Genomic DNA, 72,089 nt, shown 5'->3' on the forward strand with positions numbered 1-72,089 from the left:
TCAAGTTCGTATGTTCCTTTGTGGAAGACGGTTTCTACACCCAGTTCCAGGCTCATCTCTTCTTGCTCAGCGGTCGTCAACGCTGGCCATTCGAGATATTTAGGGCCGCGGAGGAGCTGTTAGAATCGGCCAACGCGGGCCTGGTAAAAATTTCTCGCAAGCTCCCTAGCAAGGTGTACGTGGATGAACCGCCCAGAGGCACGAGGCGGAAAGAAACGCTGGCGGCAACAGCGGCGGTGGCGGCGGTTTCAAGTGGGGGCTTCTACCCTACCCTCGGTTCTGCGGACGCTGCGGGCCAATTCTTTCCTTCATACCTGTATGATAGAGGGGTCCACCGAAAGGAAGCTGCGGTTTCAAGTGCCCAAGCTTTTCGGTTTCCAACCGTCGGCGACAGCAAGAGGTCACTCGTCTTCACATGCTGCGAGACGAGTTTAAATTCCGTTCTCACAGGGCCTCCAAAATCAATACTTGCGCGAAATGGCGCAACTATGGCACAGCACATGATCGATGACGTGGGCATTCACACTCTCCATCAATCGAGTGGTACGGGTGCGTCAGCCCCGCCTCATATCGTTGGTGGTACATCAAGTGTCATCCACTGCCCACCTGATTGGACAACTTGTGTGAAGCTAAATACCCTCGCCAGGGATCTGGGGAAGACGAACCCTATTTAAGCGTATGTATTGGTGTCATTATTATTCTCCTGTCTCGACTGTCATCATGTAGAATAAACCTCCTGTACAATTTCCTCCTAAGCAGTCTTCTCGAGTGTCTAGTTCGAAACCATGCCGAGCTGGGACCTGCGGGCCTGAACGAGTCAGACAACCCAAGGGCCCCTCATCTCTAACAGGGCCCTATCTGCACAAGGTACACCTTTGGTGGCATCCTTTCGTAGTTTTACAGGGGGCTTAGGAATCCTGCTGTGACACGTGGGATTCAGCGCAATGTGCCCCATTCTTTATAGGCCATGCAGTATATCTGAGGCCGAATTCCTCACTCTAGCTGTGTGGTTTGGCGCAAGCGTTGCACCTCAGCTTGCGCAGGACACGAGGGGTCCATATGACCAGAATTATGGCAATTGTATCAAAGTTGTTTTTGCTGTAAGGCGCAGATTTGATATTGGCCATGTAGTATTTAACAGCCTTGGGAAGAGTAGTTGTGTCAAATGTGACCACTGCACGGTTAGTGCGTCTCAAGGGATGGCATGTCAGTGTTTTAGCTGCTCACATCTGAGCCAGCGAAATGTCTGCTCGTTTAATTGATTGGGTTCAATTGTGATGACTCCTCTCGTTGTGCTTGGCTTGCACGGAGAAAGCATGATTTCTAGTGGCAAGTATAGCTAGTCACCTTGATGGACAATGAAACCTGCTCGAACCTGACCGAGCCGAGAGGCGTGCGCTTCTTCGTAGACGGCAATGTATATGCAGTTGCCAGTCGTGTCGTACTTCTGTGAGGCTAGTTCAGCTAAATACGATTGTGGGGAACTTACACCAATTAGGTGTGCAAACGTGTGCTTAGGGATTTCATTGACAATCTATTAATGTGTGGCCTGAGCACGAGTTGGTATCGAGGGCGACGGACTCTGTCAGAATGGGTCACTTGATCTTGCTGTCGCATTCCAGGGCGGTTCTATTGGAAGTTCGTTGAGGCAAGTGGAGGGTTCGTTTGGGGTGCCTGTATCTCCGGGTGAGAGGTCGAGGGGGGCGTGAAGGTGCCTTCTTCCATGGTGGACCCTGCTTCGTCTTTTGACAATTGAAGCTCCGATGCAATAGGCGACGTCTTGCGCCGAAGCGTAGACGACTGACTTGAAGCAGCAGTGGTGCCACACGCGGTTGGCATTGCTATCGGGCGTGCTGTTCCAATTAGAATTAAACCACATGGGTCCACATCAGCTACGCAGTATTTGCTTCGATAAGTGAGTTAATTACTGTGTAACTTCTTGATTTTGATGTTCACGGACTCGTAGGGTTCGGCTCTCGTGTCGTCAACGTACAGTCATAGGGCCCAATCTACCTCGAGGAAGCGGGCATTAATAGCCCAGCCGGGTAATGCCTAAGCAGTGGAACGGCGAAGCCGACTCCACCTCTGTTTTGGCCGCCGCTGCTGCATATGCAACTGCAGCAATCGCCGCCGCCCGAAGAATGCACTAATACCAATGGTAAGTTACATTAGATTGGATTTATATACAACCTAATGTAACTTTCCACTGGTTATAAAGTTCCTGCCCCCGCATTACTTTTAGTGTATCTGGCACAAAAATGAAGCGAGATAAACTTTCAATAGCGTTTCAAAATTTGTTCATCTCTAAGGACCCAGATGTGGCGTATACCAGCCGAGGGTAACCCCGATAATTGTCGGCTGCATGGCGCGAAGGCGGAGGCCAGACAGGGCTGGCGACCCCATGACCAACACATAAGAACTCCCGTGGGCGACGTGCTCAGAATATGCTATAGGTGACGGCCCGTACTGCATCGCGGCAGCCTCACAATATGGACAGTTGCGCGGTAAGTTTACGGGCGTAAGCATCTGACTTCGACTTGCAGGTGCGTTTGGTTGTAGTGATAACTATGAATTGAAACCATGAATTGTTAACGTGCATAATGAAAGAAAGTGCGAAAAGCAGTCAAAAGAGAAAGCAACTGATCAGAGCGGACGGTGTGCTACTAGCAACTGAGGATTTAATTGAAAAATAAACACGAATATATACCTAGAAAAAGATGCGATACGACATGACTCAAAGGCCCACATGAGCCTAGGCTTCATTTACTAGACCTGCAGATATCAACTTAAGGGTTTGAAATATGTCGATGGGGAGCTGATGAACAATCACGGAGCCATAACACGCTGATGTGTGTTCTGGGCTCGGCGTGAAAATAAATTAAAAATTCTTTATACTGGCACGCACGGGACAGATAATAGGTTGATAGTGTTAGAACTTATCGGCACAAAAATTCCAATCATGCTCACGCAGGCGTATTTCAGACATCACCCTGTTCACTGGTGTACACTCGTCTGCGTGTTATCGGCACCTTGTCAACCATAGCAGGGCCACACAGCACTACCCTAACCTGTTTTATGAGACAACCTTCATATCTTGGCAATTTACAGGTTTTCTTTCTACAGCTGAGAACACAGAAATTCTAACCTCTGCACTAAAATTACTGTCACCATGAAAGTGCTTGGCCACTTTTCTCAAACGGTGCAAGTTTGATACATGTAAGGCACAACAGCAGCCTTCCCATTTCGCATTTTACCCTTGGGCTTATGAGCTTTAGCCAGCCCCCTATTTTCATCTTTTAAGATCCGTCTCACACACCGCGACCGGTTATCCGGAAAATCAGCACCTTTCCAGCTTTCCATTTTTTGTCAGAAGCTGGCACATACAATCCGGTGACCCAGTTTCGAAAGGGCAGAATTGAGGCGCGATATATCGACGCCATTCTTTATGACGATACAGTGAGCTGATTCAGCAGTGGCTTAGCTGACCTGGGCAAAAACCTTCGAGAATTATGCCAGACTAGAGAACGCAGCCAAAGGTTGGGGAATACCAGCTGTTACGAGTCGGCCAACGCCGCCGTATTTTCCCGCATCAGCCACCACGTGGGAATCGACCACGTGCGCCCGCGTGTCGGTGAATCGTACTTTCGTGTCTCGCCATGCCGGGTCAGTCACCTCGCTTCGCAACACGCCTCCGGCGGCTGCCAGCGGCACGCCCTGGCATGCTTCACGACGTTCGCCACACCCTTCAGGCACCTGCGCGTCGGTGAGTCCCGCGTTGACATCCCCGGCTCAGACGTTTCGCTATCGGCGCGATCAACATTCGCTAGCGCGACCCCGGCACCTTTCAAGGACGCTCTCTCCCCCCCTCTCGGACGCCACGTGGGGCGAACCCATGAATGACTCACGAACTATGGAAAGAGTGTGGGTGTCTGTGATGTTCGTGGCGTGTTACTCTTGGGGGCGTTTTTTGGGTATAAATAGAAGCAGCACAAACGCTGAAATTCATTCCTGTCTGAGCAGCGAATCCATGCGGTCGCTCTGCTCGTGTCCTGTATTCTAACCTCGCCCGTCAGGGCATTGTATGTTTTTTTGGCTTCGGCTCACCTCTCGCTATGAAGTAAACAGTTACGTTATCCTGCTGCTCTGGACTTCTCTTCGGCTGCAACAGCGGCTGGCCGCTCGAATCATACACGCTACCCATCGTATGTTGGAGGCCACGGAGAGCGGATCGGGTGCCCCCGCCCGGTCGCAACAACTGGTTGGCAGTGGTCGGATGACAACTTCGTGACACCTGGAGCCAGCGGTGCGAGACCCAACACCACGGACGTCAAGGCGGCTTCGGACTTCGCAGAATTCACGGCGGTCAAGGGTGAGTGCGGGACTTTTCTTGACTGAGTTTTACCAGGCTTCTGAGGATAGCTGGTAGGGCGTGTGTTTTTGTCGCGTGGGTTTTTCGCGCAAAACATTTTTTGGAACAGTGGGAAAGCCGTACTCTAGACCGGCCATGAATTTGAAAGCGTTGAAAAAACCGCAGTTGTTGGAGCTTGCAAAAGAGTTGCGCTTGGATGTTACGGACGCGCTGAGAAAGCCAGAGCTGACACAGGCTATACTCGCTGTTGGGGCGGACGATGACGAGCTGTCCGAGTGCATTGAGACGATCAATGGCAGGGAGACCGCTAAACGTCAGGCTGCAGAGGCAGAGGCTGTGCGCCAGCGTGAGAAACGCGAGGAAAGAAAGCGCGAAGAGGAACGCGAGGAAAGAAAGCGCGAAGAGGAACGCGAGGAAAGAAAGCGAGAACAGGAACGCGAAGAAAGAAAACGAGAACAGGAGCAAGAGAGGCAGAAACAGGAACGCGAAGATAGAAGGCGAAAACAGGAGCGACAGCATAAGCTGGAAATGAAGCGTCTAGACGTCGAGGCGTCTCGACCTAGACGTCAGAGTGGCAGCAGCGTGCAGTCTGCGGCGACTGACCGACCTACGTTGCGAATGTGTGACCTAATGCGACCCTACAAGGTAGGAGAAGACATCGGTCTTTTTTTGGTCAACTTCGAGCGCACGTGTGAGAGGGCCCAGTTTAGCCGAGACTCATGGCCGCAAAAGCTGCTTACGCTTTTGCCAGGTGAGGCATCCGACGTGATGGCCCGCTTGCCAAAGGAGGAGGTGGAGGACTACCAGAAAGTCAAGTCTAGCCTCCTGCGTAAGTACAGGCTGTCAGCAGAGGCGTTTCGCCAGGAGTTCCGTGAAGCCGAGAAAGCTAGAGGCGAGTCGTACTCGGAGTTCGCCTACAAGCTGAGGGCAAATATGGAAGAGTGGCTCAAAGAGGCAGAGGCTTTCAAAGAGCACGACAAAGAAGTTGAGTGCTTCTGTCTTGAGCAGTTTTACCGTCGTCTACCAGAAAACCTGAGACTCTGGGTGCAAGATAGGCCAGGGGTAAGTACTGTGGATCAGGCAGCTCAGCTAGCCGACGAGTTTGTCGCACGTCGAGGTGCGCAGGGGCCGAAAGACGGTCAAAAAGAGTTCAGGCCGAGGCCTGATAAGTCAGGGCCGAAAGGCAGAGCTCCCCAGGTAGACGGTGGAGCAAGGAAAGTCGTTGTCGGGGATAGAGAAACTGGCCACGATAACGAAAAGAGAGCAGCAGACGCCGAGGAGCAGCGCAGAAAGAGAGCTTTTGAAGCGCGCAGACAGGCTGCGTGTTACAACTGCGGCGAGACTGGACATTTCGCCGCTAGTTGCAAAAAGGGAAATCTAGTCTTTCACGTACTAGATCCGGATCAGGATAGCAGGCAACTTTTAGAGCCCTACGTACGCGAGCTGGCAGTTAACGGCAAACCATGCTGAGTTCTTCGCGATTCCGCAGCAACGATGGACGTGGCCCACCCATCCTACGTCGAACCGCATCAATTCACGGGTGATTGCGCGTGGATAAAGCAGGCCGTAGAAGCACAAGGCGTGTGTCTTCTGATCGCCAGGATAACCATCGATGGTCCCTTCGGAAAGCTCGAAACCGAGGCCGCTGTTTCTGCCAGCCTTCCGGCGCAGTATCCGTATCTTTTCTCGAACAGGTCCGATCAGCTACTACGCGAAAGGGGACTCGTTTTCGGGGAAGGGATAGTGTTCGCGCTGACGCGATCGAAGGCTCGCGAACTCGGAGCAAAGGTGGCGGTTGAAAGCAGGAAGGATTCGGGAAGAGAGGAGGTTGGGAAGCTTGCTGAGACTAGCGCCGACGTTGCTTCCGAACGCGGCCAGTCTGCCTCCTTGCAGGTTCAGATCGCGGGTGTCGAGCAGCAGCAGCATCCAGCCGAAACAGATGATTCTCCGGCAGAGATTTTTGTAGCACCTACGTCGGAAAGTTTACAGCGGTTGCTGCACGTCGATAGTAAAGCACTGAGTGCGGAGCAAACAAAAGATCACACGCTGGAAAAGTTACTGAACAATGTAACTGAAGGGGTTGCGAAAAAGAACGTAAGGTTCCAGGCGAGGGAGGAGATACTTTATCGCAAGTATCAAGACCGGAGAGGGGTGGAGTTTGACCAATTAGTTGTCCCGCAGGTCTATCGCAGGATTTCTTGCGTCTCGCACACGGCAACTCGTGGTCAGGGCACCTAGGCATACGAAAAACGAAAGACCGCCTATTGCAGGAGTATTACTGGCCAGGATGCTTTCGCGACGTCGAAAACTTTGTGCGCACTTGTGATGTGTGCCAGAGAGTGGGTAAGCCGGGAGACAAAACCAAAGCGCCCATGAAACTTGTGCCGGTTATCACGGAGCCCTTTCGCCGTCTTGTGATCGACACGGTTGGCCCACTGCCCGCGACGACCTCTGGCTACCGTCACATCTTGACAGTGCTCTGTCCTGCTACTAAGTTCCCCGAGGCCGTACCCTTGAAGGAGTTGAGCTCAGTGGAAATTGTGAACGCCCTACTGTCAGCGTTCGCGAGGGTCGGCTTCCCGGCGGAGATACAGTCAGACCAGGGCACAGTTTTTAGGAGCGCACTAACGACGACGTTTCTCGAGAAGTGCGGAGTAAAACTCATTCATAGTTCCGTGTACCACCCTCAGTCGAACTCTGTCGAGAAGTTGCACTCAGTAATGAAGCGTGTTCTCAGAGCCATGTGCTACGAGCGAAAGGCTGACTGGGAGCTGTGTTTACCGGCCGTAATGTTTGCTTTAAGAACGGCTCCTCACGAGACGACCGGGTTCACGCCAGCGGAACTTGTTTACGGACGGTCGTTACGTTCCCCCCTCCGCATCCTCCGGGAATCGTGGGAAGGTAGGGGCGAAGACCCAATGGTTGTTGAATACGTGCTCTCGCTGATGGACCGCTTGCACAGGGCACAGCAATGAGCACAGCCCAGAAAAAGTCAAAACCCTACTACGACAAAGGAGCCAGGGCACATCAGTTTGAGGTGGGAGACGAGGAAATGATTTTGCGGCCATCTCAACGCCACAAACTAGAGGTTCAGTGTGAAGGCCCGGCAAAAATCCTTCAAAAATTGTCTGAAACGAACTACGTTGTGAGCGTACCTGGAAAGCGCAAGCTCCAGCAAGTATACCACAGCAACCTTCTGAAGCCCTACAGGCAGCGGGAAGCGGTGGTGCAGATGCTAGTTAACGTACCCGAGGAGATCCCCCCCGATATTCCGGAATTGGGGCCGCTTACCCATGACAGCACGAGTAGCCTCGTTAACGACCTAGTAACGAAGGCGGAGCTAGAGCCTGACCAAAAACGCGAGTTGGAGGCACTGTTAGAAGAGTTCTCGGACCGGTTTTCGGATAAGCCCGGCACAACTTCCCTCTTAACGCATGACATCGAGCTTACGTCTTCCCAGCCCGTGCGTTCAAAAGCGTATAGAGTGTCGCCGCGACAGCGCGAGATTCTGGAAACTGAAATCCGGAAGATGTTGGCTCTGGATGTAATAGAGGCTTGCGAAAGCGACTATACTTCACCCCTGATACTGGTTGAAGTTCCTGGAAAGGATCCGCGACCATGTGTAGACTATAGGAAGTTAAACCTTATCACTAGAGACCAAACCTATCCGATACCGAACATAGAGGAACGTATCGAGAAAGTAAGCAGCGCTTGCTTCATTTCCACTTTTGACTTAGTGCGGGGATATTGGCAGGTATCGCTGACGACGGAAGCTAGCCGGTACGCGGCGTTTATTTCACCCCTGGGCACCTTCCGACCAAAGGTTTTGAGTTTTGGGCTGAAAAACGCGCTATACTGTTTTTCAAGTCTCATGGACCTACGGGGGTTCGACGACTTTGCGTTGCCCTATTTAGACGACGTGGCTATCTATTCCCCCTCGTGGCCAGAGCATCTGGAACACCTGCGATCTGTGCTTTCACGTTTGCGTGAAGCTGGCTTAACGATCAAGGCACCTAAATGTCAAATGGCACGCGCGGAAGTCTCTTACCTTGGTCACGTTGTAGGTAGGGGTCATCGCCGACCTTCGGAAGTTAAGGTAGCTGCAATCCGAGACTTTCCGCAGCCCCGAACCAAGACAGACATTAGGTCGTTCTTGGAAATCACAGGTTACTATCAGAGGTACATTCCGAGGTACTCTGAGCTGGCTCGCCCTCTAACCGACGCGCTTCGGAAAAACGAACCGCTAACAGTCGCGTGGGACGAAACAAAAGAGCAGGCGTTCGCCGACCTGAAAAATGCTCTAACTAGCCACCCTGTGCTGAACTCGCCAGACTACTCAGAGCCCTCCGTGGTCCAGTGTGATGCTAGTGACCGTGGGATGGGGGTTGTGTTGTGTCAGAAAGCTGACGACAATGAGGAACACCCAGTCTTGTACGCAAGTCGTAAGCTGACGATTCGTGAAGAAGCGTACAGCGCCTCCGAAAAGGAGTGTGCGTGTCTCGTCTGGGCGGTGCAAAAACTGGCCTGTTACCTCGCCGGCTCGAAGTTTATAGTAGAGACCGACCACTGCCCTCTCACGTGGCTGCACACGATGTCCTCAAAGAACGGTCGCCTCCTACGCTGGAGTCTGGCTCTGCAGCAGTATACGTTTGAAGTGCGGTACAAAAAGGGGAAACTGAATGGCAATGCTGATGGCTTAAGTCGGAGCCCTTAACGCGAGCAGTGGCCTGTAGACGCCTGACATTCTCAAATTCATTGTTTTCCTGAAACAGGTTTCGCCTTTACGATTAGGTCTTTTTGTGTGTGTGGGACATTTGCAATGACGCGAAATGTCACCTTTCAAGTTTGTGCACTTGTCTAAAGTACTGCTGGGCTAAAAATATAACTAGTGTAGTCAGTTAGCGTATTTTTTTCGCAACTAAAAGCCTGGTAGATCTTCAGTGTGGATTTGTCTTCGCACTTGCCGGCGATGCGGTTGTGTCTTGCTGCGTTGTTCTGTTGCTTGCCTGGCCAATCCAGAGACGTTCTTGGGGAGCCACTACAAGTCCAGTGATCGGCCCTGTGAAGCTCCAGCACGGTGTTGTACAGCACCGGCCTGGAGTCGAGCGTATGCTGAGCACTTCACTGCAAAGCATCCCTCCGGACAACGGTTGCAGACCCTTATCTATCGGGATCCCGGACCCCCGGCGGAGAAGCTGTTACGAATCGGCCAACGCCGCCGTATTTTCCCGCATCAGCCACCACGTGGGAATCGACCACGTGCGCCCGCGTGTCGGTGAATCGTACTTTCGTGTCTCGCCATGCCGGGTCAGTCACCTCGCTTCGCAACACGCCACCGGCGGCTGCCAGCGGCACGCCCAGGCATGCTTCACGACGTTCGCCACACCCTTCAGGCACCTGCGCGTCGGTGAGTCCCGCCTTGACATCCCCGACTCAGACGTTTCGCTATCGGCGCGATCAACATTCGCTAGCGCGACCCCGGCACCTTTCAAGGACACTCTCTCCCCCCTCTCGGACGCCACGTGGGGCGAACCCATGAATGACTCACGAAGTATGGAAAGAGTGTGTGTGTCTGTGATGTTCGTGGCGCGTTACTCTTGGGGGGCGTTTTTTGGGTATAAATAGAAGCAGCACAAACGCTGAAATTCATTCCTGTCTGAGCAGCGAATCCATGCGGTCGCTCTGCTCGTGTCCTGTATTCTAACCTCACCCGTCAGGGCATTGTATGTTTTTTTGGCTTCGGCTCACCTCTCGCTATGAAGTAAACAGTTACGTTATCCTACTGCTCTGGACTTCTCTTCGGCTGCAACAGCGGCTGGCCGCTCGCATTATACACGCTACCCATCGTATGTTGGAGGCCACGGAGAGCGGATCGGGTGCCCCCGCCCGGTCGCAGCACAGCATAATGTTAGGGAGCTCAAAAGTCAGGTTCATTCTGGAGCCACATTCTAAGAACTTAAAGAATGTCACTGTACACCCCGTTAACATATTCTCTCTCTCCGATAGGACGGATATATATCCATATTCATACTCAGTGCAGAGAGTATTCTGCAAGTACAACGTGTTTACACAGAGTGCATAAAAATTCATTTTTTTGAGGGTCATGTGTTGTGTTCTACGTACCATTTTCCTGTATGTTGAACCCTTTCAATCATCTGGCCGCATTTTGGTTGAACAAAGCGCGAAAAAAAAGCAGCCACCACCGGGAGGAATAAATACAACAGAATGGAACGCTACAATCAACTAAAGGTGTTATTTAAAAGTGACAAAATATGTACACGAAAAAGGAGATAACACACAAACGATATAGCAGCAATGATGCCAGACGCGACCAAAGCCATCTTTTAAGTAAATTCCTCATAATCGACTTCAAGGTTAGACAAAGATACGGAGGTTGAAATGACGCATTTCTCATCCATTTTCGCTATATGAGCGGCCTCCACCCTTTTACGTGTCTATTTGTCAGGGCGTCTAAATAAAATTGAAGTTTTATTAAACAGAATATGACATCCGCAGCACAGTCATATGGCAGTAGTTGTGAAAGGTTGTTCAGGGCTGTTTCATGCGTGCCCAGAGGAGCCTCAGCCCGATTTGTCTCCAAACCTGAAGACAATATTTCAGCAGAAGGTCGCTTACGTACTTGTGGTACCCGACAGCCCATGCCCGCTGTAGCTCAGGTGACACCGGGCCGCAACTGCCGACGACCACTACTCTTACCTTCGCGGAACAAGTACAACAGATACCTTTCGTCCATATTTAGGCTAATGCAGTGCCTAGACCGTTGCAGACACCACGCGACGACCGTATGGTGCAATTGCGAAAAGTCGTGGGCATCATGGTTTCGCCCTGGCCCTGCGTGTCCAGGCTCCGCGTGCGCTCTCGCGTCCAGCGCTACAATTCACCAATCCTTGCCCGCGCAAGAGAATCGCCCCATCCTCTTTTCTAGTGTGCTTGCGGGTCATATGTCACGATACTGACGTCACGACATTATGGGGACGCGCAACCGTCGTGGCCCTTTTCCTACGCTCCTTCGGAGCACATGCCGAAGGCTCCCGCCTGTGAGCCGTCCGTCCATTCCCACAGCCGTGATTTAGCCGTCGCTCGTCTCTCCTCGCCGCCAATAACTGTCTCCGATACCTTGTCGACCTCCCAACAATGAGTCGGAAAGCTATGCGCTGCAGTTTCCGAAGCCAGAACTGCGCCGCCCTCGATCTCCTGAGGCTCTGATATACATCCCGCAAATGTTATCGATGCTACTGTAGAAGTCTCTGTGATTTTGGCCCTTGGTAATATTGGAGCCGCCATTTCTGTTATCGAAGCAAAGCTTTGCCGAAGGTTAAGAAGGTGATGACGCCGCACTCCGGGTTATCATTACCCCCGGATACCACGCAATGTGCTCACCCACAAGGCGTGGCACCGCTCGCGTCACCCCCCCCCCCCACCCCCCCCGAACGCTTTGTACACGATTTAGTTTGTTGTACTCCCGTCATTCTCGCACGACGTAATTTTGGGTTGGAATTTCCTTTCCGCAACAAAGCGGTCATCGATTGTGCCCGTGCCGGAGTAGAGCCCTTTCCGCTCCTTGATCTACCTATATACAGACCGAATGATTCCCATGGAAAGCTTGTTATCGCCGAAGATGTGACCATTCCTTTTTAGCCGGCCGTCCTTGGGACCGTATATTATCTTTCCGTAGCTAACGCAGATGTACTCTACGCCCTCCGGCCTATACCACCAACGGCACCCTCTTCTTTTGCCGTTCTCCGTGCTCACCGTTCGCAAGTGGCCTAACCGCACTTATCGTGGCCAACACCGGCTTGTGCCCCTGGGACGTGCTCCATGGGGAGTGAATTGGCTGCGCAGAGCTTGTGAACTGTGCTACCATGATTTACTTGTTACACGATCTAATCGACGTGGAGGTCAACGAACTGTGCCATTCTAGCAGCATGTTCAGCATTATCTGCTCTACCAAGCTGTTGACTGCGGTTTGTCTCCTCCTGACCGGAATCAACTCCTTCCGCTGATTCATCGGTTTCCATCGTGTTTTGACAAGGCGCAGAACTGTCAGTGCGATGATTAGCCGTCAATACAACATTGTACCGGCGGTAATGTTCCTTTACGGCAACGACCGTATCCTATCTTCTCTTCTGAACGCTGTATAATTAACGAGCAAGTCGACGATATGCTCGCGCGCGGTGTTATCCGTCCATCTAACAGTTCATGGGCATCACCGGTGGTACTTGTGCCAAAAAAGACGAATCTATTCGATTCTGCCTTCACTACCGGCAGCTAAACGAAATACCTCGCGAAGACGTGTACCCATAGTGCGTGTAGACGATGCCCTAGACCACCTGCAAGGAGGTCACTTTTTCTCGTCCCTCGACCTACAATAGCGCTGTTGGCAAGTCCGCATGACCATGTACGACTACGGAAAAAAGGGCTTTCGTTACTGCAGACAGCTCCTATAAATTAAATGTCAAGCCCGTCGGTCTTTGCAATGCATCCGCCACATTCGAAAAAATGATGAATGCCATTCTTCCGGGTTTGGAGTGGAGGACCTGCCTATGCTACCTCGGTGACATCGTACTTTACCCCCAGGTTTTGCGACTCATCAGAATTTGACATGAATAATGGCCTCAAAAAGTTGAATCTCAAAAATGCCATTTGCTGCCCGAGAACTGACCATCCTCGGCCACGTTTTCTGAAAAAATGGCGTCCATTGCATTCTGCGAAGTCGCGCGCTGTGGCATAATTTTCTGAGGCAACAACAGTGAAGACTCTTCATAGCTTCATTGAACTTTGTTATTTTCGCATTTTCATCCTCAACTTTGCATTTGTAATCACGCCTCTGATTAAGCCTCTTGGAACCGAAGAGGGCCAGTCGGAGGGCTCATCTTAATGTGACAATATGTTTGAGAAATTCCGACATCTGACACCCCAGCCTAGCCTGTGTCATTTTGATCCCGCAGCACCAACTAAAATTCATGCCGATGCTACCGGCCTGGGTTTCAGGTCCGTTCTAGCTCACCGGAAAGCTGACCATTGCGTGTATGTAATTGCCTATGCAAGTCCCACAGTCCCAAAAGCTGAAATCAACTATTCAGTTACAGAGGAAGAATATTTAGCCATTGTTTTGGTGTTTGCTGACTGTACCTTTACGTCCGTGCTGTCGACGTGGTTACGTACCATCATGTGCTTTGCGGGTTGTCTTCCCTGAAAGATTCGTCGGGTCACTGAGCACGCTGGGATGTACGCCTCCAAAAATATGATATTCGCGTCGCCTACGCGGAGGCCGTAAACACCACAATGACGACGCCTGCGGGGCGGAAGAGACTATAGAACATGTGCTGTGTCGCTGCCCCGAATACTCGTCGGAGAGGAGCGTGCTTGCCACCACGCTGAGCCGATTACACAATCGACCATTTACGGTGGAAACTATTCTAAGTCATCGGTCTTTACCATCGACCTCGCAGAAGGCGACGAAAGCGCTTTTACGTTTCCTGAGTGAAACGAACTTGCGTGAAAGACTATAGTGCCCGAAACGGGACTAGAGTGCGCGCTTTCCCACTCCTATCTCTTCTTCTTCTCCCCCCCCCCCCCTTTTTATTCCCTGAGCCCCATTCCCCCAGTGCAGGGTAGCAAACCGGGCTCTACACCTGGTTGACCTCCCGGCCTTTCCTTTCTTATTTCTTCTCTATGCCCTTTTGCGTTCTCTTTTGCCTCGAGACGGAGAAAGTGTCGCGAGCGCAGGTTGTTTTGTGTCGCTGGTGAATATTCACTCGATTCCACTCGAGAAAAAAAGATGCATAAATTTAATTGATCTTGGACCTTCTGTTACGCTTCTCTACAGATAACCCACCCCCAGTGGTACGCCGGAAATCGTCCCACTTTATCATTGGCGACAAAATACTTTACCGGCGCAACTGTCATCCCAATGATCGGAAAGGGCTGCTTTTATTTCCGCTAAATCTACTCTGAACTATGTGAGCGCTACCATAGTGACCATCACTGCACCCATGCCGGCGTAGTTAAAACCCGTCGAGGCGTCCCACTACGGTCCCACTCGCGTGCCGTGCATGGTTCCGTCCGATACGTTCATACTTGTGTGAAATGCCGACGCCGAAATCACCGCCAAACAAGCGATCTGCAGCCACGCAGCATTGGCCGTGCCCTATATGTATGCGCCCACTCGATCGTGTCGGTATTGACATGTATGGGCCTATTCCTGGCGCCCTGTCTGGCACCCGATTGGTCATCGTCGCCCTAAACTACTTGAATCGGTATGCAGAGACCGCGGTGCTCCCTGCTGTAACCGCGGGGGAAGTTGCGTCTTTTCTTCTACACCACTTAGTTTTGCGACATGGGGCTCCACGCGAACTACTCAGTGACCGAGGAACCGTTTTCTTTTTCGATAAAGGCGCTTCTCAACGCATGCCGCACCGCTCATTCTATGAGCAGTGCGTGCCACCTGCAAACGAACGGGTTAACCGAACGTTTTAACCCTACTATAGGCATCATGCTTGCAGTGTACGTCACCAGCGACATTTCCAACTAGGACACAGTCTTGCCGTTTGTGACACACGCGGGCAACATCGCCTCGCAGAGCGCCACAGGATCATCCCCATTATTCCGGGTGTATGTTCGCGAGCCCTCCTGCACACTACATACCGTATTTCTATGCAGCCACAGTGAGTCAGTGTGTCGACCTAATTCAATCGTCGCAAAGCATGCCGAACAATTGCGCGATTACTTATCCAGGGAGATTAAGAGTGCCAGACGGGTACAACGCACCTGCCAATAGGTTTTCACCCGGCTCTGTGCACTGCCGGTGGGTTCAAACACCTTCTATGGGATTGAGCACAAAAATACTGCGCTCCTACCTTGTCATAGAACGCACGTTGCCGGTCAACTAACGATTTTAGCCGGTCACTCTATCACCCGACCAACGCCGTCGTGGTTGTGACATCGTTCGTGTACACCGTCTGAAACGGTACGTTCATCGGATAACGGTTTCATATCCCTGATTCATGATGATGGCTCTTCCGTCTGAAGAGGCAGTTGTACTTTAGCCAGCCGGAAGCATATCCAGGTACCATGCCCGAAGTGATATAACCATAAAGACTCATTTCTCGTAGTTGGTATGCATCTTTGGCCGAGCAGTAGTTACCTCCGTCATCGTACCCCTTGAGCTCTGCGATGAAGGAGACGTGGAGACGTAGACAGACTCCCACCTTACGAATACTTCACTCGTGTCGGCATATCTTCGGGTTCCCCAGATGTTCTTCCCAGTGCGACCTTCAGAACGACTTGCGGCTTTCGGTTCGTCTTCTTAGCTAACCATAAAACCCCCTTAGAATATTTATAAATCTATATGCATATATAAATACTCCTATAGGTATGTACATTATATTTTTATGTAGGCACGAAGTTCCTGTTAAATTTTTTTATTCAATAAAAGAAGGCCGAAGGCCTCGTTGTTAAGTTGGGAGTGGGGGATTCATGAATGAACGGGGTTCGTATTTGTTCGTGGTCGTCAGGAGGCGGTGTGAGTTTTTTCACAGGAGGGTGTTCAGCATTGAATGGTCTATTCACTGGTGTAGGCCATCGCTATATAACTCGCGCTAGACCGCTCTTAGTTGCGAACTGAATCGTAAGGTTTATGGTTAGTTCATCTAATGCGAGGGTATTAATATGGGTTGAGGGACCTGGGTTTGGGGAACTGAAATTTCTGTATGGAGAGAATTTGGGGCATATCCAGACCAGGTGATGCAAATCAGCCTTGATGGGTTGCTGACAGAATGGACATTATGGTTGATGGGGGGGGGGTAGCACCATTTGCGGGTTGTTTCTGTGAAAATGATGCAGGTGCATAGCAAGTTGCTGGAGTCGGAGTTTATTTTCATGTTTATGCCGGTGTATGCAGATAGCGTGGTGTATGCGGGTACGTTCGGGCGTGTCCAAGCATTCATGAAGGTCTGAAACCTGCGCGAGTGAGGAGTCAGCGGAGTAGAGAAAAGTGCAAGCCTCCTGCGCTGCTTCGTGGGCTGCCTGATTTCCACGTGCCGCCAAATCATGGCCGTGAGTCCAATATACGCGGACTTGAATACCATACAGTTCTAGGTCCATTGTTCGCTAGATAATTTGGTTTAACGAGGGCTTGACATGGTCGTTGAAGTTCTTGAAATGTTTTGCACGAATAGGCGTGAACCGCTGCGAAGAGAAACCTGCAAGCCCGTTCGGTGACCGATCCAGGACTAAGGTTAACGGGACAGCTTCCGACGGGAAGAAGAAGGAGGCATCTCGGCCTGCCAGCGGAAAGACATTGCGTGGTAGGAATCAGTCGCCGTTCAGTACAAGTAGCGCAGCCGACAAGCCTTGAAGATCCAGGCGACTCAGCCTCTGGGGCTTCTTATTGTAGAAGCCATCCAGCTATGGGGACTGACTTCGGCAGCGTCCGAGGTCCGGCAGGCCCTCCGGCCCCACTGACCGAACCAATTGATGGGGGCCCCGATCTCTGTACGAGCTCTAGGCGATCCAGTTTCGGAACGCCCTTCTCTAGGAGTCGACATCAGATGAACTCCCCGCTGCTTCCGTCGTACGCGCTGTGGTTCCGAGCCCCCGACGTTTGCCCGCTCCTACTCCAAATTGCAGCCACGCTCCAAGATTACTTTGCGTTCACCGTGGTATGCGACATAAATTGTGGCAGGGAGCTTTCCTTCTCTCTACTAGAACGCGATCACAATTAAAATCTATGGCCTGAAGAACAAGCAATCACAATCGTTTCCGCCTAGCCTTATTTGGCTAAACGCAACGATGCCGCGAGAAAACAAGCACCCAGGCAGTGTTAAACGTTTAACGGGACGTCTAAAGCAGTGAAAAGTGCAAGAATATTCCTTTCGGTAACAAAGATGTTTCACACTGTTGGCAAAGAGAACTACTGATCGTTGGATGTTTATGGCGCAAGGCCAACTGGGGCAAAGAGCGCCAAAACAATAGTCGATGATAGGGGTGGAACCTTAAACACTAAGTAAAATCAGCAAAAACAAAAGTAAAATCACAACACGACAATGAGCATGGCTGGTGTATAGGGCCAGATTTCATGATGCGTGATAGGAAATGAGGTTTAAAAACTTGACGTCGGACAAATACTCAAACACACGTTTCACGGAAACAATGGCATCATCACCTAGGAAAAACGATGGATGTAGGGGAATATGTTGTCTGTAGAGTTCTCTGAAGTGTTTGTGTCGTGTTGTGTGAAGTGCCTTGCATGTGATTAGTATGTGCACTACGGATAGGGCCTCTCCGCACTTGCTGCACTGGGGTCTAGAGATCCCGTCAGCAGATACGAGTGCGTCGCATGGGTGTGCCCTATCCGCAGCCTACCCAAGGCGACTTCAGTGTGTCTGTTGTGTGAGTCAGATGTGTACCGTCCCAAGTGTGGCTTTATTACATGTAGTTTGTTGTCTGTCTGTTCGTCCCAGTGTGTTTGCCGTGTTCTGCGCAGGTGTTGTCTTATGTGTGGCTTGAGGTCTGTGTAGGGTACCGTTGTAATGTCCACAGTGTTCCTGAGTGCAGCAGCACCGGCCCTCTCGTCTGCCAACTCGTTCCCAGCGATCCCTGCATGTCCTGGGACCCAGCAGAGGACCAGCTCATGCTTTTGTGCATACACGGACATGATAGTGCTGAATACAAGATTAACTATGTGGTTTTTGGGGGGCTTGTGCGATGACAGTGCACGAACAACACTCAATGAATCTGTACAGATGATGGAATTGGGAATTTGATTTTCAAGAATGTGTCGTACAATCAGTAAAATCCCATACGCTTCTGCTGAAAAAATTGATGTGTGCACGCTCATGGTTCTGGCTGCATTGAAATTAGGACCATGAGCAGAGCACGACACCATACTGGAGGATTTAGAAGCGTCACTATAAAATTCTGCACATGTGTATTTAAACTGCAAAGACAGAAAGTGCTGCAGTATTGCAGCTCGTGGTACACGATTTTTGTCAAGTCTCATAAAAGAAAGGTCGCACAACACCGTGCGAACTTGCCAAGGTGGTAAACTGTTAGAAAAGGATGACCTGTACACATCTAAAAACGAAGCACTTAGATCCGAGGCTCGCTCTCTCACTCTAAGTGAAAAGGGCAGAGGAACGGATGGGCGATTTGCAAAGAGCAGAGATGTTGATGTATCGTTAAAGACAGGATAAAAAGGATGATTATTCAGTGATGAAATTTTAAAAGCATATAGCAAGTCCATGTACGTTCGCTGGTTCTCAAGGCTCCACTTATCACACTCGACATACAGACTCTCGACAGGGCTAGTGCGAAAAGCACCCGAGGCGAGACGAAGCCCCAAGTGTAGCACTGGGTCAAGCATTCGCAACGCTGTTTTAGTCGCCGACCCATATACCACACTGCCATAGTCTAAACGAGACCCAACCAAAGCAGTATAGAGCCGTAGTAGGAGTTGTTTGTCGGAACCATAAGATTGATGGGAGAGAACCTTAAGTATATTCATTGTTTTCAGACATTTATGTTTAAGTTCCTTGATGTGTGGAATGAATGTGAGTTTCTGGTCAAACACAACACCTAAGAACTTGTGCTCCTTGTTCACACGAAGCGACACGCCATTAAGAGTAATGTCTGGGTCCATATGGACCCCGCGCTTCCTGGAGAACACAACGCAGGAGCTTTTTACAGGATTTAATTTAAAACCATTCTTGTCTGCCCAGCCGGCAAGTTTCTTTACACCAAGCTGGACTTGACGTTCGCAGATTGACAGATTGCATGATTTATAGGATATCTGCACGTCATCTACATACATGGAATAAGAGATTGTAGGTGGCAGTGCCTCACCAAGAGAGTTCATTTTTACTATGAAGAGAGTGCAGCTCAACACGCCACCCTTTGGCACGCCATTTCTTGCACGTAAACGTTTGAGAGTGCACAACCAACTCGTACTCGAAACGTTCTGTCTGACAAGTAACTAACAAGAGTGTTTAACATGTTACCCGATACACCGAATGACTTGAGGTCCCTAAGGATCCCATAACGCCAAGCGGTGTCGTATGCCTTTTCAAGGTCGAAGAAGACAGTTAAACAATACTGCTTATGCGCGAAGGCATCCTTGATGTACGAGTCAAGAGCTACCAGTTGATCGTTCGTCGATCGCCCCACCCTAAAGCCTGCCTGGCAGCTCTCGAGAAGACCGTTGTACTCGAGGAAGTACATGAGCCTGCGATTTACCATCTTCTCGAAGAGCTTGCACAGGCAGCTCGTCAGGGCTATAGGACGGTAGCTTGAGGGGGACGACGGGTCCTTTCCCTCCTTCAGGAAAGCTACAACTATAGCCTCCTTCCAAGAGTTTGGAATGTGCCCCGAAAGCCAGATCTTGTTATAGAGGTGTAAGAGTGTTAGAAGTGTGTCTGCGTGCAGGCGTTGTATCATTGTGTATGTGATGTTGTCTGTGCCTGGAGCTGAGGGTTTACACGTGCTTAGAGAAGCACTCAGCTCATGTAGTGAAAACAGGGAGTTGTAAGAAGTCTGTGATTTGTTGCTGTCGCGTAGGGACTTCTTTTCACAACAGGCTTTATGTTTCAGGAAAGTGTTTGTGTAGTGTGCTGAACTGGACACGTGTTGGAAGTGTTGTGCGAGTGTGTCAGCCTGGTCTTCGAGTGTGTCCCCTGTAGTGCTGACCAGAGGCAGGCTGTGTGTTTGTTGTGCCTTGAGTTTACGTATTCGTGTCCATACTTTCCTTGTGTCTGTGTAAGAGTTTATTGATGTTATGAATGTACGCCAACTCTCAAGTTTTGCCCCACGGCGCACACGTTTTGCTAACGCCTTGGCCCGTTTGAACAAGAGGAGGTTTCCCGACGTGGGGTACCGACGGAGGACACCCCACGCCTTGTTCTGGGCCTCTCGCGCCCGCCTACAGTCCTCATTCCACCACAGCCTCCGCTGGTTGCGCGGGGCACCAGAGGCGTGGGGAATGGACCTTTCGGCGGCGTCGAGGATGTGCGCCGTGAGGAGTTGTGCGGCTTCATCTACGTGTAGGTGTCCTATGGATGTGTGGTGTAGTTTGGATGTCTCTGTAAATGTATTCCAGTTAGCTCGTGCTTCATTGAACCTATTATGGGAAGATGGACTGCATGGGCCTTTACCTATGTATGTAAGTGAGGTGGGGAAGTGGTCACTACCGTATGGGTCAGTTCCCACACCCCACTCGAGAAGAGGAAAGAGAACTGCGGAGCCAATAGCCAAGTCAAGACATGAGTATGTGTTGTGTCCTATGTTATGATATGTAGGCTGTTTATTGTTGAAAAGGCATGCTCCTGAAGATGTAAGGAATTTCTCTATAAGGCGACCTCGGGCATCCGTTCGAAAAGAGCCCCAAAGAGTGTTGTGAGCATTAAGGTCGCCTGTCAGGATGTATGGTTCGGGCAGCTGGTCAACCAGCGCCTCGAAGTCAGAGCTTAAAAGTGAAACATCAGGAGGAATGTATATGGAGCATACCGTTATCAACCTATTAAATATTATCAAGCGTATTGCTACAGCCTCAAGGATAGTGTTCAGAGTGACAGGGTGGCATGCTAAAGATTTCCGGGCGATTATGGCCACACCCCCAGAAGAGTGTGTGCAGCCATCCCTGTCTTTCCTGTATACCAGGTAACTATTCAAGAAATTTGTGTGTTTAGAATTCAAATGTGTTTCCTGAACACACATTACACTTGGCTGATTGGTATGCAGAATCTCATACACATCGTCAAGATTATTCATAAGGCCTCTGCAGTTCCATTGAACAATATTTTCTCTTCCCATTATTTAGTGTGAGAGCTACTGGAGTGTGTATGTTTATGTGTCGTCTTTCGGGGCTGTGACTCTTGGATTGGGCTTTTTGGGCGGCCTATCTGTAGGCTTGGACGACGGAGGCCGCTCCTTGCGCTGCGTTGCAGGCAAGAACGGCACGACGTCCATCTCGTCGTCCGATGTCCTGGGTGTGCCCGTCGAACCGGGCCCCCCGGACTTGGCCCCCCTTCGGGGGCCCTTCGTTTGACCCGCCACCGCCGCTGGTGTCGGGGGCACCAGAAGTGGCACGGGCGGTGCGGTGGTGGTGGGAGCCGGTCCGGGGCCCGTGGTGTCCATGGCACCCTCCAACGCACTGGACGATGGGGAGGCACGGACGGGAGCGGCACCGGTCCCGACGGAAGAGGTTGCCACCACAACCGCTGCTGGCTCAGCAAGCGGCGTGGAGGCGGGCTGGGCTGCCAGAGGCAACCCAGGGGGGGGCGGGGGCGGGACCAAGTCCGACTCGCGGTACTGGGTCCCCGCCGAAACCAGACGCCGCTCCGCCCCCCGGCGAGCTGCGTCGGCGTACCTCCCCAGGGGGAAAGAGGCGAACCTCTTTCGCGCCTCTGGGAAGGTAAGATTCTCAGTCACTTTTACCTTGATGATCTCCTTCTCCTGTTTGAATTTCTCACATGTTCTAGAGTAGGCCCCGTGGGGTCCCTTGCAGTTAGCACAGATGAGGGTTTGTGATGGGCAGTTGTCAGATGCGTGATCATGTTGTGCACACTTGGCGCATGTTAGTCGACCACGACAAGCATTAGTTCCATGTCCAAACCGCTGACACTTGTAGCAGCGGCGTGGGTTCGGCACGTAGGGTGGGACCGCACATCTCAGGAAACCTGCGCTGACCGATTCGGGAAGTGTTGAGCGGTCAAATGTCAAGATTATGTGTTTAGTAGGTATTATTTGGTCATTTCGGCGTATCGTGATTCGCCGCACAGCTGTTACGCCCTGATCGCTAAGCCCTTCCAGCAGATCTGCTTCAGTCTCATTTATTAGATCTCTATCAGAGATCACGCCCTGGCAGCTATTAAGACTGCGATGGGGCGTGATCTTGATGTCGACATCGACCATGCGCGTTTTCTTCAAGAGGTTACAAGATTGTTGCTTGTTTTGAACTTCAATTAAGACTTCTCCCGTTGTGAGCTTTTTAGCTTTGTACGATTTGCCTACAAGGCTTTCAAGGACCTTGGAGATGATAAAGACAGACTGGGAAGTGATGGGGTTTGATTTATCCAGGGATTCCATTACCAGGAAGCGCGAGAAATTATCGGGCTTTGGAATGGAGATCGAAGACAAAGGAGGAAAAGATACTTCGGTGCGGCCCCTTTTCAGGGACCGATCACGTTTGGAGGGGGGGGTGTGTGAAAATGCCATATGATACATTGGAAAGCAGGGGACGGGGGTACTTTCTTCCACAACCTTACCCTGATAGCTGAGGAGGTCCCGGAGCTCCCCGCCTGGTGAACAGACAGGGAGCCCATCCGCCGGAGCTTGACCTGGGCTCCGACGGCCACCGTTCGTGGTTTCTAACCCTCCACCTATAAACACATTGCCACGGTTGGATCCAGCGTATGTTTGGGGGCTCGGGGTCCGCGGTATCGCCAGTACCGTCACCAAGATTGCTCAAGGTGCCCCGTGCGGGGAAAGAGAACTACTAGTTCAACAAGAGCGAGTAAAGTAGCCTTACGCAGTCTGGCTGCTAGGAAAACAAGACGCGTGTCTTGGGCGTGCAAGACATGACTTTCCCGGAAATCACCATGGCCTTCTTGTAAACGGAAGAAACAGTGAAGCTAGCCACTGTGGCAGAGCTACCACTCCGGAACTACGATGAGTTTGGAATCACTCCACCGTTCCGACATCCCGAAATGAAATGGGAATTGAATGGGGGCAACGCTGGAAGGTACGAGATGGGAAAAAAATTGGCGACTTTTGGTTGGAATAGAATGCTCGTAAATTTTAGTGAAGCTGTATTGATCATCATTTGGGACCTATACTGCCAAGCCGCCAAATAAAATATCACTGCAACCAAACCAGTCAATCCCTGTATTCTATTTCTTAGTGGCTCATGTGACCTTGCTGAGGCGAATGGTGCCCTACCTAGAGCAAAACCGCTAAAATAATTTATTTATTTATTTATTTACTTACTTATTTTTTTATTTATTTGAAGTGCTCACCAACAGTGCAGGGCCATCTCGGCTGGTGCACCGGATACATAAATATATAGAATACAAAAGACAACATATGTGAAGGGAAATAAATACGGAATAGGTATAAATAAATGTGTGAATATATACAAAAGAGGCGAGTAATCAAAGAAGACAGAACATCTTTTTATAACACGAACTAGGAAGTCGTCTTTAGAGTATCAACTGATGAACACATAAAAGTATAAGCGAGGCGGTGCTTTTGGCGCAGAAATCCACGAATAGAGAAAAAAGTGCAGGTGGGTCCTCTCCAGAAAATGTGCATTAACAATACCAAATGTTTCAAGGAGCGTTTAAAAAGAACCATGTCATTGAAATAGTTTTCATAGAAGATAAAATACTTTTACGGGAATGTAAGCACCGGTTGGGGGGTGCCAAGTTGGGGCGCGAACGAACGGATACTTTCAGGGACCTTTGTCCAAGTTGCACAAAAAATGAAGGAAGCTCAAACTAACGCGTAAGACTCGCACCTTCACCGTGATCACGATGGTTTGAATCAACGATTGCAGCCGATTTGCTTCTTCTTCGCTTCCGTAACGACCTATACTCCATCATTGCTGCTATAAGTGTGAGCTTCCTTCATTGTTTGGAAGTGATTGTTTGGAACTTTCTCATTGTTTGTAACTTTCTCTTTTTTGACTCCTAATACCCTTTCGCAATGTCATCATTCATTCTACTACAAAGTTTTTCAGGACAATGGTAGTGCTTGACCATAACACGGGCTTGAAAAGTAGCTCGCTGTTCTTCCCGGTATCGCATGTGTAAAAAATCTGACCACTCGACCACGGTTAGGTCTGTAACAACTTCGCGCCGTTTCTACAGCGCTAAAAACACTGTATCGTGGGAGAATTGCTCCACGACGGCACACGTGTGAGCAACAGCGTTTCCAATTCACATTGCTGGATGCACGAGACATTTCAACCCATTGCTGTGATGAGGTCATAATTCTATTCACCAAGTGACATTAAAATGTCTTTGTTCAGTGTCAGTGCTTCTCTGCATTTCTCACGCTTGAGCGTCTTTGTTTGTCGACGTCATGAATTACATCTTCCCGCAGAAAATGTAACTCTCAAACGTATAAAAAACGAACGCTTTTTTAAGTCCAATTTTTTTTTTCAGTACGCGCTGCACAGCTTTTTATATCATGGGTGTTTACAGCATGAAATGTTCTGTACAAATATTCACGCTCAGAAACATGAAGACAATTTGTCAAGATAATTGACCCTGTAATGCCGTTGGGGACTGAAGATCTCTCGTGAAATAGCGCACATATATTTTCTGCGCAGTTCCTTGTTTCGGAGGAATCAGCAAACGCGCGCCTTGCACTTGGAGCAGTAAGTTTCATGACATTGAGTGAAGCAGCACTTTCTGAGTATTGCGAATTCAAGAAGAGTGGGTTGATTCAAGGTCCCATTATCACCACAGTGTGATTGATATTCAGAATTTCAAAAAGAAACGTTGGGCTCAGTAAGGAAACCGACGCAACCACAGTACATCGTGCGCGCGGCCACGTGCGCTGGAAACAAACTGACGTAGACGATGTGCTGTGGAGCACACACCGTAGTAAATACGGGTGCTTGTCTTCCGCGGTCAAAAATAGTGCGCTTTCACTACAACGTTCTTCCGCTGAATGACTGTACTCAATTGAAATATCACTGCCATATGTTCAATGCTAGTAGAACTGCTATTCTGTTTTATTTAAGTATTATTACAACTGAAAAACAAAGTTATAATTTTTGTATTATCGTGACTCCATCTATCGGAGCACAAAATTACGCCCATTTTCCCGCGAGGGAACCCTGATGTGATGCGACGCATCGGGGGTTTCAATTGGTCGTAACGTTGCCTTGAGCGTTTGCGCTGACGCTGGTATTGGATTGTGTCAGCCCACTCGCTGAAGGAACCGTCGCTTCCATCACGTCTTCATCGGAAGAATCAAGTTAAACATGAAGTTGTCAAGCAAAGTCACGTGGAGTTGAACGACAGCGAGCGCTGACTGAACCGCCGCAGCGCGCTACCCGCTTTATATTCACAGCACCTGAAGGAGAGGAGACAGGAGAGGAGAGTCGCGCATGCACGCACTTGCGCACTGGAGCAGACGCGAGCGGAGCAAAGCACGCGCGTAGCTGTTGTTGTTATGCTAATGCGACGGAGTGAGTGTTGCACACAGCTGTCGGAGAGAAGAAGGGGGGGGGGAGAGTTGCACATGCGCAGGTGGTGTGCGGACGCCGACGTGGACAACGACGCAGGAGGGACATGCCCCAGAGCACGAGATGCGTCGCATCTAATAAAAATAAAAACAAGGAGAAAGAAATGTTTCAGCATGTACGTCCGCGCGCTCCGTGCCTCTGCTTCCGCCGCTTTCGGCCGCCGCCCCTTCGTCACGTCAGCGCTCCGACTGTAAAGGACCCTCCTGCTTTAGTGTCTAGAAGGTATTGCGAAAATAAAAATGTACTAGTGGGGAGACAGGACAGGCTGGGGGGGGGGGGGACACCAAAGGGCGACTTGGGAATGACTTGTCTCAGTGCTCTCTTGAGAAGACGGAAACAACGGCAAGGGGTGGGCTTGTGGAAAGAAATGAGGAGGTACGTGCAGACAGAACAGAAGTTTTCTAGAGTGCCCGTCTCACTCAACCATTCGGGGAAACCCAGAAATAAAATAATGAAGTGCACAAAACGGCAGTGAATGAGAGAGGAGGGTTCAGAAAGTAACAACGAGAAATAAAGGAATTTTGCAGCTCGGGCAGGCGTCTCCGTTAACAATGTGGGAAAAACAAAAATAAATGAAATATACACAAAATGGCAAGGTAGGAGTTACATTTCAGTGAGGACATCAGCAGTCGAGGTGGAGGTGAAATATTGCTTAACCAAAGGAAGTCAGTCGTAGAACACATGTCATGACATACTTCTACTATCTTTAAACGGCACATGTAACTGGTCCTGACACGGTGTACTATGAATGGTAGGGGGAGAAAGGAAAAGAAACGTGATACGAACAGAAGAAAGCACACAACCTCATACGCTAAACACACGGCCCGCACAGAGTGGAAAGTTTAATGCTGACAACGGAGACAGCCTTCTGCCCAGGAGGAAAAAATTGCATAGCCTAATTCATTTAGTTTCGTAAAGCCGCTACTCGGGATGAAAACATCGAAACGGCTGCGTCGAACAGCGGATTCCTCGCTTCGAGAACGAGAAGCAGCAAAACGATCTCCACTAATCGATATATAAAGAAGACATTTATAAGGTACTACCCGTGCCTTCACTCTAACAACCAATTAACACGCTACTACTACACGCCCTTGCATCCCCTCAGGGTTCCCACGTGGGAAGATGGTGTAATGTTTTCCACAGTTTCCATTGATACCAAGTGAAGCTGAATTAAACTTCTGAATGCAATAAGATTCCTGAACCTCGCAGTCATTGGGGGTAGTCAAGATAATATATGCTTTAAAGGTCACCTCAATTAAAAATCACCCATGTGGTAATAGTTTAAATGACACGTCTGCAGAAAACGTGTTCTTAAACTGTCTGTCAATTCCTAGACCTTTCTCATTTCAAGTCAGGCTGCAAGCTTAAGAATTGGATTTCATCCCAAGAAACGTACAAAACTGGTATTGGAAAAAATTGTTGCCCCTTGGGACTTGCCCTCAATGGCCTGTGATATGTTTTTTAAAGATGTTCGCAAAATAATGCGCCCAGTGAAGTGATTCTACAACATTTATTTATGTAATTACAGAACAAGTACCCGTACAATTGTTTTTATACAGATACCTCGAAGTCTGATTCCGCTGTATCATGCGGCGCTCACAGGCCAACTTTTAAATATGAACGTTAACACCGGCATTTTTACGCCAAAAGCACAAAACGTCTACTTGCAGTAACCCAAATTATTAAAATTAAAACACAACATTCAATTATTTTTACACCCACATTATACAAATGAAAACACAACACTAAATCGTTTCCCAGATCTTTGAGCGTTGTGACAGCGTTGAAGACAGGGAGAGGTAGAAGAAACATGGTTATAAATAATCTCATCAAATCGATAGTGTTGCTCTATTCTTACAACATCCAAAGAATAGTTTACTGGTTGCCTGGACGCAGTAAAATTCGGGGTAATGAAATTGCTGATAGAGTGGCTGGTAAGGCCGCACTCCGAAGTAGCGTAGGCATATCGATGGTACCATACCAGGGCATGAAGCCACTTCTACGAAAAGCTCTGGCAGTAATGGCAACATGAATGAGACGAACACATCCTCGACAAATTATTTACTGAAACCACAGTTGGGTCGATGAACTACAGAACAGCGAAACAGATTTACTGAAATATCTATGTGCGTCTTGACTGAGAATATCCAACACGTATGTCACTAATTCTTTCCTATTAAAAAGCACCGACCCACCAGGCTCTCAGTTCTCCCTATCTTAATTGAATCATCAGGATTTCAAGACGCTAGACGCCATCACTTTCCCCAAATTGATATGCCATAACCCTACACCCTTCGTTATTTTTAGCAAATTAACTTATTTCCCACGAATAGCCTTTTAACTTACATTCAAGATATCAGATTTTTAAAAGTTATTGCCTGCCGCGAGTAATTCTACGATGGTATATGCCAGGAACTTTACATTTTTGGCAACGTTTTAGAATTAGGGCAATTTACACCCCATATTGATGATTTATTTTTGAGCCTCCTCACGTGCTTTCGAATTGTATTTTACTGTCTGAAAGACCACTCACTCTGACATAGCGCTTTTTGGCCTCGATGCTCCTGTGCCATAAACAAATACATACATACATACACACATATATATATACATACATACATATAGCGAACCAGAATAGGAAATGAGGGGCTCGTAGAAATAACAAAGAAATAAGGGTTGGCAGCCAAGAAAGCCTCGGAAAGCAAAGGGGAGGTTGTGGTAGCTCATTCAAAAAGATAATGAATTTAGAAAAAAGAAAGAAAGCGGAGAAAAAATGCCCGCCAGGTGGAATCCGAACCCACGACCTCCAGAATACCGGTCTGGTGCGATCGCACCAGACCGGTATTCTGGAGGTCGTGGGTTCAGATGACCTGTTTCAATGACCTACCACAACCTCCCCTTTGCTTTCCGATCTTTTCTTGGCCTCCAACCCTTATTTCTACATACATACATACATACATACATACATACATACATACATACATACATACATACATACATACATACATACATACATGCGTACATACATACATACGTACGTACATGCGTAAATACATACATACATACATACATACATACATACATACATACATACATACATACATACATACATACATACATACATACATACATACAAGAAATCCATGTTATCGAATTCTTCGGAGCGAGAATCGATTCTATCCTTTCCTCCACTCAACATTGCTGCTGCTGTGTATGGCCAGTTTTCGCCGCCTGAGCTAATCGACATTGTTATTGCGTGCGTGAACGAGAATGCAAACCTCACTTTACCCGTACGTCTTTGTGCTGCAGTTCACCCCAGTCGTCGTGCACCATCAATTCCTACTTTCCAAACGGTGTTTAACAACTTTGGCACCACGGTGTGGTATATCCTCACTGAAAGCGTGTCCTTGCCCTGAGCGATAATTTTGAGACCGGTGTGCGTGAGTGAATCCGTGTGCGCGCATGAGCGCAGTGTACCAGTATTTCTGTAAGTGGGCATGAATACCATTTCGCTTTCATGGAAAGTGCTTCGCAAAATAATGATTGATTACCTTTGCAGCACTCCAGGCACTTGTCACAAGATGGAAACCTGTTTCGGTTCCCGTTACAACCGGTGTAAAGAAATTGCTCACAGTTGCCTTTTTTGTGGTTATACCCACATGCCGGGATTTTATCTGAACAATTTCCAGCTTCTATGTCATAGTAACATAAGGAAGGCGGCATCCCCGCATCTGCAAATGTACAAAAATAGGTTTCAAGCGAAGTCATTGGGCTCTGATGGCATGTGTACTGGAGCAATTCTTATTAACGTATCAAAGCCCAGAGAATTTAGAGGTACTAATCAGTGAATAGTAGTTTTGTGGGACATCGTCTGGTTAAATCGCACCAAAGCTCTTGCACTATTTTGAGATGAAAAGCTTCGTTTATGTGATAACATCACGATTAATTTAACGGACTTGTGATGTTATGCAATCAAGAAAAAGATGTACACTTTCTGTGTTTTTTTTGTGCTGAAGCTACGCTTGGACTATGAGGGGCGTCCTAGTAGGGGGCCCCAGATTAATTCTGATACCTTGGCGATCTTTAACGTGCGCCGAAATCTCCAGACACGGGCATTTTGTTTTTTTTTTCTGCGTCTCAAAAGCAGCCACTAATGCCTGGATCTAACCAGCGTTCTTAAGTTCAGCAGCCCAAAGCCTTAGCCCCAGCGCCACTACCGGAATGTTATATAAGTTTACGTTTAAAAGCAATCTTGCGCGGATGAGGCTGTTTTGGGCGTCCCACATTTTTTACAGTCCATTGTTTGGGAGTTTGCCACTCTAAGGTTAAATCAGTAAAATCAGTAAAATCAAATCTTTAAACAGCAATGCAACGAACGACAGTGTTCTTACTCTTGTGTAACTTTTCCGTACTCTTGTGTACTCTTTTTCCGATTTGTGGCGATCACAAGAGAATGTAGTTGTTTTACTACATCAGAGATCATAGCACGCCCACACAGAAATAGCGTTGGGGAAGGTCACTGCCCTTTTGAGCCATAAGGTATGAACTGCTTTTGATTGCGGCGCACACAGGACATTACGTCTACAAAATCCGGCACGTATCTTTACCTTTTTGCGCGACATGTGACCCGCGAGAGGACATTCGTCACGTCATATCGGTGCGTTCAAAGTACATCATGCACAGGAAGGAACTCATATTCTCTTTGTGCAGGCCGCTTGGCGCGGGACTTGAGGGCTGTTCTGGGTTCTTGGTTGGGTACCAGTTACGCTGCACATGGATCCAATGCGCTCTGGGTGTTTCTTTACAGCACAGGATTGGACAGATTTTGGTGAAAAACTCCGCTCTGTATGTGACAGGGAGTTTTGTGCCCATTACTCGACATCATTTGTGTTTCTTTTCTTTTTTCTGTTTTCCTGTCTTTTTGAAGCTATCCAAGAAAATGACGGCTGGGCTAACAATATTATATTTACTCTCTGTCTCTCTCTCTCTCACTTGCTCCCTCTCAAATTCGTCGCCAGCCTTAGTCCTTATCAATGTTTTCTGAGGCACCCTTTTCTGTATATTACGAAATGCAGACGGTGTGAGCCTTAAAATGCCGACTGAGGACGCATCCTTAATAAACTCCCTGAGCTTCAACTTACATCCGCATGGCATGTAACAAAGGAGAATGGGAGTCTGTGGTGACAATCTCTGAAACTGAAGTCCAAAGACAAACCCTAAACTGAGTTTTGAAACAAAGCCTCAAGGGCAATTCCCGGAGTCAAGAAGAAGCCCATCATTAACCAAGCAATCAATAATTTTTGGCGGCGTCAATTTGTTCCTACCACATCCTGCAAACCTGCTTCGTTAGAGGCTCTTCTAACAAAGATGGAAGGAAGTTCGGTCACCGTTTCTGTAGGACCGAAGAGTCTAAACAACAAGCTGGGCTAAACACGGCGGAACGTCACGTTACGCACTTCAAGCCTCGTCAGTGGCAAGCTAATGGTCATCAGCACCTACCACACATCCACCAAGGAAACAATTTTGCAAACACAGGTGTGTCCCTATGGAAGAAAGCATTCATTCTAGGATTTCGCAGCCATCTTCTGGAACTGTTTTACAAGTGTACCATACGTGGAATTTTCATTGAGGCGGCAGGACAAACACTCCGCCAACATCTGGAATCCCAAAAAACGGGCATTTTGTTTGCAAGCTGGGTAGGTCGGTCCAACACAATTCCAACCACATTTGCAGACATGGTACTAAACCATTCCAGCTGCGACGGCTCTCTTCACCTGCCGAAGCTGTTTTTCATTGCAGCTCGAAAGAACTCTCTCCAACTATACTCACAAAGAAGGGTAATCATTCTCTCCAGTGGGTCGTTCGCGGTGCACGCCCATGTGATGTGGGAGAGTGTGCCCGTTTTCTCGCAGAATGGGCAGAGAGGGGAGTATGAATTGATGCGATAAATTGAGTTTTTGTCGTTTTTGCAAGAGAGAGACAGACAAGTAAATACTTTTTATTTAGCATGCACACGCGCGTGCATAGTCACCCAGCGCAGAAGACAGGGAGAATTTCAAAACGAAAGTCCTGCTTCAGCCTTTTAAGACAGGGGGTACATTGACTTGTTCTTAGTGATTTTTGAGCAGACATGCGAGCAGATGTCGTTTGAGAAGGGATCCTGGCCCCAGCGTCTCCTAACAGCCCTTCCGTGTGAAGCTGCCGATGTCGGCGAAACAGGAGCCAGGGAGTTATGACACGGTGAACCACACCCTACTTAACAGGCGTAGGTTGTCGCAGGAAGCGTTCCGCCAAAGGTTCCGAAAATCGGCAATAGCTAAAGACCAGTCGGACGCCGAATACGGCTATAGCTTGAAGCTGAACCTGGTAGAATGATTAAAGAGCGCCGTAGTATACGGGAACCACGACAAGGTAGTGGAGTGCATTGGCTTAAGCAATTCCTCGGCACAATACCCGATACGATGCGCATGTGGATACTAGACAGAGCGTACGGAAAAACGGTGGAGAAAGGGAGCTCACACCGCATGTTTTGTGAGGTGGCCCCATGCGTGGAGAATCGTAAAGTGGGTGACCAGCAGGGAGGGGCCCGCACAACGCCAATTTTGATCGGGTAGGAGCCCTTCACCGGCCGTTTTCCGGTCAAGAACGGAACAAAACTGAAGGAGCCCGGGAAGGAGGAGATGCGACCGCCGTTTTAAAGCCCATAGGACGAATACTTCTTAACAAAGAAAAAAATTGAAGCTCAAAGACGCCCTGTGTGTTTCAAGTGCGGACAATCCAGCCACTTAGCGACTACACGCAAGAACACGCGTTGAGTTTGCTCCTTCGTGGCGGTGACGACGAAAACCTTGCGCTCCTCAGGCCGAACTTGTGAGAGGACACCGTAAATAAATACAGTTTCAAAGTGCTGAGGGACTCGGCAGCCACAATGGACCTGGTTCACCCGTATTACGTGGAGCCAACAGATTTGCTCGTAGAATGCGCCTGGATTATTGCCCAACTACATGCGGCGTACTTGCCGCGTTTTCCCGCCTCGAAATCGTCCCGCGTCGGCGCGCGTCAGCGCGGGTCGTCAAAAAATTTCCCCGCATTTCCCCTAGGGGAAGAATGTGAAAGTGCGAATGCAGGAGTTGAATTTGCGCGGTTCGGTAATGTTCGCGAAAGAGAGATCACACACACACACAGAACTACAAAGAAAGAAAGATGCATTTATTCACAGACACCTATTTGTGTTGTCGTTGTACTTGATTGCTAGAGCGGATCTCAGCTTTGAAATTTCGTGTCAGTACTCCTTTAAAGGAGCCATGAAGACAAAATACAAGTTGGGTTTATTAGAAAGACCGCTTAGTCCCGATAACAATGATACCAATATCATAGCCATCTTCGAACAAATAACGGAGATATGAAAGAAAACGTGTGAAGCATTCGCGACCCCCTAGGCAATTTCCCGCAACTTTTCTATGACGTCACGGAACCTTGTTTGTGCAATTGGCGGCCGCCTAACTGACATGTCGCGACGACACAAGACTGGACGTCTGTAAAGGGGCCTCTAGTTCCATTTCATCGCATCACTTGAATGCTAACGTGCAGTTAACGCACTGAAAATTATGATTTATTGTTGGCCCGTGTGACGTCATTCTTGCTCATAACACGTCACTGTGGCGCAAAATTTGAAAGTTTTTAAATACTTCTTGCTTTTTTTTCGTTAAAAAGCATCTTTTGTGGCTCTAATGGAGCTGAGTGAGATACTGAATCCTAGTTCTTTCAAATTAAACGAAGTTGTATTTTCTCTTCATGGCTCCTTTAAGCGGGTGCATTAGCCCTTCTCACGCCCGATTCCTGGCCAATCCCCCAAATGGGTATGTGCCATGCACAGACACCTATTTGTGTTGTCGTTGTACTTGATTGCTAGAGCGGATCTCAGCTTTGAAATTTCGTGTCAGTACTCATTTAAGCGGGTGCATTAGCCCTTCTCACGCCCGATTCCTGGCCAATCCCCCATGTGGGTATGTGCCATGTCAGCGGCCAGGCAGCGCGCGCCCATCTCCCCCCGTTGCCAAGGAAGACGAGGAGATTCCTGGCCAATCCCCCACGTGGGTATGTGCCATGTCAGCGGCCAGGCAGCGCGCGCCCATCTCCCCCCGTTGCCAAGGAAGAGTAGGAGCGCGCGCACCCGCAGCTGTTGCTATGTGGACGGACGGCGGTCACCGGAATTCAGGGTCGCTTATAAAGTGCATTCGCACTTAAAATGCTAGGCGGCGCGAGCTGACGCGAGAGCAACGCCGATTTCTACGCACGCCAGATATCGGCGTCGACGCAGTGCGAGAAAGCAGCGGTAAGCGGCCGCAGCGGTCGGGTTTCCAGTCTTACTAGTGGTTTGGAGCCATTCCTTTCAGCAGAAAACAATCAATTTCTTTTTAGGTCGAGGTAATCGGCTGCCTTGAGACAATGTGCAAGCTATTTCTGTTCGAAAGCATTCATTTGTGGCTTGTTTGGCTTTCATCAGGGAGATAACGTGTTTGCGATAGCTTTTTGGAAGTTAGATAAGGGAGCTCTGGCTACGTCGCTTGTAGTATTAGCATGCTAAGACTGCTCTGAAAGATCGGTGCGTGACGACCAAGTGTTATCAACGGCAGAATGCTAGCGGTGCATCCTATTCCATTCGTGGCTACCGTGGCTTCCGTAGGGGAGACCAAGGATGTGCGATAGCTTTTCTTGACTCAAATAAGGGGGATGTGGTTACATCGCCTGTAGTACTAGCACAAATGTACTCGGATCCAACATCGTGGATAAGAAACAAGCGTCACCACGGCTCAAATCTCTGAAATACGACCAAAACAAAACACACTCGACAATATTCGTGTGCTAGACCAAATATTCGACCAAATTCGTGAACGTCGCCTTGCCTTCTGGCGTGGTCGAGCGGTTGGGCGCTTGGGTGCTCGCGTTTTGTTTTGAAAGTCCATAGTTCGAATCTTGTCACAACCTCACTTTTTTTTAGCAATGAGGGTTTCATCAGCTTTTTTTCCAAGGCAAACAAAGGGTACCAGAGTACTTTGCCTTTTAACCTGCCAGTGACGTTCGACGGCAAACACAGTTTCAAGGCAGCCCTGCAATTTGCTTTGCTTATACTTTAAATTCATGAAACTGCAGTCGGTACATAATATAAACGTTAAATCAAGTAGCAAGTGAAGTTGTGCGAACTGCGTCTTCGTTCATCATCCTTTCTTTGTTCAGATTTGAAGGTAATAACTTGAAATACATTTCGCAGGATGTCAATATATTTGTCCGCATTTTTTGGCAAAGCTACGGTTTTGATTACTTCGGTTCAACAATCGACAATAACTTCTCATAAATGAGTTCAACATAATGACATGGTGTCTACCAACGCACATCAACGCAGCGGCTGTCGCGTGACTTCGCCGATCGCATGCGGTTACTCGTCCTCTCCTGCGTGTCCGCGCGTTGCCTCCAGACGGCGCCGACGCTCACGCGAGGCGTGATTTCGCGTCCACGTGGTTAGGTCTTTAGGCAAGCAGTGCAGGAGGACAACGTTTGGTTACCCCTGGATCATGCCAAAATCGAAAGGCCTTTTGGCATGTTGGTAACAGAAGCAGCCGTTTCAGCAAAGTTTCCCCTAGCTTGCCTGTACCTGTTTCCGAAGAAATGGGAGTCTCACGGGAAACAGCGGGGAACGAGGTTCCAGAAAAAAGTGGTAAGCTCGCTCACTCACTCTAAACCAAGAGAACTGGTAAGTCAAGTGAGAGAGGAAAAGTCAACAGGGAAAGAAAAGACCGGGAAAGAAAAGACTGATTTCCCGTAAAAGGCAGTAGAAGAGTAAGCGAGGGAAAGTGAGGGCTAATCTGGCCTTAACGCTAACGGGGAGTCAGAGCGGCCGCCTGCAGACGAGGAGGTAACTGAAGAGGTGCCGGGGCATGTTTTAATTCGTCGTGCACGAGTATAGAGCGCCTGCCGGGAGTAGACAGGAACCAGTTTCAAAGGGAGCAAGAAACGAATATTAGTAAATAGAAGCTACGTGATTCCTACGGAGAAGGGGTCGCAAGAAAAAACGTATCCCCTCACAAAAGAGGTGGCCTGTTTTTCCGGCGTTACCAGGATAGGCGAGTGATGATTTTCGATCAGCTAATAGTGCCGGCCTAGTACCGCAAGATCTGCTTCAGCTTTCCCATGGTGGCCGCCGGTAGGGCCATTGCTGTGTGAAAAGGCCAAGACCCGCCTTCTCGAGGAATTTTACTGGGCGTCTTGGTTTCACTTGGTAGAGCAATTTGTTCGTTCCTGTGACGGTTGTTAACGCATGGGCAAACCACATGAGAAATGCAAAGTTCCAATGGCACTTGTCCCTATAATCATGGAGCCTTGTAATCAGTTAGTGATAGATATTGTAGGGCCCCGTCCACTCACAGAGAGAGGAAACCAGTACTTGCTTACAATGCTGTACCCAGGCACTAAATTGCCCGAAGCAGTATCTCTTAGAGTTGTCGTCTGCCGAAATGGTTGACGGTTTGCTGTAAGTGCTGGCCCGGGTGGGGTTTCCCGCCGAAATACAAAGCTATCAGGGGGACGTGTTCACCAGTGCTTCAACTACAACCTTCCTAGAGGGCTGCGGTGTGAAGCTCATTCATAGCTCTGTCTGCCATCTTCAATCAGTGTTGAGCGATGCGACTCCACACTGAAGCGGGTTCATGCGGCCTTCGCTTCGAACATCAACAGGAGTGGGATGCGTGCTTGCCAGCCACCTTGTTCGCACTTCATATGCCCGACTAATGAACTCATACTCCTAGCGAACTTTAGCTCATTCATAGCTCTGGCAGTGCCATACTGGGACGACGTAGCAATGTTCCCCAATAGTTTGGAAGAACACCTGAAACCCTTGAGAAAGTCTTGACGCGACTGGGAGAAGCTGGCTTTAGAGTAAAAGTCGAGAAGTGGCAGCTTGGTTGCCGCTAAGTGAGCTACTTGGGTTATGCAGTAGGAAACGGCCTCCACCGGCCCTCAGAGATGCTGCACGCAATTTTGTGTTGTCCCCATCCAACCAAAAAAAAACTGAAATAAGAGTATTTTGTGGACATGTCAGATACTACCGTCAGTATATAGAAAGGCATCCGGAGCGGGAGAGTTTACTTACGGATGCTCGGCGCAAAACAGAAGCCGAACGCATAACCTGGAATGATACCTATGAACAAGCGTTTCAGGAGTGCCCAAATGAGTTATCTGGTTCTGCAATCACCGGATTAGGCTAGAGTTCATCATCCAGTGCGATACTAGCAAACCGGGAACGGGGGTTGTACTGTGCCTGAAGGACTGCCAGGGAAATGAGCACCCAATCGTTTTCGCGAGTAGAAAACACACTTGCAGAGAAGAATCGTACATGGCTCCAGAAAAAGGAGTGGGCTCGTTTAGTTTGGGCAATTGAAAAACTTTCTTACTATGTGTCAGGCGCGAAGTTCATTGTGGAAAGTGACCCTTACCCCTTACTTGGTGGAAGAATAGGTCGGGAAAAAACGGACGTCTTCTGCGCTGGAGACTTGCTCTGCAGCAATTTTGTTTTGAAGTGCACTACAAAAGAGGTATATTGAACTCCAATGCCAACGGCTTGAGTCGCTGCATTCAGGCGTGAGTCACCTGCAGTAACTGAGATTGATGGGTCTACTCTTTTGTAGTGGCCCATAGTACAACGTATCTGCGCAAAATTCCCCACTTCAAAATTTATCGATGAGTTTTGGTCCACGAAGCCTTGACACGGCTAATTGTTTCTGTCCTTGCCAGCTCTACGTTTTATTTTGTTTATCCTAGAGCCTGGTGGATTTCATTGCGGGGTTTGTCAGTGCTTGCTGGTTGTTTGTTGTTGAGGGTTTCATAAGTTTCTTCAGCGCATAACACCAGACAGTCAACCACCCAGCAAGGCCGAAACCTCGACCCACGGCGTAGCCTGGTAAACCAGATAGAGGAATGTGCGAGTTTGGGCGGCGTAGGAGCTTTTATGACCCTGTAAACGTAAGCGCGGACCTCGGCGCTAATTAGCGAGTCCTTCGGTATTGGCTGGTGCCACATGCCAGTCCGGCTTGAACACAACGGTTCATCGACCCTGCGTCAACCGCAACTCAACTCTGAGTGCACGACTCCAGCTGAAACGAGGAGCCATCCTCGCACGAGCGATTCTGATGAATGGAGACAGCAGAGACCAGAAATCAGACGACTTCGGAGGCGTGGGCCATGAAATCGGTAATCGGCGAGCAGCATGAGTGAATCACCCGGCCGCGCCTAGTACTTTGAAATAACGTCTTCCTGTACCAGCGTTGCTATCGCACCCTGTCCGTTGTGGTCACGTGGGCAAGCAACGATAACGGCTCCGGGCGATGGCGGAGCCTAGGGTTTGAGATTGTGGGTCTGTGATTGGACCAGACATTTGCTAGTGGAATTCCCTAGGAGAGATCTAGGGTGCTCTAGGTTTGAACAAAACGGCGGTGTTGAGAGCCGCCGGGGGTTGCTGTTGCTGGTTATGCAATTCGTTTGAGGCACAGCATCCAAACTTACACACATCATGTGACTACGTGTATAAAGTTTTTTCGCCTTCATCAGCAAGCATCGGCTTCTTGATCAGCGTCTCCAGTCCCCAGTCACGCTACAAAGATGGATTTCCCGAACCCGAAGTCGGAACTACTGGTAACGCGGCGGGATCTGATCACGCACCTCTGAACAACTGGTGGCAGCGGTGGGATCTGACAACGAAAGTCAGAACAGTAGCAGCGTCCATGCAGCCAAGGTAGCTGTTTTTGTATGCAATAATTATCCGCTGAAGTTTGCACTGAGCACGATAATTTTATTTTTCCGAGTAGATTTAGATTGGATTAAACAAAACACGCGTTTTGATTTTCTCCTTAGTGTAGAATGTTTTCCCCTCTTCTCCTTTTCTTCTCCCCGTTTCTCCTGCGTGGTGAAACGGTGACTATTACGCAACGAGTTTTCATGCAGGCGGGCGCAGATGCATAGGAGGTCTAGCAAACGCTTCGGCGTGCGCCAACATGTATTTGCGCGCGCTGACCCGTTGCTTTGCTGCCTTCGCCGCAGTGCGAAACCTTGATCATGTCTGGCGCGGCCTGCTGCTGGGCAACGCAATTCGCCTGCTGCTGGGCAACGCTGAATAAATTCACGCACGAATGAATCATCACAAGGACGGCGACCTCACAAGTGTGAAGTTACCGTGTTTCACCTTGCCTGCGCAGCGCAGGCAAGATGAAACGTGCAATGACTCAATCCCGCATCCTTGATGTAATTGGTCATTGCACACATTCGAAAAAAGAAGTTTGTGTGGTGTTAACAGAATACATTTATTTCACGAGCTTCATTTTTCGGGAAACCCGTCTTGGGCAAACAGCATGAGAACGCATGAGCAAGGACACTAAGTTAAACGGAGGTACCACAGGAGCTTCCCCAAGCACAGAACGGTGTGTCGAAGTCACCGGCTGTAGTGTTGGGGGCAATTCATCCTTGTCACCACAGCAGCACCGCTCATGCGGGAGCGACAGTGATTGCCCGTGGCACTTTGTCTTTTTTTGTGTTTTTATTTGTCGTTGAGGTACAAAGTACATGACGGGTAAGCCCAAACTAAACAGCTTTGTCGGGCTGCACACGGCGGCAAGTGTCAGGACACTACTTATAAAAGCAGGCAAAAAAAGAAGAAAAAAAAAACGGAAAGGAAGAAAATGTGAGGGCGAAAAGAAACTAGAATAGAGAAAAAAAAGCAAATGATCAGGAAGGAGTAAAGCAGCGTGTAATGCATACAAACAAAAGAGAAACCGCAAGGTTACTCAACTTGAGAAAAAAGTTTTATAAATACAATTGAGAGGATGTATCGACGAAATGGAGTAGATAGGAGTGGCATAGAATTGAATATATCGCTGACATAATAATTGCGCACAAAACGTCAAAATCGCGTGTAACATCGAGGTAATTCGAAAGAAAGGACGACGTCTCAGGGGCCTTGTAGGCACAAAACCAAACAAAAAATTAGTATTCCAAAAATGGCCACAGGAAGGTAAATGATAAACGTTAAATGTTCCTTTATATTGCTCGAAGAAACGTGGACATTGAAGAGTTTACCTGATTTCCGCAATTTAAATGAGCCAAATCGCGTTGGCACCACTCGTATATTTTTCATTTTGTTGGTTGTTTGTTTTGCTTGGTAGAGGTCCTTACAGCACGAGGTACAGTCCTTGCCATACTTTTGCGTTTGTTCAGCTTCCACCTAGCGACTCTTCGACGTCCCCTCGACCAGTTCATAGTACATGTTTTATGCATTAGAATGAATTATCAATACCCATAATTGATATTTTATTGCACAACTCTGACCCTTTTTTTGCGTTCAAATAAGTCTGTACTGTTCTTATGTGCACTCCGGTGATGTCTTGGACATCCCCAAGTCTGCTCTGGATCAAACAATTAGCAGGGAAGAGCCACGCCACGACTGTTGGTTGGCCTGGAAAGGCCTAGCCGTTTCTTATTGCTGAACCTTTATTTGCAATAGGAGGGAAAAGTCCTTGAATGATCAAGTGACGCCAAAAGTGCGAAGAAAAAATAGCCGCCAGAAACCTGTGAGGTTGTCCGTGATACAGCTTGCATATAATAAGGGCTTACTTTCTCCCTCTCGGTATCTCTCTATCAGACTGAAAGTTTTGGACACAGGCCCCACGTGGTCACCCGGGCGTTTCTACAATCACGAGATGTGTGATTACTTGATACGCGGCTAGTTGATACTTTGTAGGGTCTCACTTCCACTGCACGGTACCCATGGCTGACGTCAACCACTGCAAATCCACTTTTGTGTCTTTACAAATTCCGCCTAACTGCGATACCGTTTTGTCACGCTGTGCTCTCAGATCCGAGCAGTATCGATTTCCGCAGGGTAGATATCGCATGGTTTTAGCAGCTTCGAATTCTGAATATTTTACACAGCACGACAGTAAGTTGTCCACTGTAGAGCCAATGTTAACGCCAATTTCAGGTGCTCCTAAAACCGACGACGTCGTACAGTGTACGAGGTCCTCGGAAACATCCACGCGGTGTATCGCAAGGTGCTATAAACCCTGGCCGTTTCCTCGTTAAAAATTAAAGGACAGTTGCTGAACACATATTCCTAATGACGAAAGCTGGTCCACTGGTCGCCACGGCCGTAATGCTAATATGTATATGTAAAACACGTCTCCGCGTATTCAGCCAGTTTTCGTCGCAAAAATATAGTGGGGTGAGTTTTCTGGTGTTTTTGTCAACGCATGTTCTAGATCCACTTTGTGAAGCCCGTTTTCCCTCATTGACCACTTTCATACGACACAGCCGCCGGCTCAGAGGGCGTCACCTTTCCCCGCACGTGTTCTGTAGATTTCAGAGCTTCTGTCGATCTCGGTGAACGAAGCGACAGAGACAATTTTCCCCAAGGAACCCATGTGTTGCTACGGAAAAAACCAATTGATATTTTGAATATGACATTTATTTGTGGACAGCGGTTCAATCAAGCAAGTTGCGCGCTCTTCCCGCAGCTTCTTTCGTAGTCTATTGGAACCATTTTGAAGGGGGTTAAAAGTGGTTCCAAGATTAGAAATTGAGATGCATAAATAAAGTTGCACACAGCGGCGTACTGTTTTGGTTCGCCAAATTGCAAAGCCTGCCTAAGATAACCGCAAACGAGGAAGCCACGCTGCAATAGTCGGCGGCCTTGCTATATAAAGCGGTAGTGCTGAGTTCTGTTAAAGGAGCCATGAAGAGAAAACACAAGTTTGATTCATTCAAAAGATTGTCTCGTTAGAATCATACTGACACCACTTTTAACGTAAACTTCGCTCAAATAAGCTACATAATTAGGAAAAACGGGAATGCTCATGCGACCCACCAGCTCATTTCCCGCAACAGAACCTATGTCGTCACATGAGCTAAGCTTTGCGATTGGCGGAGGCTGGCAGAAGCAGACGCAAATTAGGCAGAACTTACAAACTAGACGAACGAGCGATTTGCGCTTAAATTTAGGGCACATTCTTTAGAAAGCAATAAGAATGATGGGACAAACAGTGGAAGTTACGAAAGCACATGTAAACATAGAAGTACTGATGCGTTCTGCTGTTCGTACTGCGCACAGCATGCCTGGTTTCGCTGCACAGCACTACGGGGCTTGGGGTTGTCTCAGACGACACTGGCCGATTGACGCAAGCAACGGTGTCTTACGTGACCCCATTTGTCGAGCGAGCACTGTTTCAGGGAAGGAATATTTTCTCCCAGAACAAAAACAAGCCAGGTTTAAATGCGGGCAAAAACAAACAAAACGCTTGCCACGGTATGGTGGCGCCATCTAGGCTACGGAACGTAAAAAAACGCGGGAACAAACCAACACCGCTGTACACGGTGGAGGCAACCTTCGAACGGTCCCGTGCCGCCGCAATTGGGCCAACGGGCTCAGCGCGTTATTCTTTTCGTTTCCCACGAGACCTAGCAACGCGAAACAGACAATATGATTCAAACGTCTTCAGTAAACCGCGTTGCGGCGATAATTTTAGCGCGGTTTTGACACAATGACTTGCTTCGGCGGCGAGCGAGCAACCAAAAATGGCGGCGCCAGTGTATACGTGTCTCTACCCTGTACGGCGGATGCGTGAATGAAGGTACTCTAGGCTGCAGAGCGGTCGGTTTCAGTGATGTCACTTGGGACCACGAAAACGCACGATTGAGCGGGAAAATCAAAATTTTAACATAAATTGTTTTATTTCTCAGTGAATAAAGCACCGTTTGTATCCGGACAAGCGCTGGGGGCACTATAAAACACGAAATCTTTCGAATAAAACCAACTTGCATTTTCTCTTCATGGCTCCTTTAAGGTAGAGAGCCGTATCTGTATTTGTAACGATACTGGTTTACAGAATGTACACTTCACAACTACCTTGCAGACATATGAGCACAGGCAATTTTATTATGTGAAAATGTCTTGTCGAACGTGAAATATTTCCTTTTGTCTCACTGTGACCACCACCATCATCTAAAAACGCTGGTATAGCCAGTATTGGAGCGGGTGCTGGAATCCGTCTCACCGACATAAAAACAACCGCACGGAGACACTTCGTCTGAAACCAGGAGGATTAACCACCCCAAAAAGTGAATAATATTAACAGCAGACCTGTTTAAGCCGAGAGAGATCCGTTCGGCGTAGACAGGAAACCCCGAACGCACGTGAGCGCTCACCTCGCGGCGGCGGCCCGACGTCTTCCAGGCTTCCGCCTTGGCTTACTCCACATGAGGAGCTCCCGCCTTCGGCATCATCGTCATGCAGCGGCCGGCGTGCCACGGGTACGCAGTGCGGACGACGATGACGCCGAACCTGTTGTTCTCTTCGTCAAATATAAACGATCGATCTTCTCTGTTCTGAGTTCCACTTACGAACAAGAGCGCCACCTCCGAGGCATCCAAACAAAAGCAAACACATTTCTCCACCCTACTAGATCCCACATTCTAGTCCCCTCCCAGTACTCCTCACGATGATGCTTCTGCGAGGCTCTGGGTACACTACAACATCATGTGGAGCTGTGATAAGAACCCCCAGCCAACCCCCCCCCCCCCCCCCTCCGCACTTTTCTCCCCTGAGCATTGGGAGCGAGCACAGTCCAGCTCGGCCCCTGACGACCAGCTTTGGCTGGTACAGCGAGCCCAAGAAGCCGGAAGGACTCGAGGGGTCCTGGAATGACGACTTTTCCCCAGGGCTGACTACTTCAGAGACACGTTTATTCCTCCTCCTTCTTCACTCCTCGCAACCTATGCTGGGTTAGGCAAAGTGTTTGTGGTATTCTGTGTGGAGATCTTGGTACTTTGCAGTTTTCTGTTCTGGAGGGACAGTACGAACTTCCTGCGACAAATGGCTACCAACCCCACTGGCCGGGGTCTAACCCTGGTCAGCCAGCTTTTCTCTGCATTATCGTCGTTTGTAGGCCTTTGACCGACATGCCTGTAGCTTCAGTTAGTTCTCACTACTGGTAGGGCCATTTGCCATAATAAGTCAATGAAAATGGAAGGCGCCCTGCATGCAACACTGATAACTTCAACAAAATCTCGAGTGCACGTCCACTGGGGAAAGGCAGACTGGTGTTAAGTTTATCTGAGTGTGCACAGGACTTTCGCAAGCGCTAGCCTTTTTATATGTTTCCGGTGAGCCAATTTGTACATTCACATATTACATGTACAAAATGCATCATTCAGAGAGGTAACGCTGAAATGTCTGTACATGATATGCTGGATGAGCTTGCTCCAGTTGGGGCCATGGTTGTACACCGACGCAGTCGAATAGAATTGAGAACTGCTGCCGTTACGCTTCTGAGTCGTCAAGCGATTCAAACGAGTTTTTGAGTTCCTTAATGACGGCAAATGATTACATCTCATCTCTTACCATGTATCTTGAAAACCTGGCCCTTACATCAGTCATCCTCATCGGCCTTTGTTTGTCCTAATATTTTACTGAAATGTTTCAGATACAGTATTTCACTCTCATGAAATAACAATCCTTTGGTGCTCATTGCCCTTAGACGTCCTAGCGCCATAGAACTACAGGTGGCATCATCATCATCATCTTCGTCATCAGCGAACCCGCACTGGGCAATGCCTGCGTAGCCGATGTTGTAGAAAATCAGTGCCATTGCGCTATTTTGTTGTAGCTGAATAAATCTTGAGTTTTATACAGGTGTGATGAACTCACCATTCCTAAAAAGCAAACACAGCAAAAATGGAAAAGGATTCTGTTGAAGTTCATTTTGGGAAGTGTAGAGATTTTTGCGGCCAACTAAGCAGTGGGGGACGGGTTTATTTATATTACAGAGGTTAGTATTTCTTTACCACACACTAAGATCAACAATTTGTTTTATGATTTTAGTTAAAATTATTTCTAAGTACAAGCAGGTCCGGCTACGCCGTCTTCCTTAAGGAGAAGCTTAGTTCAAAAAACCTTTGGATCATTTTTATCCTATGTTGCGACACGTGCTTGTCCATTAAATACTATTCCCTTCCAAATTCAACGCTAAGAGTTTGGTTGTAAGAACTGATGAGAATTCAAAAGGCGTTATGCACAACAACAGAGTGCAAGAGAGTAAGAATACTAAGTAAAGAAGAATTTCGGAAGAATCAATAAAAGCTAAGTAAAAATGGCAACAGTTTTTGTGGATGTGCGAGCAATCGCAGGGACGAATATGGTAATGACAAATACCATGATATTGAAAGGATAACATTCGTTGTTCACACGACGGAGTGCATGCACGGCCGTTTCTGTGTCTCATAACCGTGCCTCGGCTGCACAAAGAAGCCAGCCACTTGTATACCTATAACAAAGGGCCTCGGTTAGGCTCCGCAGCTCGGATTATTCTTGACCATTGCAACATAATTTGTCTCAAAATAAACCGCATTTTCTTCCTTACCTAGGCCACATCTGCTTAAACACACAGCAGTATATAACGCCCAGTTTTTCAATGGGGACTTTTTTTACTCAGATCAGAGGACTGTAATGGCATGCCAGTGTTACGGGATAAACTAATGAACAAAACGTACAATTCCGATTGAGCAAACAGGAATATATGCAAGTAACTGAAAGATGCATGTGGTAAAGAACATTATGAAAAAAGACTGTAAATTTTTCAAACCATGGTTTAGGTACTTTACTTGGTTTCCTCAGCATAAGGCTCCTTGTACCGATATATATTAAACATATTATACAAGATAAGTACTTTTACATCCATGTTTTGCTTGGAGTGCAGTCTCTGCCGTACCTTGACAGCCTACACTATGTTAGAAGGAGAGCTGTTTACGGCGACAAGGCAGTCCGGCGTAGACAGATAACCCCAACCACATGGGATCGCGTACCTCGCGGCGAGCGCCCAGCCAACACGTCACGAGGCGCCGGCAATACCTTTGGGCAGTGGCTTAAGCAAAAAAAAATCAAGATAACGTGAAAGCGTTCCTCCCGGCGCCCGCCCGGCGTCTTCTAGGCTTTGGCTCGGACCTCAACGACGACAGGCTGCACGAGTTGAGGGCTGTTGAGGGTAGGAAAGCTCAAGGGGTGTTGCACTGAGGACTCCTCCTCATAACGTTTCGCAAAAAAGGCTGACCCTCTTTCTGTCTCTTGCAGGCTTGCGCGTGGGCTTACGCCACATGAAGAGCTCCTGCCTTAGTCATCGGCGTCATCCTGCAGCGACTGGTGCACCAGAGGTCCGCCGCTAGGAATACTAATACAATAAACTGTCAAGCCATCCCTTTAAAATCCACACTTGGATGCGGCCATCGGACAACCATGCGAAGAAGTGGAAATCTACGGAGCCGACGACGCGCTACCAGAGGATATGCCCTCAGGGCCTGAGCCGTCGAAAGACGACGACGAAAGAGATAATGACGACTGCTTCAGAATAAATCACGCTACGTTATTTAATACTCTTTGTTTTAAAGTGCCGCCCAAAACGGCTTTGCACTGCGCGGGTCCGCCCGCCTGCTCTCTCAGGGAAAGCGCCGTCAGTGTGGGAAGAAGATATGTCGACGCGAGCTCTGCTATTCCTTCATCCTTGCCCCAATAGTGCAAGCTGCGCGTTTTTCTTTTTTTTACCGAATGAATGTGCGCTTCCTACAAAACACGGATGGGCACCTTTGTATGAAGCTGAAAACTTTATGTGTCCAATCATTTAGTCGCTTTCCTAGTACTTGACTGAAGCAGGCATAAGAGATTCTTCATTTGAAGGAAAAAAGCGCAACACCCATTCACTAGGGCGAGCTTAAACTGGACAGTAGCGAGATGTGGCCGCGGAGGCTAGTACACCGCACAAAAGGCTACAGGATAAATGCTACCGAACGGCGAACACGCAAACAGAAGATGTATTCAAGCTGAATAATAAAGTGCGAAAATACGGATGACAAAGCGAATTTTTGTTGACGTCAATGTAAGAGTTCTAGAAAAAATGGCAGATGATGACATGCAAGAAAGATTTGTCGACGGGGAACGGGAGCACGTTATTCGTGTCCGTGACGACCCCGCTCTTCTAGAAATAATAACCAAGCTCGCCCTTGAAAACGGTGTCTAAAACTTGGTGTAGCAGTCTCACAGCTTGTCGCGGACTGACCATACCCATCCACAAACAATGTCAACAGCACAAACTGCCTTTTGGTGCAACTCATTGAGTTCACTGTAAACTTTGTGAATAGGACCCCAAGAGTGGAACTGTGTACACTGTACGAATTGTCACCTTTCCTTTTTTCCTCTTATTTGCCATCCTCACTTCCCCCTGGCGCCTCATGGCCTATCGTCTTTAATAAAGTGTTTCACTCACTGACTCGCTCGACCGTGAAGGGGAATGTGAAAAAAGAAGTGCAACAATGTAAGTCATGTGCCTGTTCTAATGTATCGTCTCTCAGGCTTTCTCGTCCATGTCGTCTTAGGGGTAACATGACACACTCGGCAATCTCCTTTCTGCGATTTCCTTCTGAGAAATCACCCATCCATTTCTGCAGATTTTTCCTTACAGTGTCTAAGAACAAGTGTATGAAGCGGCTGTATCTTTTTTCAGACACCTGTAAAACATCTTGTACCACGCTTTTAACACCATGGGATCTCCACCCTGTGACCTGTGATTCGTAATTATTAAGAGTTAAAAAATCGAATGCGGAGAACTGCAATTCTGCAGCACTTCTTGCTTTTACAAGGAAAATATTGCTATGCAGAATTTTAGAGTCACGCGTCCCAAGCTGCTTCCACCTGTACTGCGGACGGTCTCTAGTTTACTGCAAGTAAAACCTTGAGCATTTAACACAAGTATCTTTACGGTGGAGCCGTCTGCCATTAGTCTTGTTAGAAGTAACATCACGGAACGCATTATCCCTAAGTCTGTAGTATATACAGGCTCTTTGAGCATGCTGCGTGTATTTTTATCGGCCACTCCATATAAACACGACATTATCAATTAAAAAAACGAATACCTCCGCATATACCGCGAATTTTGAACTGACTGGTTGTTGGTTGCCTGGTCACTTTGGTACAGGCGGTAATGAGGCCGCGGATAAGATGGCCGCTGCTGCTGCTCTGACGAATACATTGCATATACCAACCGTAGCGTCCACTTATCTAAACCCACACATTCGAATGAAATACCTGGCAAGCAGACTGGAATACAGACAGACAAAACGTAACGCCTAATAAAACCAGTCTTATGACCATATAACGCCGAGAAAAGAAACAGACCCACGGAAGTTGCCTTAGCAAATTTATGGAAAGAGACACATATGTAACACACTCCCACCTGCTCCTGGATCGCCAAGGCCCCTGTGCAACGTGTGTACAGAAGACCGAACCCTAATCAACATTCTCTTTTAGTGCAACGCACTTGACAAAATACAACGCAAACACTTTACACATCTCCACAGGTAATATAATCTGTCAAACCCATCATGCTTTGTAGGAGATGAGGCTATGTTTTCCGTCAAACAAGTTGTCTGATTTCTTACCGATCTGAAATTTTAACATCTCATATCTTACCATGCATCTTGACAACCTAGGCCTTTACACCAGTCGCCTTTCTCGCCTTTTGTTTATTTTAATCTTTTACTGAAATGTTTTAAGTACTGTCATTTCCCTTTCAGGAAGTAACTTTCCTTTTGGGCTTATTGCCGTTAGTCGGCGTAGAGCCGTAAAAATACAAACATGCTCATCATAATCGTCGTCATCATCGAACCCGCAATGGGCAATGCCTCCATAGGCGATGGTGTAGGAGAGCAATGCTATTCACTCTAAACGTGCTAATGCTCTATTTTGTTTTGGCGAAATAGTTTTCTGCATTTTATAGAGGTGGGGGGAACTCACCATTTCTAGAAAGCAAAAACGCCAATATTACGAAAATGATTCCGCCGAAGTTCATTCTTAGTATTGTAAAGATTTTTGCGGCAACTAAGCTGTGGGGACGGGTTTAAGTATATTGCGACGGTTGATATTTTTTTTTGCAGTAAACTGGCCCATTTTTCGTAGGATTTCAGTTAAACTTACTTTATAAGCGCAAGCTGGTCTGACTATGTCGTGTTTCTTAAGAAGAAGCTCGGTTCAATAAACCTTTCGGTTATTTTTATCCTATGTTGCGAAACGCGCTTGTGGAATAAATGCTATTCCCTTCCAGGAAATTTGAACCCTAGGAGTAGGGTTGGTAGAACGGATGAGAAATAAAAAGACGTTATGCACACACAAAAAAAGAGTGCAGGTGGGGAAGATTACTATGTAAAGGACAATTTCGGTAGAATCACTACACGATGATCAAAAATAGCTTCGGGTTTTGTGCATGAGGGAGCAATCAAAGAACGAATATGGGAATGATGAATACCATGATATTGAAAGGATGACATTCTTCGTTGTTCACAGGACCGAATGCATGCACGGCCGTTTCTTTGTCTCATATTTAAACTGGGAAACAGCGCTTTAAACGAGGACCGCGAAGTTTTGTCTCATAACCATGCCTCGGTTGCATAAAGAAGCCAGCCACGCTCCTGAGAGCACTTGTATACTTATAACAAAGGAGCTCGGTCAGGCTCCGCAGCTCGCATTATTCTTGGCCATTGCAGCATAATTTGTCTCAAAATAAACCGCATTTTCTCACTTACGTAGACCACATCTGCTCAAACACACTGCAATATATAATTCCCAGTTTTTTATTGGGGCATTTTTCCCTCAACTCAGAAGACCGTAATTATATGTCAGTGTTATGCGCCTAACTAATGTAAGAATCCAGCTACCCGACATCCGGAACCACAAAAGCGCTTGGTGTGAAATTAACTTTGGAAACATGCTCATTTTACTAGTTGCAATATACAGACTGCTTAACTCTTCTGTCGAGTACCTTCATGAACTCCAGCAGTACTTGGATAGCGCTAAAACGCGCAGCCGGCGACTGATACTGTCTGAAGATTTCAACTTGCCACAAATAAATTGGAGGACACTCAATAGTTCATACCAGCGGGCGGATAGCAAACTTCTTCTCGAACTTCCTCTCGAAATCGTAAAAGACAACACACGTCTAACAGAGGTTCCGCAATCCCTCCTAGAGTTATTATTTCTTGATTGGCGATTTGCAGATTACGATATTGTATTAGAAAGCGGAGTTTTCCACTGCAAACGTGACTCTGTATTCCTGAAGACTGACGTACATCAACGGAGAGGTAAAGAAGTAAAGAAGGTAAAGGTAAAGAAGGTAAAGTAAAGAAGGGAAGGTAAAGAAGCTTCCCTGAGGAAAGCAAGTTCGCTTTGCTGAAACGTAGGCCACAATCGTGCTTTTACCTTGTTCGAAGTTTTTCTTCTCTTATATATATATATATATATATATATATATATGAGTGTGTGTGTATAGAGTTATTTATTGTACTCAATCGCGTGTGTGTATTTATTGCGTTTGTTTGACATTATAGCGGTCACCAACAGCAAGCGCCCACCATCATCATCATCGGCCGCTGCCTCCACCGTCAGCAGCGCGTGGCCTCGACACACGACGAGCCACGCGACACAGAAAATCATGGCCTCCGCGCTGCTCGGGCGCACTCCACGGGCTGCTCCCTGGTTCTCGGCCCATGTTGTCGTCCCCACGCAACTCTAAATAAATGTAGGCGCTGCCGCACCGCCTCATTGGCCGCCTATATAATTGGTGACCCGGACGTCGGCAGCATGGAGCCCCACTTAGCTTGCCCTCTGCCGCCCTACCCGGCCTTCGAGCGACCCTACCCCCGAGCCTGGTTCTTGAAAATGGAAGCGCACTTCCTCATTCGCGGTATCGACTCACAGGCCGAGCGCTACCGCATCACCACCACCCTGCTTCCGGCCGACCTACGCGGTGAGCACCTAAAACGCTTCGAGCGGCCCTACGATACTCTGAAGGCCTACGTGATGGCGCGCCTTGACACGAGTCCTTCCCGCCACAAGGACGCAGCATCGCCCCCTTCCACAGTTACCTCGCGCGACGTACCCCACGATGTAATGGGGACCGTGGTGACCGGCTTGCAGCCTCCCTCGCGCCCTGAAGACGACTCTCGAACCCAAGAGCGACGAGGCGTTCTACCACCACCCGGCTTCACTGAACGTCATTCTACGGGCCACTCCAAGCCGGCTGCGCCCACCCACTACACTCCAAGTGCCTCCGCCACGGCACTCAGTGTAGCGACCTTGCCACCCCGCCCACCGTTCTACCCCAAGAACCCCGAGGTGTGGCTTATACAGATGGAATGCTTTTTCGACCTGTACCACGTCACAGGCCAGAAGGACCGTTACTCCCTAATGTACGAGCTCCTACCATCCAGCTTGGCCTCCACCTTGCCGGAGCCTAAAGCCCAACCGTAGGACGAGCTCAGGGCAGTCCTCCTCACGGGCTATGGTCGGTACCTAAAACCACCCACGCCAGCCACCGAGCCTCCCACCTTGCCTATGGAGGATCACCAGCCTCAAACCACCATTCTGGCATCGACGGTGCCGCTCTGTGACAACCCTACGACTACTACGGCCACGCTTTGCGCCGCGGATGCCAGCCCAACAGCACCGACAAAGAAGGGCTGTACGTCACACCGTAGCAGTTCGTCACCCTGTGTATCGGCGCTGCTTCCCGGCAGGACCCAAGCCCCGGGGTGGGCCCTGACGCAACCTCGTTTAACACCTTTCCTCCAAGCGGCTTCTGTCGACCCAAGTACAATTTCGGCAACCACTACCCCTCCACTGCACTCTTTGAGAAGCACTCACGACACGCACACTGTGTTGCTCGTAACCAACCCAGAGGAAAGCGCATCATCCGACGAACTCCCACAGCCCCGTACTACCTTCCGTTACCAGAACACCGATGGGAATGATGGTATGACCGGCAACCTTATAGTCCACTCCATGAACCCCCGCCAGGAGAATCTAGGAGGTAGCTTTGCCTTGCCAAGCAATGTTACGTGGCCGCCGAGCTTGCGAGACACAACTCCTGCACGTCCACAGGGTGAGCCACAAGATCCACCTGACGAAAACGAACCCTCTCCAGTCTTGAAGCGGCACCCACCAGCTCGCATGAGCGCCGTCGTGCTTAAGCGTCGCCGCCGACGTCGCAAGCGCCGACCACGAAGGCGGTCTTCTGCGCTGGCACAACAGCAGGAATTTTACGTAAACCACCTGTTTCAGCGATGCAAACGACGGACACGCGTGCGCTGGATCCATCGTGGTTGTCACGCTCATCAAAACCTGCCTTAGACTTCCGCAACACCCAGACGCCGCAGTCATCATCCGCGTCACCTCCCGGTCAAGCGTAAAGCGTGCCTGTCTATGCTTCGCCCGACTGTATCCTCCCCACCTCAACTTCGATGAATCAGGCGTGCTGCTACTACACGGGCACACTCACGTTGCGGGACGCTACCCTTACTGCGCCCGCCCCTCCAGACCCGTCCCATCACCTGCGTGAATGTGGACACCCGCGACAGCCTGACATCGGACCAGCCGATTCATGCTCAAGCTCGACCGGTACTCCACTCTCAGCCCAGGCCACCGGAGGTTATAATGTGCACCGGAAGCCCTCATGAAGACAACTTGGACTGTCAGCGGACGCTATTTCGGGCTTGACCAGAACGACTGTATGATCTTAGATCCCTTTTCACTTGGACTACTTAAGGAACTCTGATTGCGGACACACCGTGTACATAGCTTTCATTGCTAGTTAGTTGTTCCTGTTCTTTTCTTTTGTCGCACTCCACACTAGGGGGGAGCCCTGTAGCGGCCATTTCGTCATCAACAGCAAGTGCCCACCATCATCATCATGGGCCGGTGCCTCCACCGTCAGCAGCGCGTGGCCTCGACACGGGACGAGCCACGCGACACAGAACATCATGGCATCCGTGGTGCTCGGCCGCACTCCACGGGCTGCTCCCTGGTTCTCGGCCAATGTTGTCGTCCCTACGAAACTCTAAATAAATGTAAGCCCTGCCGCACCACCTCATCGGCCGCCTACAACATTATTTGTGTTGTGGGGACAAAGGTTCCTACGGCGACCAAGCTCGACCCTCGAGACACGGCCGTAAGGATAAATCTAGTGAACGCCGTCACGGACCGCTAACTTGGCGTAGCGGCAGCGAGCAGCAAGGAACACACAAGACATGGAAATCGCCAGCCCCGAAGTTTATTGCATAGCAATAAGGGACGTCGTGCGCGTCGTTCTACCACCGCCAAGACCAATTGGTCAGGACGGGAGACACAGGCGCTAGGTATGCCAAAGGTATGTTAAAAGGAAGCAACACGTCCTTACGGCCGCTCCCGATGATAGCTGGTATCGAAAAGAGACTTTCCTTCGTCGTCGGCCACGGCCAAGCGGTCCCGGTCCAGGCCGCTCGGGGCTTCCGGACTAACAGGCAGCGCCCCCCGTCGTCGTCCTCCCGCGGCGGGGAAACGCGCGGGCCGCAAGGAGAGAGAAGGACCTTCCCGCTATCGCTTCCGCGGCGAGCCGACAGAGATAGCGAAGATAGTGGGCCTCCCTAATTCCCACATTCCTCCCACCTTAGACCAAAGCCCCTCGACATAGATAGACTCCGTCCACAATCCACGTTGCACCGCACATCACCGCCGCGTAGTTGGCCACAATCCGCCGGTTGACCCGATTTCGTCAGTCTGCACAGAAGGCTGGCCGCGTGCACCTTCGGCCGGCCCATGGGCCGTAGGCCCCACCGGTGAAGTAGGCTGGGCTGTTTGAGAACAGGGCCCGGTCAGCAGGCTGCTCCCAGGCGGGCACTTCCTGCGGTGGTTCACCCCGCACCAGCGGTGCGTTTGCTTGCTGCACCGCCTGCGGCTTCCACTGCTTACGGGTCAGCAGGGATGATTCCGACGACTGGACCCGGGCTGGAGGCTTCGTTTGTAGTGCTGCCCCCCGGATGGATAGTTAGCTTGGCGGCCACGATGGCTTTCGCTCGGTGCACCTCCGGTGAGCGCCTCCGCAAACGTGGAGGAGGGGGCGCGATCAGCTGACCGCAGGAGCCGCCCCGCCGTGCAGCTCACTCGCTGTACTGGTGGCGGGGTGCTGTTCTGGCGTAACAGCTTAGCTCTCGTTCTCGCCGGGTGGTGGCTGGCCCGGCTGGCTCGCAGCAGGCCTGGCGTGGTGGCGTCGTGGTTGGAGGGTCGCTCGGCCCCTGGGCGTGCGGGCCTGAACCCTCTGGAGACGGTGGCCCACCCGGTCACCTACCTCACCGATTGCGGGTGTTGTAGCGGTGCGTCGGGAACCTTCCTTCGGGACCTCCTCCCTCGAGCTCGCGACCTCGCGAGCCCGAAGTGAGAGCGTCAGCAGTTTCGTCCCTCCAAAAGTACTGCTGTAGCTCGCCCACGTGAATGGGGCCGCTCATCCAACTTGACCTCGGGTCTTCGAGCTTGTAGTTCAGCCGCGAGATCTTCTCGACGACTACGAATGGTCCTACCCACTTGGGGTGCGAGACCGGCCGCGAACCCCGCGCTAGCATCACTCAGCGCGTGGTTACGCTTCACGACAGTGTCGCCCACTTGGTACGGCACGTCTCGATGAGCTCGGTCATAGGCCGCCTGTTGGTCGACCCTGGCCTTACCGCGGGTGCGGTACGCTTCCTTGATGTCTTCTGCCAAACGCTCTCGCAACGACCGCGCGTAAGCCGCATCTGTTTCCTTTCGCGGGCACTGCGCTCGACCTCCTGGCCAGAACTGAGTCCGTCGGTGTGTTCAACTCCCTTCGGAACATCATGAAAGCACGCGTGAAGCCCGTGCACCTGTTCACGCTTGTGTGCACCGCGAAGAAGATCGAGCTGAAGTGCTCGTCCCAGTCCTGTTGTCGCCGGGCATACGCCCCATGCATTGGCTTTAGGTCTCGACTTCGGCACTCCGTCATATTAGCCTGGGGTTGATAGCACGATGTTTGTTGCTGCCTGACAACCATGGCCGCACACGCTTCACGAAACAACGTTGATGTGAAATACGTGGCGTTGTCGGTTAGTTTCTATTTATTTATATATTTAAGAACATACTGCAGGCCATGTAGGCCCAAGCAGGAGGGGCATAATGTGGTAACAGTATCAACCAAATACAAACAATAAACAGCAAAGAGCAGAAACAAGAACTGAAGTATAAAACAGTGAGCGCTAGAGACAAGTACAAAGGCAGAACTAAACAATTGCTTCAAATGAACCAAGAGAGTTTAGACAATTTTCGGGTGTATTGTTCCAATCATTAATTGTGCTGGGAAAAAAGGAAAATTTAAACAGATTGGTGGAAGCGAACGTTGGGGCTAAGAACAGAGAATGGGAATGACGAGTACGGCGAGTAGCAAAGGGTTTCAAGAAAGAACTACAGTCTAAAGCAAGTTTGCGGTGATAAAGTTAATACAATAATTTAAGGCGGAGAAACTGTCTTCTGGACTGCAAGGTTGGAATTCCGTTGTCAGGCATGAGCTCGGAAACAGAATCTGTGCGATGAAATTTTGAATAAACAAACCGATTAGCTCTCCTTTGGATCTTTTCTAATAAGTCAACATTCTTTGATGTATGAGGGTACCAAACAGCGCAAGCATATTCTAGTTCAGGTCTAATTAGCGTTGTGTATGCAAGTAGCTTAACATTAGTTGGAGCGTCTCGAAGCTTATGCCGAAGTAAACATAATTTACGAAAGGAAGAGGAAGAAACGTTAGTAACAAGCGAGTTCCAGCTTAAATTATTTGTTAAAGTTATGCCCAAATATTTGTATTCCTGAACTTGGTTTAAGGGATTTACTGCAAGAGAGTACGAAAATTGGTGAGGATTCCGTTTATTGGTGATGCGGAGGGAGACGGTTTTATCCGGGTTTAGTACCATGCCCCATTCAAGGCTCCAGGAGAGGATTGCAGCAAGAGAGGAGTTTAGAGCTTCCTGGTCACTAATAGAATTAATATTATTAAAGATAACGCAATCGTCGGCCCAAATTCGAATATGAACGGGTTCTTTGATTACTGAGACAATATCATTACAGTAAATTAGGAAAAGTAAGGGGACGAGAAGGCTACCCTGTGGGACTCCGGAGGTGACTGGAAGAGTACTAGAAACAGAACCCTCAATGTCTACATATTGACTTCGATTAGATAAATAATCCGAAACCCATGCTACAAGAAAAAAAAGGAAGACCGGTGAGATGCAGTTTGTGAATTAATTTATGACGCGGTACTATATCAAACGCTTTGGTGAAGTCTAAAAGAATTACATCTACCTGCCCACCATCATCAAGTCTTGAAGCAAAAGAATGAACAATTGAACATAATTGAGTTGTGGTTGAAAAGCCCTTCCGAAAACCATGTTGCAGTGGAGATAGAATCTGGTGTTCGTCAAGAAAATTTAAGATAAGAGTTGCTACTATATGCTCTAGAAGTTTCCTTGAGGACGACAGAATAGAAATTGTACAATAGTTAGCCAACGAAAGAGGCTCACCCTTTTTAAAGATAGGAACAACACGCGCCCCTTAATATCCTGAGGTATAATAGCAGATCTAATGGACGCCTGAAAAACAATAACGAGGAAATTGGCTAAGGGTTCAGCATAACGACGCAAGAAAGCGTTGGGTAAACCACGGGGTCCTGGAGAAGATTTTAGTTTTAAATTGAGGAGCATGTTACGAACGCCATCCTAAGACACCACGTTAATATCTGGAAAACTAGAATTAATTGGAGGATGTACACCAGAGCTAGAAAAGACGCTGTGAAAGTATCGGTTAAACTGGTAAGAAATATGCGAGGGGTTATCTAACAATGCGCCGTTGTAAATCTTTTTACGTTCGCTGATAAAGCTCCAAAATTTCTGGGGGTCCTCTTTTATGAAATTGGGCTGGGTAGTATTAAAATAAAAACTCTTAGCCTGACGGATCTCTTGTGCAAGCGCAGAGCGGACTTGATGAAGTCGAGAAGGGGCACAACGCTTAGATGGCAAGCGCTTGGCTTTGCGCTTTAAGTGAATTATCTTTCGATTGATCCAGGGGGTGAATTTGTTAGTTTTCTTGGTTTTGGTGGGTATGAAATGATCTAGGCAAAAATAACACATGCTTTTGAAAGAGTTCCAAAGTACAGAGACATCATCATGATCAAATTTAACAAGTTGTGCACTGAGGTAATCAAGAACTGCCACATCATTAGCGCGTGCGAAATCTTTAAGTTTTTTATTACTGCATGGCTTAGTCATATGCTTACAGCACAGAAAGAAGGTTACAGAGACGATGCTATGGTCAAATAAACCAGGCTCAACCGGAACTTCATATTGATTGATAGAACGCGGGAGAAAAACAAGATCAAGTAGAGAACATGAATTACCGGCAAAACGCGTTGGTTGACATACAACTTGAACAAGATTTTGCTGCAGCAGTATATCAAAAATTTCATTTGCGTTGTTAGAAGTAAGGGCGTCAGCGCGTGACCTCATGCGATCCTAATCAATGCTTCGTAGGTTAAAATCCCCAGCAATAATTAATTTATGGTGATTATATTGGGCCAGATGTGACTGTAAATTCTACAAGAAGTCAGGCGCTGATTCCGGAGGTCTGTAAAGGGCACATAATATGAAAACATTCTCAAAAAGTTTTATCTTCAGGAAAAGACTTTTACTATCCTCAGCTTGAGGAAGAGGAATAGCCTCAACGCAGGATTTAACAATGGCTGGTTGTAGGGTTTAACGCGCCAACGCAACGGAGGCGATGAGACGCGCCGTAGTGGAGGGCTCCGGATTAATTTTGACCACCTGGGGATCTTTATCGTGCGCCGAAATCTCGAACACACGGGCGTTTTTGCTTTCCGCCTCCACCAGAAAAGCGGCCGCCGCGGCCGGGAATCGAACCCGCGACCTCGTGCTCAGCAGCGCAACGCCTTAGCCACTGAGCCACCGCGGCGGGTAGGATTTAACAATGACTGCGACTCCACCACTACGGGTTAGCCGATCTCTACGGAGAATATTTTATGTCGGAGGTATTAAATCATCATCGTCAATGCCGTTGTGAAGCCAGGTTTCCGTTAAAACTACAATGTGCGGGTCATGAGGTAATAGGAGGAATTTAAGCTGCTCAGTCTTATTTACGACGCTGCGCGTGTTGATATTAAGCAATCTGATACATTTTGAACTAGCCGGTGAAGATGAACTGTGATCACTGGATACACTCGAAGCAGCGCTCCGGGATGCGCGCGCAGGTTCTGTTATAGGAGACGTGGCGTAAACTTCATGATTGACGGGTCTAGGGTGAACATTCAAAGGTGGAAGCTTTTATCGCTCATTTGTTGTTTCGTTTCATAGGTAGCAATAATAGCCTATTTTGAACTTATGAAACAGACCTACTTTCTTTCCCTCCAGCTTATCGGATTTAGCGCTTTCCCATAGCAGCTGTCGTTTCTGGAGTGTGTGCTGAGAGTAGTCAGTTTGAACAAATATTTTGGTACCTTTTAAGTTGGAAGCATTTTTTAAAACGTTCATTTTTTCGTTGAAGTTTTGAAAGAACAAGATGACAGGCCTATTACCAATGTGTTTACCGAGTCTGTGAATCCGACGAACGGACCAGCCGCTCCAGAAACCCGTAGGGATAGAACACCTCGGACAGCTTTTGCAGGACCTCCTGTGCTGTCGCTTTGCGCAGCGGATAGAGTTCAGCGATCCCACTGAAGTGGCGTGTCACTACAAGTACAAAGTTGTACCCTCTTTTGCTGCGCAGCAGCGGGCCCATGAGATCGCAGGCCAGGGCCTCCCATGGCTTTGTGCTCACGATAGGATGAAGGAAGCCCGGCGCCTTACCGCCTCGCGGTTATCTCTCTTGGCCAACGTGGCATGTGCGTACGTACCCACATACTTGTGGCTTCATGCCGGGCCAGGTGGCATACCGACAAAGCTTCCACCATGTCCTTGGAGCGCTACCGTGGCCTCCTGCGTCGTGGTAGTGCTGCAATGCAGCATATCTGAACTTGCGCGGGATAACGGCTTCGAAACACTCACTTGAGTTATTTTCGCCGGGGATGTATTTTAGCAGAGCTCCCTCGGCGTGAAGAAGATAACTCTCCAGTTCATTCGCAGTAATACCAGCTGCATTCTAGCCCGCGCCAGCCGCAATACCAGCAGCGTTTCGGCGCCCGTCATTCTCCGGTGTTCAATTTGCCTGAGGGTCCATCTAGTCCATAAGACTGGCGATCACCTCCGAACAAAACAAGTCCTCCTCCTGAGCATCGACTAGCTCTTCCAGACTGAACGCATCCTCGAGCGGAAGACCTTTACCGACGAGATGCAATGCACGAGCGCTGAGCGTTCGAAACTTGGGTATTCCCGCGTTGCGCGCTCTTCCCGCGCCGAGAAGAGTCGCTGACCTTCGTCGTCCTCCTCGGCTTCTCCGGCCGGTTGGGTGTCGTCCAACGGCGCCCGTGACAGTGCGTCGGAAACCACATTCGTGGCGCCTTTGCGGTAATGAACTTCGAATTCGAATAGCTGCAATGTCTGGGCCCATCGCACGAGCCTCCCGCTGTGCTCACGGAGGCGGTAAAGCCATGTGAGGGCCATGTGTTTGTTCTCGATTGTGAATTTGACTCCCTCTACGTACATCTCGAAATTTCGAAGGGCGTAGAATATGGCCAGACACCCCTTCTCGGTGACCGAGTAGTTTCGCACTGCCAGTGTCCGCGCACAGTTCGCAAAAGCCACGAATCGCAGTTGTTCTTCCACCTGGAAGAGCACTGCCCCTAAGCCGAGGTTACTCGCGTCCGTTTGGATCACGAACGACGTGTTCAGATCCGGCCGTTTCAGCGATGCAGTGTCTGCAACGGCTTTCCCCAGTTGGCGTAGGCAGAATTCCTCAACAACGTTGTCAAGGGTGCTTGCAGGCGGGCGCAAGCAGGGATCAAGTGGCGGTAGTAGCCGATCATCCGTAGGAAGCGCCGAATTCCGGCGTCATCCTTCGGCGTGGGAAGCTCCAAGATCGTCCGAAGTTTCTCTGGATCGGGGGACACCTGTCCGCGTTCGATCTGATAGCCGAGCAGGTTCACATGAGCGCTGCATATTTGCTTTTTGGCAAGATTGATGGTTATTCCAGCCGCCCTGAATATTCCCAGAACGTCTCTCATGTGCAGATGTGCTCCTCGAAGGTGCGGAAGTAGACAACGATATTGTCCAATAGGCTAGGGCATGCTGCCACTTTGCCTCACCGAACACCCGGTCGATAAGGCGTTGGAATGTGCTTTGACTTCCACACAAACCGAAGGACATATGTACGAACTCGTACAGCCCCCGATGGGAAGGTAATGCTGTCTTCCATTCATCGGCGGGATGTGTCTCGACCTGAAGGTACCCCTTGCTGGCGTCCAAAATGGAGAAGTATTTTGCGCCCCCGAGATTCACGACGATTTCGTCAACGCTCGGGAAGGGGTACGCATCGTTTTTCGTGACCGCATTCAGCCGCCGATAGTCAACGCATAAACGCCAGCTATCGTCTTTCTTTCGAACGAGCACCACTGGGAATCCCCGAGGGCTCGTCGAGCGGCAGATAATGCCTACTTTCAACAGTTTCTCCAGTGCCTCATCAGTTGCCTGCCTCTTGGTGTGGCTGATGGGCCGGGGATTGCATTTCCATGGTTGAGAATCGCCGGTGTCTATTCAGTGCTGCACAAAACTGGTGCAACCTGCTAGCTCAGGGAACATCTCGCGGAAGTCAGCTAACAACTCGAGACGCGGTGACGCTGCGCTGCTGTTTGCTCGCTACTACTTTCTAGAACCGGGCGTAATTCCTCGCCCTGACCTCGGGGTGGAAAGCACGCAGCGCAGAAAAAATCAGCCGCGGCTGCAGCAACAACCGAACTCAGAGGATGCAGCGCGTGCCGGCTATCGGCTGCGCCTGAAGCGTTGGCTTCCCACGGTGCGAGGGTAGTTTCGGCGGCGCGCCCACACAACGACTTCGCTGCGGGCGACGCCTCGGAAAACGGTTTCAGCGGTATAAACGGGCCCTCCCGATAGGATTAGTTGCTGATGTCCAGGACGCAGTTACGCTGCGCCGCTGTCAGCTCACTAGCACCTGCTAGGAGCTCGCTCCGACTGCGGGCTGGAGGGCTGGCGGCGCAAGACAAATCAGCCGCGGCCGGAGCAACAACCGAGCTGGGAGGTTCGCGCGCCGGCTACCGGCTGCGCCTGAAGCTTCTGCTTCGCTCAGCGCGCGGGACGTTTCGGCGGCGCGCCCACACAGCGACCTCGCTGCAGGCGGTGGCTCGGCGAACGGGTTTAGCAGCGTAAACGGGCGCTCCCGTTAGCCTCCGCTGCCGATGTACACGATGAGCCCAACCTCGGACATAGTCTCTCCCTCCAATTACTGGGACCACCAGTCAGGGCAAGTGGACGAAATGCGTTCGCCATACACGCTGGCTCCCGCTCACGACGAGGTGTACGCCACCGCCTGACGTAACATCACCACACGCAAGCTGGAGCGGCAACTTCCGCGCGCGCAGCCGAACGGCTTTGCGCTCGAGATGGGGAACAACCTCGTCCCCTATAACTGCAGTGCTTTCCCCGGTATCCAGCAGTGCCTTGAAACTCCACCCCACAATTGCGAGGTCGATAAAGGGCGCTGGAGCGCTGGTCGGAATTCCGACTCTGAATGCGGCGGGCGCGGTGACATTTGCCTCTCGGGCGCGTCGATCAGCCGCCGGGTTCTTCACCGGCGGCTCGCTGCGTTTCCCTGCGCACCTGGGCAGATTCGCATCATGCGACCAACTTGACCATACTTGAAACAGCGTACAGAATTCTGCGCTGCATTGTGCGCCGTTCGAGGATGTTCTTGTGCTCCACGGCACCCACGGCCAGGTGGCCGAATCCGGTTCTCCAGGAGCGAGTTGTGAGCGGGTGCAGGCAACTGCAGCAGTGCCGGTGCCCGCACGCCCAATTGCGCGTGCGTTCGGCGACCGAACACCTGACCGGTTTGTTGTGTGCTCTGCGAGCGGGGCTGCCAGGTCCTCCGGCTGCACCGCCTCCGCGTAGAGCAACCCATACGAGTAGGAGTCCAACACTCGATCCCCGAGATCGAGCATTTCTCGCTGGCTGGGTATCAACGCAGAGCCGTTCTCGACTCCTCCGCTGCCCGTGACGCCGCGCCAAGCACAGCTTGGTTCCAGTGTTTGTGTTTCTACCGGAGGCGGCGGTGGCCAATACGCGCGTGGAGCCGCAATTGCTGCTTGCACACGGCGAGCTTCGGCCGCAAGCTCGTTGAGATCCCTGCGCCTGCAGTTCCTCAAGTACAAGGCAAAGGTGGGGTGGCATCGCCTGGCCGCCCGATCGACCCGCTCTGAGGTCGGGGCGTGTTTGTCGGCGTACTCGTAAAGCACCTGCATCGCACAGACATACTTGACCATCGATTCGTCCGCGGGTTGGGTGCCAATTTCTAACTCTCCTCGTATCCGCGGGAGGTAGTCGACGGGCAGGAATTCTTCCCTGAACATCGTTCGGAAGTCATTCATCGCGCGCGCCGTATTGCCTATCATTCGATGCCACCGGGCAACATGGTCGACTAGGGCTGCGGGCAGAACTCTGCGCCGCACATCGCTCTCGCCGATGCTGGTCACCTGCTCGTAACGGCTGAGAGGCAGCAGGAAAGCGTTGGCGCTCGCTTGATTGCTGTGCCCGCTTTATGTCGGCATCTGTAGCTGCACCTTGGGAGCAGGTGAGCATGCCGCCTGCAACACTTTCTGCATGGGGCTTGCGAGAGCGTTCGTGATGGAAGCTGCATCCACAGTCATTCCTTCGCTTACGGGCGCATGCGTGCTGACTTGCACGAGAGGTGCGCCGTATGGGGCTTCAACATTCGCGTAGGCCCGGCGCATGTGGGTTGAACGCGCGGCATAACCTGATGTAAGGCGCTCGCGGATTTCGGTACTTTCAGAAATTCTCCTTGTCGCACATGCCACACCACACTCGCGGTTGCGTAGGGGCCGTGGAGAAGGGGGACCTGAGCCGCTCCTGCGGCGGCGGAGGACGCTGTTGATGCAGAGCATCACGGGTCCTCCCGGGCATGATCAGAAAGGTAGGACAACAGCATCAAATCTGCCAACTCATGCTCCTGTTCTATGCTCCTCGGAGCTAGCGAACCTCGAATTCACTTGAAGACTGGCCCCGTGTTGGGTGCCAAAAATGTGAGGACCTGGGTTCTTACGGCGACCAAGCTCGACCCTTGAGACACGGCCGCAAAACTAGCTCTACTGAACGCCGGCACGGACCGCCAAGGTGGCGTAGTGGCAGCGAACAGCAAGGAATACACACAAGACACGGAAATCGCCAACACTGACGTTTATTGCACTGCAATAAAGGGACGCCGGACGGATCGCTCTACCACCGCCAAGACCACCTTGGTCAGGACGGTAGATACAGGCGCGAGGGCGGACAAAGGAAGGCCAAAAAGGAGCAACACGTACTTCCGGCCACTCCCGATGATCGTTGGTATCCAAAAGAGACCCTTCCTTCGCCGTCGGCCCCGGACCAGTTCGCCTGGAGCTTCCGGGCAAACCGGTCACGTGAAGGAGTCGGCAGCGCCCCCCGCCGCTATCCTTCTGCGGTGGAGGAAAGCACGGGCCGCAGGGGTGGGAGGAAACTGCTCCCTCTCAAATCCGCGGCGAGCGGAGAGAGATAGGAAAGACCTCCGTAATTCATCAGTGTGCATAGTTTGTGCAATAATTTAGGCATGCAGGATTACACCCGTACTTTTGTTTTCGCGTGCGATTATATGTTTTACAACCATTTTGTAACCCCACCCCGTATCGGCCTCACCGGCCAACCGTATAACTAATTAAAAAATAAACGTGTACCATTCGAATTGAGCAAACAGGAATATATGCAAGGAACTGAAACATGCATGTAGTAAAGAACATTATAAAAAAAGACTGGAATTTTTCAAACCATGGTTTAGTTACTGTACTTTGATTTGTCGACGGGGAACGGGAGCACGTTATTCGTGTCCGTGACGACCCCGCTCTTCTAGAAATAATAACCAAGCTCGCCCTTGAAAACGGTGTCTAAAACTTGGTGTAGCAGTCTCACAGCTTGTCGCGGACTGACCATACCCATCCACAAACAATGTCAACAGCCCAAACTGCCTTTTGGTGCAACTCATTGAGTTCACTGTAAACTTTGTGAATAGGACCCCAAGAGTTGAACTGTGTACACTGTGCGAATTGTCACCTTTCCTTTTTTCCTCTTATTTGCCATCCTCACTTCCCCCTGGCGCCTCATGGCCTATCGTCTTTAATAAAGTGTTTCACTCACTGACTCGCTCGACCGTGAAGGGGAATGTGAAAAAAGAAGTGCAACAATGTAAGTCATGTGCCTGTCCTAATGTATCGTCTCTCAGGCTTTCTCGTCCATGTCGTCTTAGGGGTAACATGACACACTCGGCAATCTCCTTTCTGCGATTTCCTTCTGAGAAATCACCCATCCATTTCTGCAGATTTTTCCTTACAGTGTCTAAGAACAAGTGTATGAAGCGGCTGTATCTTTTTTCAGACACCTGTAAAACATCTTGTACCACGCTTTTAACACCATGGGATCTCCATCCTGTGACCTGTGATTTGTAATTATTAAGAGTTAAAAAATCGAATGCGGAGAACTGCAATTCTGCAGCACTTCTTGCTTTTACAAGGAAAATATTGCTATGCAGAATTTTAGAGTCACGCGTCCCAAGCTGCTTCCACCTGTCCTGCGGACGGTCTCTAGTTTACTGCAAGTAAAACCTTGAGCATTTAACACAAGTATCTTTACGGTGGAGCCGTCTGCCATTAGTCTTGTTAGAAGTAACATAACGGAACGTATTATCCCTAAGTCTGTAGTATATACAGGCTCTTTGAGCATGCTGCGTGCATTTTTATCGGCCACTCCATATAAACACGACATTATCAATTAAAAAAACGAATACCTCCGCATATGCCGCGAATTTTGAACTGACTGGTTGTTGGTTGCCTGGTCACTTTTGTACAGGCGGTAATGAGGCCGCGGATAAGATGGCCGCTGCTGCTGCTCTGACGAATACATTGCATATACCAACCGTAGCGTCCACTTATCTAAACCCACACATTCGAATGAAATACCTGGCAAGCAGACTGGAATACAGACAGACAAAACGTAACGCCTAATAAAACCAGTCTTATGACCATATAACGCCGAGAAAAGAAACAGACCCACGGAAGTTGCCTTAGCAAATTTATGGAAAGAGACACATATGTAACACACTCCCACCTGCTCCTGGATCGCCAAGGCCCCTGTGCAACGTGTGTACAGAAGACCGAACCCTAATCAACATTCTCTTTTAGTGCAACGCACTTGACAAAATACAACGCAAACACTTTACACATCTCCACAGGTAATATAATCTGTCAAACCCATCATGCTTTGTAGGAGATGAGGCTATGTTTTCCGTCAAACAAGTTGTCTGATTTCTTACCGATCTGAAATTTTAACATCTCATATCTTACCATGCATCTTGACAACCTAGGCCTTTACACCAGTCGCCTTTCTCGCCTTTTGTTTATTTTAATCTTTTACTAAAATGTTTTAAGTACTGTCATTTCCCTTTCAGGAAGTAACTTTCCTTTTGGGCTTATTGCCGTTAGTCGGCGTAGAGCCGTAAAAATACAAACATGCTCATCATAATCGTCGTCATCATCGAACCCGCAATGGGCAATGCCTCCATAGGCGATGGTGTAGGAGAGCAATGCTATTCACTCTAAACGTGCTAATGCTCTATTTTGTTTTGGCGAAATAGTTTTCTGCATTTTATAGAGGTGGGGGGAACTCACCATTTCTAGAAAGCAAAAACGCCAATATTACGAAAATGATTCCGCCGAAGTTCATTCTTAGTATTGTAAAGATTTTTGCGGCAACTAAGCTGTGGGGACGGGTTTAAGTATATTGCGACGGTTGATATTTTTTTTTGCAGTAAACTGGCCCATTTTTCGTAGGATTTCAGTTAAACTTACTTTATAAGCGCAAGCTGGTCTGACTATGTCGTGTTTCTTAAGAAGAAGCTCGGTTCAATAAACCTTTCGGTTATTTTTATCCTATGTTGCGAAACGCGCTTGTGGAATAAATGCTATTCCCTTCCAGGAAATTTGAACCCTAGGAGTAGGGTTGGTAGAACGGATGAGAAATAAAAAGACGTTATGCACACACAAAAAAAGAGTGCAGGTGGGGAAGATTACTATGTAAAGGACAATTTCGTTAGAATCACTACACGATGATCAAAAATAGCTTCGGGTTTTGTGCATGAGGGAGCAATCAAAGAACGAATATGGGAATGATGAATACCATGATATTGAAAGGATGACATTCTTCGTTGTTCACAGGACCGAATGCATGCACGGCCGTTTCTTTGTCTCATATTTAAACTGGGAAACAGCGCTTTAAACGAGGACAGCGAAGTTTTGTCTCATAACCATGCCTCGGTTGCATAAAGAAGCCAGCCACGCTCCTGAGAGCACTTGTATACTTATAACAAAGGAGCTCGGTCAGGCTCCGCAGCTCGCATTATTCTTGGCCATTGCAGCATAATTTGTCTCAAAATAAACCGCATTTTCTCACTTACGTAGACCACATCTGCTCAAACACACTGCAATATATAATTCCCAGTTTTTTATTGGGGCATTTTTCTCTCAACTCAGAAGACCGTAATTATATGTCAGTGTTATGCGCCTAACTAATGTAAGAATCCAGCTACCCGACATCCGGAACCACAAAAGCGCTTGGTGTGAAATTAACTTTGGAAACATGCTCATTTTACTAGTTGCAATATACAGACTGCTTAATTCTTCTGTCGAGTACCTTCATGAACTCCAGCAGTACTTGGATAGCGCTAAAACGCGCAGCCGGCGACTGATACTGTCTGAAGATTTCAACTTGCCACAAATAAATTGGAGGACACTCAATAGTTCATACCAGCGGGCGGATAGCAAACTTCTTCTCGAACTTCCTCTCGAAATCGTAAAAGACAACACACGTCTAACAGAGGTTCCGCAATCCCTCCTAGAGTTATTATTTCTTGATTGGCGATTTGCAGATTACGATATTGTATTAGAAAGCGGAGTTTTCCTGAGTCCTGAAGACTGACGTACATCAACGGAGAGGTAAAGAAGTATCGCGTATGTACCGAACTTTCAAAATAGAGATGACACGAGTATTATTGCTTATCTATCATTTCTTTTGGAGAGTTTTTGTTCGGAGGTTGACGTCGACAGTTTATGATCATGGTTGAAGATATAGCATTGCACTGCGTCAGGGCGTTTTTGCCTTTGCGAGAAAGTAAGAAACAAGCAAAACCCATGGATTTCCCGCCATGTCATGCAACTTAAGCGTAAAATAAGGCGTCTAAGAAAGAAACCACCAAGGGACCTGCAAAACCTAACAGAGCTATCTTCGTGGCTAAAAACCCAGCTTAAAAAAGCTTAAACAAAAATATTATGAGTACCGCTAACAAATTGTATGAAATCTTCTCCTCAGCTGTTTTGGCGTCATCTATCAGAGACTGACAAAGCACAGAAAAAATATTGTTTTTAACAAAAAGAGGTAATATCTGACAATGCGACAATGGCATCGTCTTACAACAAATACTTCCAATCTGTGTTCTCACAAGAATCGCAGCTAAACTGCTACACATCGATATTAAGCTTTTCATATATGTCAGGCATGCTTGAGGTCGAGATAAGCTACGAAGGTATCGTACCGTTTCTACTAGACATCGATAATGAAACGTGTGTCGGGCCGAATGGCATACCAAGTGCATTCTTCCAGAATTATGTAGAGTGGGTTTCTCGGTATCTCGAAATCATTTTTTCCGCATCGCTTTCCTAATATTCGGTACCGAAAGATTGGCTTGTGGCGGAAGTTGTCCCGGTGCATAAGTGAGGTGAATACCACGAAATTGAAAAATATAGGGCCATTTTAATAACGCGCGTGTGTTTCAAGCTTTTTGAGCATATAATATCAAAATACATTGCTACGTATAACACAGGTGGCTTTTTCCAACATCAACATGGCTTCCGTCGAAAGCTTTCCACTATCACACAACTCACCGAGGTAATAAATGACTTTCCGCTAGCCCTAAATTATACAAAGCAAATTGATGCGATATTTTTAGATATGTCCAAAGCGTTTGACAGGGTACGACACGATCACCTAATCCAGAAAGAATGCAATTATGAATTGGCTGCATGTAGTAAAGTGAATAACGTCTTATCTTTCAGGAAGGACTCGATTCGTAGATGTACAAGGCATCAAATCTCGCGAACTAGAAGACACCTCTGCGTTTACGCAGGGGTCAGTTCTTGGTACTATCCTTTATTTAGCTTATGAAAATGATATTGCTGTTGACATAGATGAGACAATTAGTGTACGTCTTTTTGCAGACGACTGTCTATTATAATGAGAAAGTAATGATAGCAACGAGCACACGCGCTTAGCAAAAATCTTCCATCGATTGAAAAGTGGTGTGAGCGTTGATAAATAAAACAAAATAAAAAAACGGTTGCTTCACGTGTTTCTAACAGAACCACAAATGTCCATAATTTCTCCTATACACTAAAAACTGGCGAGCTGAGCATAATCAACGCAGTAAGATATTCGGTTGTGACTGTTAACAATGACCTAAGTTGTGCTTCTCTTATAAGTAATGTTTGTTCAGCTGTGGAAAAGAAACTTTGGTTTCCACGCAGAAAACTAAAACAGGCACCCGCATTGGTGAAGCTATCCGTCTACTTAACAATTGTCACGCCAACATTAGATAATGCAAGCCTCATCTTGGATCCTATTAGAAATGTTTAATTGATACGCTTGAAAAAATTCGAAGAAAGGCGGCTCGATTTTTAGTATCATGTTACTCAAGAACTTTCTTTGTCTCAGATATGCTTGAAATTCTTAAAATTCCAACGCTAGCCGATCGCCGCACTCATGCGCGCCTAGAGTTTTTCTTCCTACTTACCCAGCATGCTCTTAAAATAAAAACAGCCCAATAATTATCTCCGACACCGGGGACAGACATTCGAAATACAAATAGCCGCGCTTACAGAGTACCAGAACTCCGCATCAACATTTACGGATATTCTTTTTTTACACGTACAATACATCATTGGAACGCATGAGCAGAATCTGTGGCTGGACTGCTTCGGAATGTGAGCACCGGCTTCTAGTGCGCCCCAGGACAAATTAACCTAACCTAAGTTCTTAGTTGTGCAGTATGCACGTTTGCACGCACATTTTGTTTTATATATATATGGTCGCGGGTTCGATTCCCGGCCGCGGCGGCCGCTTTTCTGATGGAGGCGAAAAGCAAAAACGCCCGTGTGTGCGAGATTTCGGCGCACGTTAAAGATCCCCAGGTGGTCAAAATTAATCCGGAGCCCTCCACTACGCCGCGCCTCATTGCCTGCGTTGCGTCGGCGCGTTAAACCCCAACAATCAATCAATCCATATATATAGGGTTTGGAATTGAGGGGCTCGTTAATAAATGCAGAAAGAAATGCCGGCAGTCTACAACGCCAAAGAAGGCATAGGGGAATGGTTAAACTATTGTTTTACCGTTAGTGACGTTACATTATTATTTTTCATTATTATTAATTACGTGAGAAAGGAAGAAAACACGCGCCCAGAGTGGGGACCGAACCCACGCCTTTCGATTAGATCTCGAATGCCTTACCAATTCGGCTATCTGGGCGACTGTGTTCTCCTTCACTTTCTGGGGTACTTATATTTAATACAACTGTATCTGATGCTTGAGGGTGGTTGCCAGCGCCACTCAGATTTCACGGGGAGAAGGGGACCTTCTTTTCAACCCCCGGGGCGTGACGCGAACGTCTACAGCCTGTCATAAGCGGGTAACTGGCGGGAAACCCTCTTATGCTACCTTGGCATCAAGGCTGCCAGAACCTCTCGAAATCGTAAAAGACAACACACGTCTAACAGAGGTTCCGCAATCCCTCCTAGATTCGCGTCACGCCCCGTCACGCTCGTCACGGCCGTCACGCCCCGTCACGAGTGACAGGGCGTGACGGGCGTGACGAGCGTGATGGGGCGTGACTTCAAAAGACCAGAAGCGTGACTTAAAAAGACCAGAAGCCCCAATAGTTACCTACAGAAGAAACGAGAACCTAAAAGACATTTTAGTGCACGCCAAAATTAGCGCTTCCCAGGAACCAGGCATCAGCCCTTGCCTCCGCCCTAGATGCAAGACCTGGAAACATCTGCAGACGGATTGCTTTGTCAATAGCACTGCCAGCCAATACGTTCACAAGATTAATTCAAGCTTCACTTGCAATTCTTCTAACATTGTGTATATGCTAGAATGCTCATTCGGTCAAAAGCAGTACATTGGATAAAGGAGTCAACCTATGAACTTACGCCTGAATGGACATCGTGCAGACACTCATACCAGTGCCTCCACAGCAGTCGCGCAATACGTCACCTAGCCGAACAACGATTTGAATGATCTCAAGCTCTAAATTCTGCAGTCAAACTTTAGGTCTCCAAGGGACCGGAAATACAGAGAATCGTACTCAATCCATAAATTGAACTGCCTGGAGCCGGCTGGAATCAATGCTTCGAAAGGCAGCGTAGAAACCTTACGGTATCTGAATCTAACAGAAAAATAAGGTTCTTCCAAAAAGTGGGCATCTTCATTCGCAATATTCCTGCCTGCCCATCCCCAAAGCTGATACTTGAACACAAACCCTGTGCTTTCCTCCCCCCCCCTTTTTTTTCTCCTGTCTTGCTGCTAGCCGATTTCGACATACCACGCGCACTCGCCTCGCTCGACCTTCGGCATTTCGTCTTATAACCTGGTTTACACACACACGCAAAAAGGAAAAAGGAAAAAAAAAACAGAAAAGAAGTCCTTGAATGTATCGCAAAGCTCCGCGTGAGTTGGATCCGCGCATACCCCTTCTATTCTCCTGCGAACACTGCCCTCCCCAGTCGGAATTCTTCAAACTGTACGGGGTGTTGCTGTTTACGAGTTTTTTTTCTTACACACAGTTCAGTAACTTTCCAATTGCACCCCCAAGACGCCCCTCCCATCCCCGATCTTCCCGGAAGCCTCCTTTGAGGTCGCCCGGCCCCGCGGCAGCCCAGCTTAAACCGTTCCCTCCTGTTTTCTGCGACCCTCGCGTAGTCTTTTCTCTTCCTCTACTGCGGGGTCCTGTTACAATAACCACACCTCCCTTTCTCTCACTATTTCGCTCCTTTCAACCGACCGTTAACCCACTCTCCTGTCCTCCTTCCGGTCCCGCTCTTAACAACCTCCACCCTTTCTCTCCAACTCAATCTGTATCTATAAAATGGTGTGCCAGGGATGAACCCTGATGCCTTGAAAAAGACAAGTCTCCTTGTCGAAACGTTGGCAGAGGTCTGAGGCCGCTACCTTCTCCAAAGTATTATTTCTATCTGGTGACCATGACCATCTTCAAAGCCCTCTCATTCCCTATATATATATATATATATATATATATATATATATATATATATATATATATATATATATATATATATATATATTGTAGCAAGTATGTAGCGCAAATGTACGAGCAATTGTGAACAGCATAAGACATCAAGGGCAATTCTCCGTATGTGGCTATGCTCCGGATGACGACGAAGAAGAGGACGCTCTCGTTGAAGCTCAGCCTCGCGATAAGCTGGTTGTCTCGGCTCGCCCCTGCTGCGCTGACGCCTCGTTCACGAATAAACGGGCCCATCCTTCTACAGGAACGTCGAGTATCTCCTTTACAATTTTTGGTGGAGGTTGCGGTCCTGCTCGGGTCCCCACTTGTCTACCCTGGAGCTGCGCAGTCGGACACTTCCCTCGACGATGTCTCACGGTAACCACCACGAGTCCACACCTCCTGTGGCACCGATCATCTGCCCTGGCACGGTCCGTCAACGGGATCCCCCCTTCTTCAACGGCACTGATGACCAGGACGCTGAGGACTGGCTCGCTACCTTTGAACGTGTGAGCACCCATAACAACTGGGACGATAAGCATAAGCAAAACAGCGTCAGTCTCTCTTTTACCGGTGTTGCAGAGACGTGGTATAAGAACCACGGGTCTGATCTTCGCACATGGTCCGACTTCAAGACCGAATTTACCAAAGTGTTCGGCCGCCCGGCACTTCGAAAACTGCGCGCTGAACAGCGTTTGCGCGAACGCGCTCAGCGCACGAATGAAAGCTTTACCTCTTATATCGAGGACATCCTTGACTTATGGAACAGGGCAAACAACGCTATGACCGAAGAGGAAAAAATCAAGCATATCCTTAAAGGCATAGAAGACGATGCCTTCCAGATGCTGATCGCGAAAAACCCTCGCACCGTTGCTGATATCATCAATGCTTGCCAAGACTTCGATCAACTCCGCAGAGAGAGGGCTCTCACTCGTAAACCCACGGAGCAAGACCA

At 48.9% G+C, this 72,089-nt stretch overlaps 1 pseudogene; it reads left to right on the forward strand.

The window, feature by feature from the left end:
- The first annotated feature begins 488 nt into the window (after positions 1-488).
- On the forward strand, positions 489-51,021 carry LOC144148577 (uncharacterized; annotated as a pseudogene).
- The last annotated feature ends 21,068 nt before the right edge of the window (positions 51,022-72,089 follow it).

Source organism: Haemaphysalis longicornis, unplaced genomic scaffold (assembly GCF_048455015.1).
Source record: "Haemaphysalis longicornis isolate Haplotype H1 unplaced genomic scaffold, Haemaphysalis longicornis Haplotype H1 scaffold_8, whole genome shotgun sequence".
NCBI lineage: Eukaryota > Metazoa > Arthropoda > Arachnida > Ixodida > Ixodidae > Haemaphysalis > Haemaphysalis longicornis.